The sequence below is a fragment of the Schistocerca americana genome, chromosome 8 (assembly GCF_021461395.2).
Source record: "Schistocerca americana isolate TAMUIC-IGC-003095 chromosome 8, iqSchAmer2.1, whole genome shotgun sequence".
Taxonomy (NCBI): Eukaryota; Metazoa; Arthropoda; class Insecta; order Orthoptera; family Acrididae; genus Schistocerca; species Schistocerca americana.
Genome location: NC_060126.1, coordinates 452,541,329 through 452,613,417, shown reverse-complemented (window position 1 = coordinate 452,613,417; position 72,089 = coordinate 452,541,329). Strand labels below are relative to the sequence as shown.

At 43.8% G+C, this 72,089-nt stretch overlaps 1 non-coding gene and 1 pseudogene across 1 annotated transcript; both read left to right on the top strand.

Moving 5' to 3' along the window:
* The first annotated feature begins 31,344 nt into the window (after positions 1-31,344).
* Positions 31,345-31,462, top strand: LOC124546056 (annotated as a pseudogene).
* Positions 31,463-51,981: 20,519 nt separating this feature from the next.
* Trnat-ugu lies at positions 51,982-52,055 on the top strand. Its single transcript has one exon. It is a non-coding gene; the product is annotated as a tRNA-Thr (tRNA).
* The last annotated feature ends 20,034 nt before the right edge of the window (positions 52,056-72,089 follow it).

The following is a 72,089-nucleotide window of genomic DNA, read 5'->3' as shown; positions in this document are numbered from 1 at the left end:
TCACGCCCCAACATCGTGCAGCCCGCCTCCAGTGGTGTCGCGACAGGCGTGAATGGAGGGACGAATGGAGACGTGTCGTCTTCAGCGATGAGAGTCGCTTCTGCCTTGGTGCCAATGATGGTCGTATGCGTGTTTGGCGCCGTGCAGGTGAGCGCCACAATCAGGACTGCATACGACCGAGGCACACAGGGCCAACACCCGGCATCATGGTGTGGGGAGCGATCTCCTACACTGGCCGTACACCACTGGTGATCGTCGAGGGGACACTGAATAGTGCACGGTACATCCAAACCGTCATCGAACCCATCGTTCTACCATTCCTAGACCGGCAAGGGAACTTGCTGTTCCAACAGGACAATGCACGTCCGCATGTATCCCGTGCCACCCAACGTGCTCTAGAAGGTGTAAGTCAACTACCCTGTCCAGCAAGATCTCCGGATCTGTCCCCCATTGAGCATGTTTGGGACTGGATGAAGCGTCGTCTCACGCGGTCTGCACGTCCAGCACGAACGCTTGTCCAACTGAGGCGCCAGGTGGAAATGGCATGACAAGCCGTTCCACAGGACTACATCCAGCATCTCTACGATCGTCTCCATGGGAGAATAGCAGCCTGCATTGCTGCGAAAGGTGGATATACACTGTACTAGTGCCGACATCGTGCATGCTCTGTTGCCTGTGTCTATGTGCCTGTGGTTCTGCCAGTGTGATCATGTGATGTATCTGACCCCAGGAATGTGTCAATAAAGTTTCCCCTTCCTGGGACAATGAATTCACGGTGTTCTTATTTCAATTTCCAGGATTGTATATTGAAACGGTATATGGTTCAAATGGTTCAAATGGCTCTGAGCACTATGGGACTTAACTACTGTGGTCATCAGTCCCCTAGAACTTAGAACTACTTAAACCTAACTAACCTAAGGACATCACACACATCCATGCCGGAGGCAGGATTCGAACCTGCGACCGTAGCAGTCGCGCGGTTCCGGACTGTGCGCCTAGAACCGCTAGACAACCGCGGCCGGCCGGTATAAGGTTTGTCCGGTTCATCTAGATGTTTCCAGTGGGTAATCTTTAGAATACTGAATGTAACAGTGATAAAATAAAGGAAGCAATGGGTTATTTACAGCTTTTACATAAACCGGACTGCAGCTATAACAGTCAAAAGACACGAAAGGGAAGCAGTGGTTGAGAACGGAGTGAGACAGTGTTACAGCCTGTCGCCAATGTAACTCAGTCTGTGCACTGAGTAAGTGTAAGAGGCAGACAAATACAAACGAGACACATGAAAAAAAGTATGTAAACTGTTTATTACCCCAAAAGTAATCGTCACAACTGTTAACATATTTATCCAAGCGAAACAAAACGGTCAGTGCTTTCATGAAAAAATAGTTGCCTACGGAATCATCATTGTAACTAGGCGTGCACTTCTTCACCAGAAGCAAATCGACGCTCATGAATGTCTTTCTTCAGGGCTCCGAAATCGCACGGAGAGAGATCAGCACTGTATCGAGAATGTGTAAGGGCATCCCAGCGAAACTTCAGCAGTGTACACGTGGCCTGCAAATAATCAATGTCCTTCGGAATATACAGTTCCAAAGCAAGCAAAACGTTAGTCACTGTAGTAGCGTTCGCAGGACGGTTCGTCTTCCACTCGGGCCGCTGCTTGGCTGCCCGCTGCGCTTATATTCTCTTCGTGAAGAGGCGGCCGCTCCTGTCTCGGTGCCGTCCTAGAGAGGGCTCCGTCAGCATACTACTGGCTGACGTCATCTCACAGCCGTCTCTGTTGTAACGTTCCAGCCGACGTGCCGGCACTTGACGTTACTCCGGAACAGATATGATCCAGTGTGTCAGCTTGGCTACTCGACGCGCAAGTCGCCGAAGTGGCGTCAGATCGAAAGACTTGCACCCGGCCAACGGTCTACCCGACGGGAGGCCTTAGTCACACGACATTTTTTTACTTTGGCTACAGTGATGAGGACTGTTTGATATACGCAATGTAAGCAGTCCCAGAGCTGTGCTTTTTACTCTACTGGCCATTAAAATTGCTACACCAAGAAGAAATGTAGATGATAAATATATTATCCTAGAACTGACATGTGATTATATTTTCACGCAATTTGGGTGCATAGATCCTGAGAAATCAGTACCCAGAACAACCACCTCTAGTCGTAATAACGGCCTTGATACGCCTCGGCATTGAGTCAAACACAGCTTGGATGGCGTGTACAGGTACAGCTGCCCATGCAGCTTCAACAAGATACCACAGTTCATCAAGAGTAGTGACTGGCGTATTGTGACGAGCCAGTTGCTCGGCCACCATTGACCAGACGTTTTCAGACCTGGAGAATGTGCTGGCCAGGGCAGCAGTCGAACATTTTGTGCATCCAGAAAGGCCCGTACAGGACCTGCAACATGCTGTCTTGCATTATCCTGCTGAAAGGTATGTTTTCGCAGGGATCGAATGAAGGGTAGAGCCACGGGTCGTAACACATCTGAAATGTAACGTCCACTGTTCAAAGTGCCGTCAATGCGAACAAGAGGTGGCCGACACGTGTAACCAATGGCACCCCATACCATCGCGCCGGGTGATACGCCAGTATCGCGATGACGAATACACGCTTCCAATGGGCGTTCACCGCGATGTCGCCAAACACGGATGCGACCATCATGATGCTGTAAACAGAATCTGGATTCATCCGAAAAAATGACGTTCTGCCATTCGTGCGCCCAGGTTCATCGGTGAGTACACCATCGCAGGCGCTCCTGTATGTGATGCAGCCATGGTCTCCGAGCTGATAGTCCAGGCTGCTGCAAACGTCGAACTGTTCGTGCAGATGGTTGTTGTCTTGCAAACGTCACCATCTGTTGATTCAGAGATCGAGACGTGGCTGCACGATCCGTTACAGCCATGCGGATAAGATGCCTGTCATCTCGACTGCTAGTAATACAAAGTCTTTGGCATCCAGCACGGCGTTCCGTATTACCCTCCTGAACCCACCGATTCCATAATCTGCTAATAGTCATTGTATCTCGACCAACGCGAGCAGCAGTGTCACGATACGATAAACCGCAATCGCGGTAGGCTACAATCCGACCTTAATCAAAGTCGGAAACGTGATGGTACGCATTTCTCCTCCTTACCCGAGGCATCACAACAACGTTTCACCAGGCAACGCCTGTCAACTGCTGTTTGTGTATGAGAAATCGGTTGTAAACTTTCCTCATGTCAGCACGTTGTAGGTGTCGCCACCGGCGCCAACCTTGTGTGAATGCTCTGAAAAGTTAATCATCTGCACATCACAGCATCTTCTTCCTGTCGGTTAAATTTCGAGTCTGTAGCACGTCATCTTCGTGGTGTAGCAATTTCAGTGGCCCGTAGTGTATTCACTGACGTTTGTCACATTGTACGCGAGGAGTATAGGTCCTAAAAATCTGGCTTTCTGACTGTTCAGGTAGTTTATTTGTGTTCTACCACGTTATTGACTTTATATTCATAATAATGTGTTTTCATGTCATCGTCACTGCATTACATTTTAGGTATCTTGCATTAGAGCTTTTTAGATTAGATGAGTTTAGCGTCTTCTACCATAGCTTAATACGAGGAGTATTATGTTTTGTGGTGCTCACTTATTACGATTTTCTTGTACACATATACGAGGGGATACTGAAAGTAAAGCCTCCGAATTCGTTTGTGAAAACTCTTACAGTTCTTTAAATAAAAAACTTTATAAACATTCCTCATTTTTATTCTTGATGGCTACATGTTTATTTCTCAAGAATTTTCACACTGGCGACGGACACATTTACGGCAAAAGAGAAACCAGTTCTTTGATACCGTCACTAGAATGTTTGACGTTGTTGACGGGGTCAAAACCTCACCTCTGCTTGCACCGCTTCGCCACTATTGAAATGAAGTCCTACGATACACACCGCCGGTTACACCCTGCAGTACGGAGCCCCCTAGGGGCACAGCGTTGCAACTTGTTTGACCGAAACCGGAGACACGATCGAGTAATGTGCCTCAGGTATAGTAACTGAGTATCAGAACAGAATAAAAATTTCGAAGGCGCTACTTTTCAGCACACCTCGTACAATTGATCACGGAAAGTGTATTCCGAAACAATCATGTATGTTGTGTCAATAATCAACACCACAACAGTGTAGCCTGTGGAAGTCTGTAATCTTTAAGACAATGAGATACATTGTAGTTGCGTGCTTTGGTGATGCCATCATCAACAACGGTAGTGGTATAAATAAATGTATATATAAGCATAAAAGCCATTCTGTCATTCATTCTGCTGTGGCTTGGCTGGAGAAGGAGTTGTTTTTGTTGAGCCTCTTGACTCACACAAGAAATTTTGTACGTTCTGTCGATCTGCATAGCAGAATAATAAAAATGATAAGTGTTTTGCTTAAAATTCACCGTGCAACAATCATTTTTCAGAATTCTCACCCATCTTAAGCCAGTTGTATTTTTATGGATGCAATATTTTTCCTTTCAGACCCATGTGTGGAAACTGTTGGGTTCAAATGGCTCTGAGCACTATGGGACTAAACATATGAGGTCATCAGTCCCCTAGAACTTAGAACTATTTAAACCTGACTAATCTAAGGACATTACGCACATCCATGCCCGAGGCAGGATTCGAACCTGCGACCGTAGCGGTCGTGCGGTTCCAGACTGAAGCGCCTAGAACCGCTCGGCCACACCGGTCGACCGGAAACTGTTGGTAAAGCGAGTAGGCTAGTAGCAAAACATGCTTTATTTGCAAAATAATGAATAGTTGTTCACTAGACAATTTTTTGGCATCAAAAACTTCGTGATTATAGACGTAAACTACAGTGAGTGTTTGACCTTGCAGATTATTGTTTGCACCCTAATTACGTAATAATGTCAACCTCACAGCTTTTCTATTTGACTGACTTCATTTACCTGTACTTGGCTTCTTGTACCTTATTACGTCTACACGAGGTCCCTATTTTTATAAAATTCTCAGTTGACGTTGCAATTTCAGTTTCTGAATGAAATCTTAACCCATCTTTAAAGTCGTAGTTAACCCGGCAGCGCATTCCAGTATTGATAGAAGTGCTCCTTCAGCCTGAAATGCTTCGACCTTTGACCGCTGAAAATACGAGACACACCATTTTAAGTAATTAATGTTTTAATACAATTTTAATTGGTTTACCGCCGGACATAAATATAAGGAAATGGAAGCGTGGCCGTTAAACACGCAGTAATTCTGGACGTAAAATAGCCAGGAACGCGAAAGCAGGTTTCTGAATAGATGGCGGCAACGCGAACAAATTAACGACGGCCGACATAATTAGTGAGTCCACGAAGGGAATGAGTATATTACCACTTATATGCAGCTATGTATAGAATATTCTGATGATATCAGTCATTAAAACTTAATGCTGCTCAAGTACCATGTCGTACAGTAATCAGTTGCAGGCTGCGGAAGCTGGGGAGGTAGGCCGCGAACTAATAGACTGATTGTGTGCTCAAACTGCTACAAGGAAGGAAACCTCTTTTAGTTGAATCAACCGTTAAACAAATGTCCTATGAGTGCCCTTCTGGTCACACGACGCACGTCCAAGTGGTATCCAATTTCGTTTCATACAATTTGAAGCAACACCCTGTCGATGGTCGTCACACCAGCACTGATGCATTCTATGAGCTGTTCGAATGTTCTTGCCAGTGGGGTACGTAAACACGGTAATTAATGTACCCAAAGGAAAAAGTCACAAGGTGTTTTGGTGACATAGTCGAGGGGGGGGGGGGGGGGTCAAAGAAACAGAGCTAATTCTATGCCCAATACAGCGATGCGGAAATTCGTCGTTTAGGAAGCGAACAAAATCGATGCTCCAATGAGGGAGTACCTCTTCTTGACGGAAGACGGAATTACTGGAATCAACAGTCAGTTATGTAAGCAATCACAACTGCAACATATCAAGATACAAGGTTCCCAACACAGTCTTCTCACAGCAGAAAAAAGGCCCATACTGCTTCGTCTGTGGCGCTGCACAGAAAATATCAACCTTCCGGAGATCTCGTTCATGCACCACGATCTCGTGAGAATTTTCAGTGATCCACACTTTCACAGTGTATCGATTATCTTTCCAGACAAATGGAAGATTACTTCATCGCCGAATATCGGCTTGGAGGCAAAATTTTCATCCTCGTGCTTTGTAGCTATTTTGTCAAGGCACTTCACTCATACCGCCAACTGATGGGCACAATGCAAAGCTGGCGAGTTTACGGTCCTATAGGTGCATCTGTAATGTTAGTCCATGTAACACTTTGGAAAATATATAGCTTTGAAAATGAATGAATCGTTTAGCCTACAGTAGACCTATATTTGATGCACAGATATCCACTCTGCGATCCAAAACTTACTTTAAAGACTTTCGAATGCTCATGGAAAATTTAGAGTAAATGGAGAGCCTAACGGTCCACTATAGAAAAAGCACAGGATGGTTAAGAACTTCACCAATAACCTTCAATAGTAGGTTGCTACAATAGATCTTTTTTTAACTTACAATATTTGATATTATTCCTCTTAACTAATTGTTCATCATTTATGAGCATGAGTGAGGTTGTAATATCAAATGTGCTATAGCCGACTCGTAGTTGGTTACCAGAATGAACATTTCACTCTCTAGGGGAGCAACCACAGTTCTGAATTTTTGCTGCCAGATTAAACGACGTCGCTACACCACTGAACCCAGAACTTGGGCTATCCATGCAACCTGGACGTATCATTCAGTAGTAGCATTGCCCATGAAAAATGGAGTTCCACTTTCAAGACACACTGTGACACACAGTTTTAAAATGTAACCTAGTTTGGACATAAGGTCTGTTCTGTTTCTATAGTGCGTATCCCAGAAATGTTGTGACACACTTCGAGTGATTGTAGAGTGTGTCTTGAGGAAGAACTCGAGGGCAGGAACGAGTGTCTGCAAACGTCATTCTACAACGCTACAGAGCGTCAAAGTCACAGGCACCAGCGCCTGCTGCTAGGCCACGTGACTTTGTACGCTGACGGACCGCAGACGTCTAGCAATGTTTTTTGTTACTCAGTGATCGCAACCGATTGCCACTATCGCCCATGGAGAGGAAGGAGCTAGCTGCTGCATAGACAGGAATTGTCTCCTGTGGATGCGATGCTCTGTTGCCTTGATGCATGACGGTTTCTGTCACGGGCGTCGCTTAGCAGTTTATTTTTCCCCTGTGTACCGAAAACTTCGGAGAGTTTAGACGGTTCCAGGAGGAAAATAAACTGCAAATGGAAACCCGTATCCAAAACTGTCATCCAACGAAGCAACAAAGCGTCGCATTCATAGGAGGCAAGGCGTTTCTATGCACCAGCTCTAGCTCCATCTTCTCCACTGGCGATCATGGCAATCAGTCAGCATGACAATAACAAACAACATTGCGAGATGTTTAGCCTATTGTCCGTCAGCGTACAAAGCCACGTTTGCTGCCGAAGGGTTGGCCTAGTGGCTGGTGCCGGTGCTTATAAATTCGATGCTTTGCCACACCGCTGAATGCTGTTTCCAGGCACGGGTTCCTATCCTCATTTCTCAATACACCTCTCTACAATCCTTCCACGTTTATATGTAAACAGAAGGTGAAGAGAGGAAGGAAAGAAAGGAAAGGGGAGGGATCATTGCTGTCAGCTGTACTGGGACATTATACAGAGTGGGGGACGAGGAGTGAAAATGTGTACTGGACCAGGATTCGAACCCCGTATCTCCTGCTTATTAGGCTCGCTCTTGCGAGATTCCCACAGGAGGTCCAAAAAATGGCTCTGAGCACTATGGGACTTAACATCTGAGGTCATCAGTCCCCTAGAACTTAGAACTACTTAAACCTAACTAACCTTGAAACGTCCCCCTTCGCAAAATTGTAAATGACTGTGCTTAAACTGACACACAATATTTTTAGCGCAACGCAATCTGGCTTTCAATAATCCCTACAAAAGAATGGCCCTGACTAATAATAACATATAACTTTCATGAATCACTTACCTCACAAAAATCTTCGTTATTAGAACTACTGCAATACAGCGAGCGCCAATACTGTCAGCTAAATAAAAGATTCTAACTACCAAAGGCACTAACTACTAACAGGCATAGTTAGCAAATGAAAGATTTTGATAGAGACAAACAATGTATTTACCTTAATAGTGTTCAAAAGTCATAATATATATATATATCAGTTCATGACATCCTGTCTTACAAATTTACTGTCTCTGAAGGACACTGTAATGGTACTTGAATTACGCAACCATTATGGCACCTCAACTCAACCTCTTGATACCAGTAATATTCTACTGTGTTTCTGTAAAGTAGTTAACATGTTTCTGAGACAACATTCAGATTTGATTTCATTACTATAGAGGTATTTGATACATCGATATGTCTACATTGCAATGATATTATTCTTATGTGTGTTCTTTCTTTTGTCACTATGATCTTTGTTGTGCTTGTAATTCTGATTTTAGGGCGCGTAAGCGATTATTAGTTAGTTATTTAGAGAGTCGGGCCTTAAGAAAGTCAAGTCTCGGACGTCATGTTGGAAAGACGCATATTGTAGTCAGCTTATAAAATGTGACCTTTAACAGTGAGGAAGATATTTTCAAGTATATTTTGTATTGTGAAGTGATGTTTTGTGTGTTATGTGATATTGCAACAAAAGCAATAAAAAGGAAGTGTAACTTAAATTCGGAGTGCTGATTATTTTTTTACATCACCATTGTGCTAACTTTCAAAAGTGTAATCTTCAAGAACGGTTTGTGAAACACATCTATAAAACTTTTGAATATAGCAGAATAAAACCTAGGCCTCTTTGCATCCGAAATTGGAATCATCACCACCTAGATTTTCGACGATTGAGCCATGATTTTAGAACGAGACCAGCGTGGGAAACACGAAAAGATGAGTGCCGAGTTTATTCATTATTTCATGAAATGACTTTATTAACTGTCCTCTAATGACACCTGACACATAAGAAACTTTGTTGTTGCCCGAAAATGCAGTGTTTAGCAGCGTGAGCAACACCACAAATCTTAATTAATTTTTGACCTTTGTTGTGGTAGGGTTGTTAGAACACACGTCCAGATCATCCGCTCTGAAAACTCCGCCATCTCTCTCCCCACATCCACCACTGCTGGCGGCTCACCTCCAACTGCGCAACGCTACGCGCTATTCACATCCAACTGCCCAATACTACAATGTCGAATATTGCAACAATGCCGACCAGCCTCAGACTGCACACAGCACAGTCAGTGATTTTCTTACAGTGCGCTACATGGCATTACCGGCATAAAAACCTGAACAGGCTACTTACAACCTAAGAACATCACACACATCCACGGCCGAGGCAGGATTCGAACTTGCGACCGTAGTGGTCGTGCGGTTCCAGACTGAAGCGCCTAGAACCGCTCGGCCACAGCGGCCGGCCCCACAGGAGGTCCGAAGTATTTTTGCATCTGCACTGAAGAAGGTGGATTCATTGCCCAGCTAGGCATATCAGATTATACGAATGTGCGGTGAACAAACATCACGCAGAATCCGCAGCTGTTATACAGCGAATATGGAGGGAATGGACAGCGGCTGCGGATAGGTGGCGCTCGATGGGAGTCTGGATCGGCCGTGAAGGAGCCGAGACAATCCGTGCAGTTGCGATAACGCTGTGTCTCGGATGACGCAGTGGTTACCGTACCAGCATAATAAGCAGGAGATACCGCTGCGGCTTCTCCGAAGTAACAGATACCACACATTCATATAACCTTCCAGATATGTTACAACACGTCGTTTACACCATGTTATACAGGGTGGTCCATTGAGGGTGACCGGGACAAATATCTCACGAAATAAGCATCAGACGAAAAACTTCAAAGAACAAAACTCGTCTAGCTTGAAGGTTCAAAAAATGGCTCTGAGCACTATGGGACTTCACTTCTGAGTTAATCAGTCCCCTAGAACGTAGAACTACTTAAATCTAACTAACCTAAGGACATCACATACATCCATGCCCGAGGCAGGATTTGAACCTGCGACCGTAGCGGTCGCGCGGTTCCAGACCTTAGCGCCTAGAACCGCTCGGCCACCCTGGCCGGCTAGCTTGAAGGGGGAAACCAGCTATGGTTGGCCCGCTAGATGGCACTGCCATAGCTCAAACGGATATCAACTGCGTTTTTTTAAAATACGAACCCCCATTTTTTATTACATATCGTGTAGTACGTAAAGTAATATGAATGTTTTAGTTGGAGCACTTTTTCCGCTTTGTGATAGATGCCGTTGTAATAGTCACAGACGTATAAGTAGGCCTACGTGGTACCACGTAACATTCCGCCAGTGTGGACGGTATTTGCTTCGTGATACATTACCCGTGTTAAAATGGACCGTTTACCAATTGCGGAAAAGTTCGATATCGTGTTGATGTATGGCTATTGTGATCAAAATGCCCAACGTGTGCGTGTGCTATGTATGCTGCTCGGTATCCTGGACGACATCATCCAAGTGTCGGACCGTTCGCCGGATAGTTACGTTATTTAAGGAAACAGGAAGTATACAGCCACATGTGAAACGTCAACCACGACCAGCAACAAATGATGATGCCCAAGTAGGTGTTTTAGCTGCCGTCGCGGCTAATCCGCACTTCAGTAACAGACAAACTGCGTGAGAATCGGGAATCTCAGAAACGTCGGGGTTGAGAATGCTACATCGATTGCACCCTACCGTATTTCTATGCACCAGGAATTGCATAGCAACGACTTTTAACGTCGTTTACAGTTCTGCTACTGGCCACAAGAGAAATTAGGGACGATGACAGATTTTTTGCACGCGGTCTATTTAGCGACGAAGTGTCATTCACCAACAGCTGTAACGTAAACCGGCAGAATTTGCACCATTGGGCAACGGAAAATCCACGATGGCTGCGACAAGTGGAACATCAGCGACCTTGCCTGATTAATGCATGGTGCTACATTATGGGAGGAAGGATAATTTTCCCCCCTTTGATCGATGGCAATCTACATGGTGCAATGTATGCTGTTTTGCTACGTAATGATCTACAATGTTACTACAAGATATTTCACTGCATGCCAGAATGGCGATGTACTTGCAACATGATGGATGTCCGGCACACAGCTCGCGTGCGGCTGAAGCGGTATTGAATAGCATATTTCATGACAGGTGGATTGGTCGTCGAAACACCATACCATGGCCCGCACGTTCTCCGGATCTGACGTCCCCGGATTTCTTTCTGTGGGGAAAGTTGAAGGATATTTGCTATTGTGACCCACCGACAACACCTGACAACATGCGTCAGCGCATTGTCAATGCATGTGCGAACATTACAGAAGGCGAAGTACTCGCTGTTGAGAGGAATGTCGTTACACGTATTGCCAAATGCATTGAGGTTGACGGACATCATTTTGAGCATTTATTGCATTAATGTGGTATTTACAGGTAATCACGCTGTAACAGCATTCGTTCTCAGAAATGATAAGTTCACAAAGGCACATGTATCACATTGGAACAACCTAAATAAAATGTTCAAACACAGCGCCATCGAGCGGGCCAACCAAATAGCGCCATCAGGTTTCCCCTTTCAAGATAGACAAGTTTCGTTATTTGTAGTTTTTTCGTTTGACGCTTATTTCGTGAGATATTTGGCCCGGTCACGATCAACCTGTATACGAAATGTAGTCGTGTCGTATCACCTCTAAAAAAGTGGAGATTTCATGTTGAAAACTGATCATTATAAAACGTTTTCCATAACATTTTCCTTTAGGTGTGTTATAAGTCGCTGTTGAGATGCGAAGACACTCTTTGTATGGGTTTAGTCTGCTAGGAATGCTATAGTCTTTGACTGCACAGCGCAAGCACAATCATATGCTACACTTTCAAGGCGATACGTAACCAACTGATCAGGCTTGTGTTCCCATGCTGATGATGAGACAAAGACACTTCTCATTAACTATAAAAATCCACTACAGTCGTAAACATTGTTTCTGAAAAGCAAAGCACGGCCCGGTTTCAGGACGTGTGTCCCACCTGCAGGTGCATATTGAAATGTGGATGTCCCGTCGGGAGAAACGTGTACCACAGAAACTCATATTGGCTGGACCGCTGGGGCTTCACGCATCGCATGGAACTGCCTCAGCGTTCTTGTTTCTGTTGGTCCAAATTCAACGACTTTGTCTAATATTTCATTTCGATGGCCATTTCTACGCCGCAGCCTACTAACATTTCTCGTGGAAATACTGCCTGCTCGCGCGCTTTGGTGTAATATTCTAGTGACTGCTCAGATTTATAGACCTGATTCCTTTGCGACCAATCCGTTGATCAGAGCAAGAGACATTGTTCCACGTTCAAGGATCAATATCGTTCTTTCATTAAACCTTCCGTGAGTGGAGACCATGGCTTATACAAGGCGAAAACCCGTAGTTTTTTTCAGCTATAATATCACTGAAGCACAGTTGTAATCGGTCAACTCGTACAAATACATCGGAGTAGAAAGTTGTAGGAATATGAAACGGAACGTTCAAACAGGCTTAGTCGTACGTACATCAGGCGGCAGATTTCGGTTCATTAATAGAATACTGACGAAAAGCAGTCGGGCTACAAAGGAGGTTGCTTATCTCTTGAATAATAATCGGTTGGCCGCTCTGGTAAATAATTTATTTAACGAGCGGTTTCGTAGCCTAGAAGCCACATCATCAGGTTAAGTCCGTTAAATTACGATTTGCTCTACTTTTCACCGTTGATTGTAATCATATTTCGACCACACTCATATCGAACGCTTTCTGTAATTTAACAGATTTAAGCTGATGATATGGCTTCTAGGCTATGAAACCGGTAGTTAAATAAATTATTCACAAGAGCAGCCAAGCGCTCGTTATTCAAGATGTCTACTTATGACCATAGTTGTCCCTCATACATGACAGTGTGTAACACCCAAGAATATTTCTCAGGTGCGTGTGCCCCATACCATATAAGACTAATGAGGGATATTGAACAAAGAAGGGCAGCACGAAAAGTGATGGATTTGTTTGACTCGTGGGAGAGCGTCACGGAGATGCTGCAACACCACACCTAATCCAACAGACGCTTGACGGTAAAATCCAGCACGTGAAATCTTACTCACGTCGTGTTGAGAGCAGCGTTAAGTGAGGAATCTCAGCCCCCTAAGACACGCTCCCGTAAATACCAGGAAGACAACATCAGGATTTGTTTGTTTGCAACTACAGCTCTGCAGTTCTGTGACAGACTGAAATCTCCTCAGTACGGCACCGCAACACGCCGCTTCAGGATTCCACCTCCACGTTTCATGGGCTGCGTCATTTTGCTTTTGCTCATCTACTGTCGGGCTTCTGTACTGTAGTATGGAGATTTCACTAGGTATTTTTTGTGTTAAGTAAAATCTTATGATAAAGCTTATCCATTACGGAAGTTTAAGAACGCGTCATTGTTTACTAAACATAAATCCAGAAAAGTGCAACCAGTAACTTTTTTAAATACTTGTTTATTCTATAAATCGGTTGTCGAAAATTTTCTGGGCTTTCTTCACATGATGCACAGAAAATTACAGTATTTCATAGCCGTATCTGTGACAAGAAGTTGGAACACGCTCTAATTCTGCGCCATTAGTATTTTTTATATGGCGATTTGGATCCAAAAACGATTTCTGTACTTATAAACACAGTGAGGGTGGCTTTTTTGTTAATATTCATTTATCAGCTTCCATTGTGGTTGACGGTAACAGTGTACAACACCACAAGAAGACCGATATCACACCATCAGTGCCCGCAGACGGCCACGGAGTACTGCAGGTAGCCTTGCTCGGGACCTTACCGCATACACTGGTACAGTTGTCTCCAGACACACAGTCTACAGACGACTAACAGACATGGTTTATTCGCCCGGAGACCTGCAAGGTGCATTCCACTGACCCCTGGTCACAGGAGAGACCGTGAAGCCTGGTGTCAAGAACACAGTACATGGTCATTGGAACAGTGGTCCCAGGTTATGTTCACGGACGAGTCCAGGTATAGTCTGAACAGTGATTCTCGCTGGATTTTCATCTGGCGTGAACCAGGAACCAGATACCAACCACTTAATGTCCTTGAAACGGACCTGTATGGAGGTCGTGGTTTGATGGTATGGGGTGGGATTATGATTGGTGCACGTACACCCCGGCATGTCTTTGACAGAGGAACTGTAACAGGTCAGGTGTATCGGGACATCATTTTGCACCAGTATGTCTGCCTTTTCGAGGCTGCAGTGGGCCCAACCTTCCTCCTGATGGATGATAACGCACGGCCCCACCGAGCTGCCATCGTGGAGGAGTACCTTGATATAGAAGATATCAGGCGGATGGAGCGGCCTGCCTGTTCTCCACACCTAAACCCCATCGAACACGTCTGGTATGCTCTCGGACGAGGTATCGGTGCACCTCTTCAAACCCTTACGACACTTCAGGACCTCCGACAGGCACTGGTGTAAGAATGGGAGGCTATACCCAGCAGCTTCTCGACCACCTGAAACAGAGTATGCCAACCCGTTGTGCGGCCTGTGTACGTGTGCATGGTGATCATATCCCATATTGATGTCGGGGTACATGCACAGGAAACAGTGGCATTTTGCAGCACATGTGTTTCGGGAGGGTTTTCTCAACTTATCACCAATACCGCGGACTTACAGATTTGTGTCGTGTGTGTTCCCTATGTGCCTATGCTATTAGCGCCAGTTTTGCGTAGTGCCACGTTGTGTGGCACCACATTCTGCAATTATCCTTAATTTATGAGCATGAGTGTACAAACGGTGGTAGTATCGTGCACGCGAGGTATCAAAGGGAAATTCACTGGCAAAGCTATCATTTGTAATCAGGTGATTCATGTGAAAAGCTTTCCGATGTGATTATGGCCGCATGACGGAAATTCAGGGATTCTTAAATCAGAAAACTACTTGGAATTAGACGCATGGGACATTCCACTCCTGAAATCGTAGGTGAATTTAGTATTCTGAGATCCGCAATGTATCAGGAATAAACTTCAATGTTCAGTATACACTGTTAACATATCAGGCAACAGTAATTGTTCGCACTGTTATTTGAACACGTGACTAAATGAAGCAGTGCAATGTTAAGTACTGTACAGCGTTCTCCGGAGTATGAATGCAGCCGGCTTCCAGGAAGCGCCCACCTGCCGGCACGATCAGGTCGTGCGAGGGCGGTGCTCGTTCGGCCGCTGGGAGGCCCCGTCTCGCCCTGGGTGTCGTGGCGCCGCGCTGCCCGGAACGAATGAGGGGGCGGCTGGGCGGCGCCTTTGAGGCCACGCGCCGCCACGCGTCCGATTATCCACATGCGGCCTGCGCCAGCGCCTGTGGAGAATGGGGCCGCGTCCCGAGGCGGCCGTATGTGGCCCGACTGGTCACTAGCCGAGAACGACGCGACACGGCGAGCGCTCCGCAAAAAGAAAGACGGCGGTCGCCGGCCGGCCGCAGCTGCCGGTCCGCGGCGAGGGGCCGCGAGCTCCGGTGGTACAGACTGCCGGTGACTTGGTCGCGTCCTAGCCCGAAGGCTAGCCTGCTGCAGCTCTCGCGCTAGTCCACCCACAATAGCTTCTGCCCATACGACGGGCGTTTTCTAAGTAAGCAGTTTTTTTTTTTTTCATAATACCAATACAACATACACTACTGGCCATTAAAACTGCTACACCACGAAGATGACGTCCTACAGACGCGAAATTTAGCCAGCAGGAAGAAGATGCTGTGACATGCAAATGATTAGCTTTTCAGAGCATTCACACAATGTTGGCGCCAGTGGTGACACCTACAACGTGCTGACATGAAGAAAGTTTACAACCTATTTCTCATACAAAAACAGCAGTTGACCGGCGTTGCCTGGTGAAACATTGTTGTGATGCCTCGTGTAAGGAGGAGAAATGCGTACCATCACGTTTCCGACTTTGATAAAGGTCGGATTGTCGCCTATCGCGAATTCGGTTTATCGTATCGCGACATTGCTGCTCGCGTTGATCGAGATCCAATGACTGTTAGCAGAATATGGAATCGGTGTGTTCAGGAGGGTAATACGGAACGCCTTTCTGGATCCCAACGGCCTCGTATCACTAGCAGTAGAGATGACAGGCATCTTATCCCCATGGCTGTAACGGATCGTGCAGCCACGTCTCGATCTCTTGAGTCGACACATGGGGACGTTTGCAAGACGACAGCCATCTGTACGAACAGTTCGACGACGTTTGCAGCAGCATGGACTATCAGGTCGGATACCATGGCTGCGGTTACCCTCGACGTTGCTTCTCAGACAGGAGCGCCTGCGATTGTCTACTCAACGACGAACCTGGGTGCACGAATGGCAAAACGTCATTTTTTCGGATGAATCCAGGTTCTGTTTACAGCATCATGATGTTCGTATCTGTGTTTGGCGACATCGCGGTGAACGCACATTGGAAGCGTGTATTCGTCATCCCCATACTGGCGTGTCACCCAGCGTGGTGGTATGGGGTGCCTTTGGTTACACGTTTCGGTCATCTCTTGTTCGCATTGACGGCACTTTGAACAGTGGACGTTACATTTCACACGTGTTACGACCCGTGCCTCTACCCTTCATTCGATCCCTGCGAAACCCTACATTTCAGCAGCATAATGCACGACCGCATGTTGCAGGTCCTGTATGGGCCTTTCTGGATACAGAAAATGTTCGCCTGCTGCCCTGACCAGCACATTCTCCAGATCTCTCACCAATTGAAAACGTCTGGTCGATGGTGGCCGAGCAACTGGCTCGTCACAATACGCTAGTCACTATATGAAACGTCCCCTTAGAAAAATTATACATGACTGTGCTTAAACTGACACACAATATTTTTAGCGCAACGCAATCTGACTTTCAGAAATCCCTACAAAAGAATGGCCCTGACTAACATTAACCTATACGTTTCACAAATCACTTACCTCACAAAAATGTTCGTTACTCGAACTACTGCAATACAGCGAGCGCCACTACTGCCAGCTAAATAAAAGATTCAAACTACTGAAGGCACTAACTACTGATTGGCACAGTTAGCAAAAGAAAGATTTTGATAGAGAACAAACAATGTAATTACCTTAATGTTGTTCAAAAGTCATATTATATATACCAGTTCATGACATCCAATCTAACAAATGTACTGTCTCTGATGGACACACGTCCAGATCATCCGCTCTCAAAACTCCGCCATCTCACTTCTCCACATCCACCACTGCTGGCGGCTCACCTCCAACTGCGCAACGCTACGCGCTGTTAACAGCCAACTGCCCAACACTACAATGGCGAATATTACTCCAACAATGCAAACTAAGCACAGCCTTCACGCAGCACAGTCAGTGATTTTCATATAGAGCGCTACGTGGCGTTACCAATATAAAATCCTAAACAGCCTACTTACAACTACTCTTGATGAACTGTGGTATCATGTTGAAGCTGCATGGGCAGTTGTACCTTTACGCGCCACCCAAGCTCTGTATGACTCAACGCCCAGGCGTATCAAGGCCGTTATTACGGCCAGCGGTGGTTGTTCTGGGTACCGATTTCTCAGGTTCTATGCACCCAAAATGCGGAAAAATGTAATCACATGTCAGTTCTAGTATAATATATTTGTCCAATGAATACCCGTTTACCATCTGCATTTCTTCTTGGTGTAGCAATTTTGATGGCCAGTAGTGTATTATTCCCCACTCGTTTGCCTACAAAACTGTATTTTTCGACATAATCTCCATTCAGTGCGGCGCCTTACGCTACTTTATTGCGAGGCCTGTATGCGCACAAGGTACCACTGTATTGAGGGACTTCAGAACCAATGTGTTGCTGCATCAGTAACTTCTTCGTCATCCACGTACTGCTTCCCACGGAGTGCATTCTTCATTGAGCCAAACAGATGGAAATCGGAAGGCGAGGAACCCGATGGACTCACACCTTTCATTACCCCAAATGGAGGACGACAGTGTCAGCACTACCAACAGAGACGACCAGTTGAGCAACGAGGTGTTCGATTCTGATCCGTCGATCACCTGCAGTGAGAGTGTACGCACGTTCCAAGAGTCTCAGACATGTGCTTCCGGCCTGCATACGCAAGATCGGACAGGTTTGCGCGACCTTGTCACGACGATGACAGACGCCACGTTCAACGAATCACCGTGTTGTTGATCACGGTCAAAACTCCTTAGACGTTCTGCAAGCGCCTATGGATATCTGTGATGCTCACGTTTTCACCAAAAGAAGCTCAGTGACACCACTGCTTAGACCACCCCATCGTTACAGACGTCATTTGGAGGACGACCTATAGCACCGCCATCTTCGGAACTTTATGAAATTGTAGGAGCTGAAACGGTAGTATTCCACGATGTCGCACAACAACCCCCATTTTTTCAACCCAAATCGCTCGAGAAGAGAAATGTGTTGCATCACTTACTGAACGCCTATCGCACATCAAAGAAAGGCCCGGATTGCGACGCCTGAACCCCTCCAGTTGCTATCCCGATTTCTGACGGCCTGCGGTCCATTTTCCATGTACTTGCACTGAACGAGTTGGAGAGAAACAAACAAATGTGTCTGTGGAGAACAAGAGACTGCAGAGCACATTTTCTGAGAGCGCGTTCTGTACACGGATGCTGCTGCTGCTGAACAGCATCAACCGAGGGCACTTTAAGGCTTTTGGTATTTATTTTCAAGTCAGTTTACATATAGTGACGGTATTTAGCTACTGTGGGCTTCATTGGGAGGTGACGTCAAACGAAATGCCAAGTACTGCAGGATCCAGAGACAGTTATAGTTTTCCAAGCCTATAATTTTTTGCTACGAAGAAACAAGAGAAGGGAACAGTATCTCAACATGGTGCTTACGGCAGCGTTGGCAACGGCTGCCGTGTGAGGTGTGGGACGTAAGCAGACACCCAATGACGACTCCGCGAAGTTCTCTCGACCTTTCGCTGCTCACAATTAATCACGTAGCCTCCTTCATCCTTGCACACCACTCTAGTCAAGTAGTCCCATAAATGTATTTCCTTACCTATTACACTGAGTACCTCTTCACTAAATATCCGACCAACCAATCTAATTCTCATTATTTCTTCGTGACTCATATGAAGAGACACAATACATAGCATACACAACACAAATGAATAGTAACCCTATACGGCATAGTATACAGACAGGTATTACAATGAGCAACCTAGTGTGACCGCCTATTGTACCGGGCGCCACGGTAAACACTGAAAAACACTAATCTAGAATTAAGCATTTAACATCAACATACCTTAGTAAGTGACCTTGGAAGGCACTGCACAGGTTTTTGCACTCGAGGTCACATTTCGAAACTTCCTCTCTAGCGGCGCAGGTGAAGAGATTCCTACTACTCATCGCTTATCTTATATAATTTTTTTTCTTTTATAATTTCCTGTTTTCAATATTATATACAATGATTTTATAAGTACAGAACAGCTGCCTTTACACAAAAAAGAGGACAAAATAGCTCCACGGGGCCCCACCTCCACTTGGTGCTGCATAGGTAATGGAACAGGCATCCTCAGATGCGTAGCATGAGAGCTGCGCTTCGGGAGTGGACTGAGTTCACCACCACTTACTAGTTGGCGGGCACCAGCTGTCCAGATACAGCATGAAAAGAAAAAAATGCATAATTTCTTCATTATTTCTCTCGAAGAGGTGTCAAATGGAAGGTAGAACAGGGAGACTCGGTCCCCTGGTCAGTAACGCCATACGATCCTTTCCTTTCAACAAAGAAACTTACACAAGCACAAATTCTAAGAGCAAAAAACCTGACACATTACCTTCCACTCACAAATTTATATCAGATATCCTATTAACTGCTCTAGCTATAGCTTCCAAGACAACACTATTTTTCCCAGAGTACCTTACTTTATATCACTTTTAGACAGTATTCTACACGGCGTTCACTGCTGCTCCATAGTGTCACTCGGTCCTGTCAATGATGCTCCATCTGTGTAGAGCACTCTGATTCTGCCGTGGTCTCTTCGGGTCCTGTTCGGGCGGCGGAAATTTCCTTGTGTAATTCGGAGCCTGACTCTAGTGTAGTGGAGTTGTTGTAGTCGAAACGAAGGAAATCGGACTATCTGTCTAAAACAAAACAAAAAATGCCTCCTCCACGAGAAAGGGTGGACGCTGCAACAGGACATATTGTGCACACTCAGGTCTGCGAGATTTCAGGTGCGCGCGTGGAGCGTTATCCAATACGGCGTCGAGTGGAGTATTCTTGGAAGCAAGAGAGCATGAAACATGTTCCACTAACTGCAGCCTGTGGTCTCAGTTCAGGCTGAGCGATAATGATCGACATCTCAGTTAGACGGTCGTCTGTTTTGTTGATGTGTCTTCTCCAGAATCATACTGGTGCGAAAATTACACACATATAAAAAAGTTTTGCATCACCCCAGCTCCCAGAACTCCTGAAGGTAGATGTTAACTGTGGATATTGTATCACAGACACAGTGCCTTTGACTGTTCAGAGAAGTCACTAAACCCGCCCAGAGATGTAAACGCCCCTCCCTATTAGACGGAGGGGGTCCAACAGCTGATCAGTTCCAGTCATTCCTCTAGGAAAGAGGTACACAGCTCCTGTTGTCTACAGTTTAACCATGCATAGAAGGTGAATACCGCGGTTCGATCGCATCCGCATTGTTAATTTGTGCCACAAAGGACTCTCAACAAGGGAAATGTCCAGACGTCTCGGAGTGAACGAAAGCGATGTTGTTCGGACATGGAGGAGATACAGAGAGACAGGGACTGTCTATGACATGCCTCGTTCAGGCCGTCCAAGGGCTATTACTGCAGCGGATGACCGCTACCTACGGACTATGTCTCGGAGGAACCCTGACAACGCCACCATGTTTAAGAATGCTTTTCGTGCAGCCACAGGACGTCGTGTTACGACTCAAACTGTGCGCAATAGGCTGCATGATGCGCCACTTCACGGCCGACGTTCATGGCGAGGTCCGTCTTTGCAACCACGACGCCACGCAGCGCGGTGCAGATGGGCCCAACAACATGCCGAATGGACCGCTCAGGATTGGCGTCACGTTCTCTTCACCGATGAGTGTCGCATATGCCTTCAACCAGACAATCTTCGGAGACGTGTTTGGAGACAACCCCGTCAGGCTGAACGGCTTTGACACACTGTCCAGCCAGTGGAGCAAGGTGGAGGTTCCCTGCTGTTTTGGGGTGGCATTATGTGTGGCCGAAGTACGCCGCTGGTGGTTATGAAATTCGCCGTAACGGCTGTACGTTACGTGAATGCCATCCTCCGAACGATAGTGCAACCATATTGGCAGAATATTGACGAGGCTTTGGTCTTCATGGACAATTCGCGCCCCCATCGTGCACATCTTGTGAATGACTTCCTTCAGGATAACGACATCGCTCGACTAGAGTGGCCAGCACGTTCTCCAGTCATGAACACTCTCGAACGTGCCTGGGATAGATTGAAAAGGGCTGTTTATCGATGACTTGACCCACCAGCCACTCTGAGGGATCTACGCCGAATCGCCGTTGAGGAGTGGGACAATCTGGTCCAACAATGCCTTGATGAACTTGTGGATTGTATGCCACTACGAATATAGGCATGCATCAATTCATGAGTACGTGCTACTGGGTAATATAGGTACCGGTGTATATAGCACTCTTGACCACCACCTCTGAAGGTCTCGCTGTATGGGGGTACAATATGCAATGTGCGTTTTTCATATGCAACAAAAAGAGCAGAAATGATGTTTATATTGATCTCTATTCCAATTTTCTGTACTGGTTCCAGAACTCTCGGAGCCGAGGTGATGCAAAACTTTTTTTTTATGTGTGTAGAAGGAAAAAACTCAATCTAAATAAATGCTGTAAAATAGCTATCTTAGCTGCTTGAAGTTTTTTACCTCTATTTGCGTATTAATCTAGATCGCACTCACATGTGAAGAACGTCAACCTCACACCGTATAGGAGCGCAGTGCTTCGGAGTTGAGCTCACTGGGAACGGTGTGCTGGTATGTAGGATATCTGAATGACGATCCTGAAGCACTTTCTGTCGGTTTCGTTATTACGTTGTTCCAGCTTTTTAGTTTTTGCCCACTTAGCTGTCTTGGTTTTATTTGAAAGAAAACACTTATATGTATTTTTGGATAACTAGTCGTTGCGACATGAAAATGGTTCATATGGCCCTAAGCACTATGGGACTAAACGTCTGAGGTCATCAGTCCCCTAGACTTAGAGCGCTACTTAAACCTAACTATCCTAAGGACATCACACACATCCATGCCCGGGGCAGGATTCGATCCTGCGACCGTAGGAGCCGCGTGGTTCCGGACTGAAGCCCCTAGAACCGCACAGTCACTGCGGCCGGCGCGAAATGAAACAATCAGCTTTGTTTCTGCTGTGTGGTTTCTGGAGTGGAATGCGTGACTTTCCGTCTTGTTTGGATTTCGGCACAGTCGCCAGTTATTACAATATTCATTCAGCTGTTCAATATCTGCAGCAGAATCCGTTCCCTTCCCTATAGGTATTTTGTTGGAATGGCTATTGCTATGTGAACAGCATGGCAAAATTCATGTGATGTCGTTACTGCGATGCAAGAAGTACATTTCATCAGAAGAGGAAATAATAATGAACCTACTGGCAGCCCATTTTCGACAGAGATTAACTTACCAGAATTTTCTGTTATGATGACACTGAAGTATCGACTTCTTATAAAATTTTCCATAATTATGACAAGTTCTGGACAAGAAAAGACTAATACTAGATTTCTACCCAGTTACTGATGCAATGAATTTAAGACGAAAGACTTCTGCTTACCTATATTATTTCGATTTGTTTCAAATAGAAATTTGTATTGTATTTTTTTTTTTTATTTTTTAAATTGAATCCCATTGACAGAATCACTTGTTGGAAGCATGGTAACTGGTAAAGAGTGCTGTTTGGCTTGGCTCTGAGCACTATGGGACTTAACTTCTGAAGTCATCAGTCCCCTAGAACATAGTACTTAAACCTAACCAACCTAAGGACATCACACACATCCTTGCCCGAGGCCAGATTAGAACCTGCGACCGTAGCGGTCGTGCGGCTCCAGACTGTAGCGCCTAGAACCGCTCGGCCACTCCGGTCGGCGAGTGCTGTTTAATGCATAGTAAATATACATAATTTCATAATTTAATACAGGTTGCTCAAGTCCACCTAGCCGTAATAAGAATTAGAAAGGCCAGTAAAACTGTCCGGAAATTACAGGAACCTACGAATAAAAATGGAAGACAACTTATTCTCACGAAGGAAACGAAATCACTTACGATTAACAAACAACTCCTCTTTCTGGAATAAGCTGATATAGAGAATTAGTATCCACTCACGTGAAATACAGTGCTCCGCGAAATCTCTGTTAATAACATTATTTTACTCTTTTCCTGGCATCACTTGATAATCCCATTTAACCTTCTTTCTCCTTTCGTTAATGTCGAGGGAATTTCCAACCTTTACTAGTTTTTTAAGCGACCAGTCACGAACTTCTTAAAAAACCTCGCATATTGCATCGCCGGTTCCGAACACGGAAGCAGCAAACTCATTAAACTGCTTATTCTTCTCGCTTCATCACGTTAACTTGGGCAATTATTATTCTTAATTGCGGCTAAGCCTCAACTTAAAATTTCTAAAGTTTACGGTAACAGTATTCGTGGATCGTGCTGCGGCCAATTTGTGGTCGCGGGGTGTTGGCGCTTTCCCCCGGGTTTATCACTGCCGCCCGGCACACAACCCCGGTGTATATTTTTCTCGTAACGCTCGCTGGTGTTCCGTGAGTCGCCCCGTAGGCCGCAGATTCCCTCGTTGGCCCATATTGCCTCCAGCAGGTCGTACATAATAAAAAGTTGCCGTACCAACAGCTGCAGAAATTTTCGTATTTCGTACCCCCGATGCGACATCCCATGCACGTCGTTAATGGCTGCGGTCGTCCCGGACTTAATGAACTCGGCAGCTGCATCTTGACTAGTGGGGCATAAAACATCCGCGGGGAATGCGAGATAAGAACCGCGATAGTCTCTGGCAACACTCGAGACGGAGGTACCGTGCGAAAAGGAAGTGCTTTTCCACATCCATTCGTTTTATGTTAAACTGTTCGCGAATTTTATTGCCACCGCGGACGCATCTATCTGTCTAGCATCTCACAGACTTTCTCTCGTGCCAGCGGTCTCAAAAACGGGAATTTCTCTTTCACACATTAAACACAGTGAGCGTCGTGGAAGTTCCGTGGATGGGAGTTATGTGCTTTTGAGGCAGGAAGGCTCATTATTTTGTCTTGCATTCTGTCAAGACATTGCTATGCGATCCTGCCGCCAACACCTGTGCTTGCGAAACATCAAGGTAGGTGTTTTACGAGAAGTCATAAACGCATTTCAGCCAGGTATCCCAGTGGTCATTTTTCTAAATGATAAATGATAGTTATTTGACGAAAAACACTCGATCACTTTGCCAAGTGTCTTTGACATGAGAAAAGCCATTACCGCATCATTTGAAATGAGCTGTTTTCGTTTTGAATCATACAAGCACCTACTTTATTGCTTCGAACAAAAACAAAGCTCTCCGAAAAGTGAAAGATTTCTCCTAACGTTTCGAAACTGCGGGAAGATACTATTGTTTTATATACGAGTAGACGACAATGAATACTCTCCCCACCACTGTCTCACATACTTAATATCTTCTTTTCATTTGAGAAGATGCGTTTATTATAATGGATACCTGACAATATGTAATACATTTTTTAATTATTCATGCTTCAAAGTATGGTCAAATATAGCTAACAAGAGTATACGAATGTTGGTATTTTATATAACTTTCAATTCTTTTTTCAAATGCGTGGAACAAAAATTGAAATACGCAGCTTAGAAATAAAAAAAATTTGAAATTACCCAGCTTAGAAACCTCCAAAGAGATTCCCCCTCAAGAAAAATATGGTTTTCACCCAAAAATACTTATACTGTTCATTATAAACCTCGTTTCCGCTATCTAGGGGCTCATGTCAGTGTGAAAAGGGTACAAGAGGCAGAATCAAAGCTGCAGTGCTTCGTTAGACGCTGAAACAGGTAGTACATCCTAGTTCTGCAAGGTTCGCAGGAGAGGTTCTGTAAAGATTCGAAGGTAGGAGACGAGGTACTGTCATAAGTAAAGTTGTGAGGACGGGGGGTGAGTCGTGCTTGGGTAGCTCAGTTGGTAGAGCACTTGCCCGTGAAAGGCAAAGGTCGCGAGTTCGAGTCTCTGTCCGGCACACAGTTTTAATCTTCCAGGAAGTTTCACATCAGCATACACTCCGCTGCAGAGTGAAAATCTCATTCTCAGGTAGTACATCGTTAAACATCATGAAGTACACCAGAAAAAATTGCAGTTCCATTTTTCGCGTTGACAGTTGGTGCACGGGTTCCCTCAACCCCTCGTAAGTGCCGGCCGCGGTGGCCGAGCGGTTCTAGGCGCTTAAGTCCGGAACCGCGTGACTGCTACGGTCGCAGGTTAGAAAACCTGCCTCGGTCATGGATGTGTGTAATGTCCTTAGGTTAGTTGGGTTTAAGTTGTTCTAAGTTTTAGGAGACTGAAGTCCCATAGTGCTCAGAGCCATTTGAGCCTTCTAAGTATAAGAAACGACGGGACATGAACAAAATTTAGCTCTGAAAAAAGGAGAAAAACAGATGAAAACAGAAAGAAAAGGTAAGAAGAAACATATGGAATGCATCCTATACGTAGATTCTGTTTCAAGAAACCTTATGACTACAGCTCTTACCCGTGTTTTACTGTAGCTTAGTGTACACGAATAACCGAACAGCCGCTTTGGTGGGAGGTTTTGTGAACACAACAGGCGAGACCTACTTGATCTGTTCTTGGTATACGTAGCAGTCCCGCATGGTAAATAGCTACAAACGTTGCAGACCTATAAGGCTGATTACAAGAACCTCAACAACGTTAAATGCCTGACATTAAGCAAAGGAAATTTTTAACAAGCCGGAATCACGTTTTTCTTGGCAACTCCTTCTATGATGGCATCTGATCAGATGCTAATGGCAACGACATGTTGCTGCAGTTCATTCCATTGTTCACACATTGTAACGCGGATGTTCCGCCCTGTCTCTTGCCCTTTTTTTCCAGCGTTTTTCCTTCTGCAGTACTCTCTTATGAACGTTGTAACCTCCCCACTATATTCTGTGTCTATATGAAATTTAGCTCAATTTTACCTCCCACTCTACAAAAGACTACATATTACCAAAACTATGTACCCACAAATTGTCATCCAACTTCAGCTCGTATGACAAACTTGGACTAAACAGAACCTAACTTGAACTGGACTGTAACTGATCTGAATGTAACTTGTCTTTATACTGAACGCGCAACTGAAGTAAAACAGTTGTCTGGTCCCAATCAAAATCTCCAGTTACCTCGCCTCTTCCTCGAAAGCACAACAGCAAACAGCAACACGGAGCGGCTAAGCTAGATTTCTGTTTGTAAATACATATTCAAACTGTTGCTTGTGATAACGCGTAATGACAAACAGTGGGATGGAGAGAGAGTAATTATTCCTATGAAATGATATTCCAAGACAACGATTTTAGAATGAAGTATATATTCAAAAAGACAGAGTAAAACTTCGGGTGGTCTCCATACATAAAGTTGGTCTGTACAACGCTATGCATAACAAAATGAACAATGATATGAAAAGGGTACAATGTTAACAGAGAATTTCTATAAAAATCAGGTAATATGTTCAAGCAAGTCTCAAGGAAGTGGGATGGTCTTTCTCTCACCTCTGAGCAAGTTAACTGGCGGACAATAATTATTCCTAGCTGCACAGTACAGCAGTCTTACCTCAAACTTCTTCTCTTCAAAATTAATAACTTTATTCAAAATTTATATACTTTTCTCTTTCTTATTCATCCTTCTTGTCCTTTACAATCAATCTTTCTTCATCTAGCAGATACAATTTCAAGTCAAAGTAAGAATACAGAATACGTCCATCACTTACTACAATTCAAGTAACAATGTCTTGTATCAAACCGCGCAGAGGCAAAGACAATGCCACAACAAGACTAAAGATTATTTAACAGTAACGTAACGTAACTTGCTCTCGCTCTCTCTCTCTCTCTCTCTCTCTCTCTCTCTGACATGCACATCGATAACATACAAAAATCAAAATGATGTGGCCACCTTTCAACATGTTATCTCTAACTAAGTGACCAATTAATATGTTAATACAATTTTTCTTCTTTGTATCATGTTAATCAATGTCATTTGCTTTTTAATTTTCTTACTCCGTATTGACACCTGCTTTGTTTCTACCTTCATTCTGTTTCCTGTTTCACAAAAGACCGCCCTTGACAGTCATAACTTAAAATGCTCCAAATAAATGTCTTGATGAATAACTTTTTCATTTCTGCTGAGAGGTGTTCTTCGTTAATCAGTTACTCTTATTTCAGAATGCTTGTTTGGTCTTTGCTATTATTCTTTTAACTTCCACTTTCCCAAGTGAAAAATTTCATTTAATTGCACTAGTACTATATTTCCTATCTTCATGTTTGCCTTTAAATGTCTATTCGATTTATCTGTCACCACTCTTTTAGTATCGTCGTGTTTATTTTCAGTTTGTGGTTGTCAAGGTCGTCAGAATTTTTCTAACATTATTTATCTCTTACCGAATCTGCTAAGATGCTATCATAGCAAAAAACTGAGTACAATTTATTTACCGTAAATTTCATCCCTTTGGCACCGCTTCTCATTTTTGCTTTCCGCTTCCTACAGTATACTCAGTGCTGTAGACAAATATTTAATAGAACGTTGGGAGCAAAGTTAAATGTCGATGTAATTTTAACGTAAGTTATGACACAGACTAATATGTTCATTTTTTTAACAAACATAAGGCACTGTGCTATTTGTTAAGCTGTAAAAGGCCAGTATGCAATCATCTACACAGACAGTAAACTAATCCGTCCATATAATATTGACAGATATGGTGCAAATTATCTAAGCAACTTTTGATTAACTAACTAATTAACTAGTGATCTGGAAGCAGCACATGTTGTTTCAGACATAATATCAATTACTCAGAGTGGCCAGGAACAGTCTGAAGGGTGCTGCAGGTTAGGTTGTGCTGAGAAACAATTGTTAAGAAAAGAAATGAATACGTGGCGCTCTTTCCGAGTTAATTAGCATTGAATTAGCCAGTCGGGCCGTTGCGCACACAAATGCAAGCGAACCGCCAGAGACGGTGTCACCAAGTGAGTTCTTTGTTTTGTTTCTTAAGACCGAACAAGAGAGCGATACAAAAATTGGAAATGGGACGGCAGTATGGATCGATCCCGAGCCAAAAGCTGAGCAGTCTCGCGCGTTACCATCTACGCTGTGAGAACAACTGACATTAATTGTACCTCGCGAGCCACTTGAATTTTCACGCGCAATGGCCTGGTTGCCTAACTTCAGTCCTAATTAACTCAGAAATGACACAAACTGTAGAATTTTTTTCTTAAAAATTATTTCTCAGCACAACTTACTCTGCAACACGCTGGGCACCCGCATACGGTGGGTATGCTGGTAGTTGGGAGCTCCAACGTTAGGCGTGTAATGGGGACCCTTAGGAACATTGCTGCCAAGGAGGGAATGGAAGCCAGTGTGTGCTCCGTGTGCATATCGGGAGGAATCATTCCGGATGTGGAAAGGGTGCTTCCGAGTGCCATGAAAAGTACAGGGTGCAGCCAACTTCAGATGGTGACATCGCCTGTTTTATCCCCTTAGGAGTGGAACTTCGGTCAATTCCTTCATAAACAATGCCTACTGCAACACATACTTCTTCATCTCTAACCGAGAAACGAAACGCCAATTTTCGACGATTTAACTTTCAAAATGCTTTCGCAATAAAATATTTTCATAAAACGTTTCACCCCGTATTTAACCTCCTTAGTCGTTGAATTTCCAAAAACAGTGACATGCTTGTGTTTCATTTCTAACAGAAAAGCCAAATACAAATTTTCATAGGTTTAGCGTCAACAATGCTTGCGCAATGAAATATTGCCATAAAGGTTTCCATCCCCCGTTTCACCCCCCTTGCGGTTGAATTTCCAAAAATAATAACATGCATTTTTTAATTTCTAACTGAGAAGTCAAATTTAAAGTTTCATAGATTTAGCCTTAAAAATTCTTTCATAATACAATACTTTCATAAAAACCTCATCCCCTACTCCCCCCCCCCCCAACCTCCCTTAGGGGTTCAATTTCCAAAAACACTGGAACATTTATAATCGAAAAGTCAAATACCCATGTTCATAGATGTAGCTTTAAAAATACTTTAGTAGTTCTTTAATAATGGTATATTTTCAAAAAAGCTTTCACCCACTGTTTCACCCCCCACTGAGTTACATTTCCAAAAACGCTGAAACACGAATTTGTTTATTTGGGACCGAGGAACCAAAAACCAATTTCCTTAGGTCTAGTTTCAAAATTGGCTTAGTAGCGACATTTTTCAAAAGAAAACCTTCATCCAGTATTTCACCCCCTTAGGGTTGGAATTTCAAAAAATCCTTTCTTATACGATGCCTGCAGTATAAGATCCACACCTTCCCCAAATTCCAAGTTTCTGTCCTCAGTAGTTTGGGCTGGGCGATCATGAGTCATCCAGTTAGGGCATTGCCTTTCACGTACAGAGATTTCCAATGAACTCTCAAACGCTAACTACTCGCATACAAGTGTCTGTAGCGATCAGTTCTCGAATTAAAATTCAGTAAAACAGTCTCGATCGTAACACATATTTATTTTGGTGTGCAACCGGTTTCACTCTATAATTTCTTCGCTACTATCGTCTCCCTCGGTTGAAACATGACGATTTAAATCCAAGTAATCGATTAAACAACGCCTCAGCATTCCGTCCTCCACCACCGCCAGCGTGATGGGAATCGCTGTAGTTTAACTATCGATACCGTCAAGCAATCGCTATACTAACCGCAACTGCTACGACTTCTTTCAACCAGTTCGTAAAAATGCCCACAGAGGGCAGTTTACACACAAAACCGATCAAATCATATGCGTTACTGCGTTTCTTGTAAGTTCTTCTTGTAAGTTTTGAGTATACCATTTAACGTAACACATCGTATGCAATGAGAACATGATTTGTTGTCAATGATGCAACGCCTGTGTGATGGGCGTGGCTTACATAAGATGTTCTCGAGTAATACCATCTTATTTAGCAGTCGATGTTCGTGTTCTTATGGATCTTGATCTCTCGGCTGAAGAGCAGCGCTTATGCTGCTGCCAGCCCGCCCCGATGGGAACTGGAAATAACAATAAAGGAAAAAGAAAAAGGATCTTGCTCCGACCTCCGCTACCATTCGCCACATGTGTAAAACATTTTATTTTGTTATTATTGCAGCTTTTAATCCAGATGTTTTTAGACATCTTACCATTTCTCTGTATAGAAATCCCTCGTAACAAGTATTACTATCGCACTGCAGTGCTTACGGCGCAAATTTGGTCTAAGTCATAGACCGAAACCGGTTGCCAACCAAAATAAACATCTGTTGCGATCGAGACGTCTCACAAAATTTTAATATTTTACACCGACCCATGTTCACTTTCTTTTGAAATAATGCTTTCAAAACTTTCAATTCTCGAATATTGTTCCAGTTTTCAAGTAGGCCTGGTAACAGACATGGAAAGAATTATGTCCCGCTGCTTGGATTTTGAAAGGTAATGCCCATACGAAAGTATAAAAGAAATGCTCAGGAAACTTAAATGGGGATCCTTGGCAGAAAAACGACAGTAGTTCTCGTGAAACTAACTTGGTTAACTTCATAGAACCTCTATTCCAAGACAGCTGTGTGAACATTAAGCTGTCACGAACGCATATCTCGCACAGGAGAATGATTAGCGTATGTTCAGTGTCATGGAGACAGACCACACGATATGTCTAACTATGTAGAGTCCTAAATGTACAGCACTCGTCGCGGTTTGTAGCAAATTGTCTTCCTACTCGTTCGACATGCCTGTGACGGTTTGAATCCGATGCTGAATCCATGTACCTCCGAAGCGGGTCAGTTTCAACGTGCTCAGATCTGAGATTAACATTCTAAATATTTATAGTGTGGAAAAACGATTCTGCTTTAGCAAATGAGGCTTTCTTCTTTAACACGCATACATGGTCCGGTTATGCTCCAGCATGCTCGAAGTGCTCATTTCCTAAATATCACATGCTTATATTCATATTTCTTTCCACTGCAGTACAGTTGATATTTACAAACAGTATATTAGCTGTGAGGCAACAGCCTTGCCGCAGTGGTTACACCGGTTCCCGTTAGATCACCGAAGTTAAGCGCTGTCGGGCGTGATCGGCACTTGGATGGGTGACCATCCGGGCCGTTATGCGCTGTTGCCATTTTTCGGGGTGCACTCAGCCTCGTGATGCCAATTGAGGAGCTATTCGACCGATTAGTAGCGGCTTCGGTCAAGAATACCATCATAACGGCCGGGAGAACGGTGTGCTGACCCCACGCCCCTCCTTTCCGCATCCTCACGGAGGATGACACGGCGGTCGGATGGTCCCGGTAGGCCACTCGTGGCCTGACGACGGAGTGCTTTATGTTAGCTGTGGTTTTTGTGGTTTCCACGTTGTCAGCTGTTTATCAGCTTCACTGACACTAATATCTTGTCACTTATCTTTACATTGGTGCGAGACTTAAATTGGGATTATACCCGAGCATTTTCGTTTGCAGAGAAATATTTCTGCTTTTGCTTTGCTGAGTTGCAATCCTCCTCATGACCCGGAGTGTCAGGACATTTTGGCACCAGTGACTAAGTATCGTTGAAGTAGTGGTTTAGCAGCGTTGACCCGTCGCAGAGCGAAGATCAGCCTGGTGCGTCCCCGTCGCATGCTTCAGGGCACTTTCGGCCATGTAGGTAGAATAGGGGGAGATGGCCCTACAGACTTACGCGGTACGTTGTTTTGAAGCCAGTGGGCGGGGCTTGCCGCAATCTTGGATCCCCCAAAACATTAGCAGACGAGTGTTTACAATTGCTTCTTGTTCGTTATTTCTGTCGTGTTGAAACGTCCCCTTTGAGAAATTATACATGACTGTGCTTAAACTGACATACAATATTTTTATCGCAACGCAATCTGACTTTCAAAAATCCCTGCAAAAGAATTGCCCTGAGTAACATTAAACTATACCTTTCAGAAATCACTTACCTCACAAAAATCTTCATTACTCGAACTACTGCAGTACAGCGAGCGCCACTACTGCCAGCTAAATAAAAGATTCAAACTACGGAAGGCACTAACTACTGATAGAGATAGTTACCAAATGAAAGATATTAATAGAGAACAAACAATATATTTACCTTGATAGTCATAATATATATAGCAGTTCATGACAAATTACAAAACTCCGCCATCTCTCTCCCCACATCCACCACTGCTGGCGGCTCACCTCCAACTGCGCAACGCTACGTGCTGTTCGCATCCAGCTGCCCAACACTACAATGGCGAGTATTACAACAATGCAAAGCAGCCACAGACTGCACACAGCACAGCCAGTGATTTTCATACAGAGGGGGCGTTACCAATAAAAAACCTAAACAGCCTACTTACAGTGTGCACGCAATATTTGTTTTATATGGTAAATGTTTCACTGTTTTAGAGAACAACACAGCATAAGGAACGCAACTTCAAACGTTTTTCCGGTCTTAAATGCTTATTCGATACAGTAATACGACACGAAAATATGACGCTTCTGGCCTCAGTACTGTAATTCCTTTTATGCACTTCGAATAACCGAGAAGTATGTGTTACAAAAAGCGTGCTTTCGTAATCCATTTCTATTCATTTTCATTTTGTTTGTGTCGATAATTGATAAAGCCAGAACTCGAAAAGCAATGCTTGATCGTTTAGAGGCACCGATTTGTATTCGTTGCATTTTCAGGTCAAATGCAAATTTTAAATGTTCAAGTTCGCAAGAAACTTACCTTATTTCCTTTGGTATCCCATAGATGTATGCAGGAATGGTATAAACAAGCCAGCTGTCATGTCAACAAAGTGAAAGATTCGTTAAATTACGAAGGAAAAGAACTGAATTTATGATTGCGAGGCCCATTGTAGTTTACACATCTGCTTTATTTTTAAATTGTACCTACCAAGTGACATTCAGTGTGGCAAGTAACAGCAACTTACAGGGCAACACGACAACACAGTGAGTAATGTAATGATCTAAATAGCCTGGACTTAGATAGGGAACTGTGCTTTAACAAATATGTAACCCTTTAATATGGTGGTGGTGGTTAGTGTTTAACGTCCCGTCGACAACGATGTCATTAGAGACGGAGCGCAAGCTCGGGTTAGGGAAGGATTGGGAAGCAAATCGGCCGTGCCCTTTCAAAGGAACCATCCCGGCATTTGCCTGAAACAATTTAGGGAAATCACGGAAAACCTAAATCAGGATGGTCGGAGACGGGATTGAACCGTCGTCCTCCCGAATGCGAGTCCAGTGTGCTAACCACTGCGCCACCTCGCTCGGTAAACCCTTTAAGTACTGATAATTTAACCATTGTGACAGGTGTTCCACACATTTGACTGAAGATTTAATTAACTATATGTAGTTACATTACATTTATATTAAATTATTGCATTTTAAAACATTAGTCCCCATTTCAGTGACATGAGAATAACCAAATAATGAAAACCAAGTGTATTATTGCTCACCTCCAGAGAGCTCTTCGCATTGGATTGATAGGAAATCTAAAGTCAAATCACATAAATAAAACCATGCTGTAAAATTTTACAGTGCATCAGAATTTCAAGTATATATAAGAAAATAGCGTTTAAATAAGTCCACTTGCGAATGAAATGTGATTTGTTTAAACTTTAGACTACAATCAGAACGATTAGTACACCGGTAAGCGACGCAAGCCGGCATTTTTTATCAAAACACTTCACGACTACACGGAATCAAACCACCGGAAGCGAATGTTTTGGGGTAGCTAACATGGTGGATCTTCACTTAGGTCGGCTTCAAGTTTGTGACGTCACGACAACTCCTCTTATTTTTACCTCCATGCTTTCGGCGCCTTCGCCGCAGTCCTGCGAGCGGAGGCTCCCTTCTATCGGGAGCCGCAGCCCGGGTGGCCGGCCACACCGCCGCTCGGCCGTCGTGACGTCACGGGGACACCGGCGCAGAAACCGGTACCCGGCCGAAGGCGCCCATAAATATCTCGGCTGGAGACGGCCCCGTGCTTTCCTGTCCCGGACGTTTATGGTAATTTACGGCACAATTCAAACCATTTGTTGGCAAGTGTAAGATGATAAACATTTTAAGCTTATGACAGCGATACGGATAATTTGTAACGATGCTCTCCGCGGGAGAAGGCAGGGAGAGTGGGGTCGGCCGGCGAGACTCGCGCTCTCGGTTTCGCGGCCCGGCGCAGCGCGGGCAGTTACTGTGCGGCGGGGAGTCCCCTGCCCATTGTTGGCAGCGCGGTCATTGAAAATTAAGCGGCCGCCGGCCGGCGGACGACCATCGGAATCGGCCCTGCGCCGTGAACACCTCGCCCGGTAATTTATTGAACGGAGTTAAGTAGAAGAAGAAAACGGCGCATCTGCTCGCACTTGTTGCTGTTATAGCTGTTGTTGATGGCAGTAACAGAGGAGAAAAGGAGAGGAAGAAGGGGGGAAGGGCAGGGGGGAAGCGAAAACGGAGTGCAATAAGAGCAGCTCAGCCAAACGGACTGTGCGGTGGGAAACACCAGCGCCAGAGGTGTTATAAATCCTGTTGTTGTGCGCGGAGTGGCGTGCAGCTGCCGTTCGCGTAATTTCCAATTCCCAGGCTGGAAAAAATGGCCACATTAACCTCTTCGGACCTTGTCTAGCACATATGCTATATACGGCCTCAAACTTGCCTTACCAGATTGTACCTTATACCAAATTGTACACTCTGTGCATCACTCGTTTTTGTTTCTGCATGCTCCCGGTTTGTGGCAGCAGCAGAAATAAATGCAATTTCCATTCATTTTTAATAATTTTGAATTATAATGGGTTTGGAATACGCTGTGACGAGTTCATATAAGGGGCAGTCAAATGAAAACCGAACAACCGTGCCGGCCGCCATGGCCGAGCGGTTCTAGGCGCTTCAGTGCGCAACTGCACTGCTGTGTAGCGGGACTTTGAATTTCACCGTGCTACATTCGTTCCCTCAGATATAAATTATACCGTCGCAGCGGTATGAGCGCTCGACGGCAGAGAAAATACTAAAATTGTAACTCTTTTTTTTGTTTTCTATCCGTCTCTTGTCTCTCGAGAGCGGAAGCTTAATGCAGACGTAAATAACTTATTAGCTAGTCTTGATCTGATTAAGACGAGAATCTTATTAATGTGTAGACATATTGTGGAAGTGGTTATGAAATTCGTAGGATGGAAGTAGCAACGTAAAATAAATTGCATTCAGTATCAACATGATGTTAATTTATATAAATTAGTGATTCCTGGACGATCGCAAGATTTCGGAGCAGCTACTACTTTCATGCAGAAATGAAGTAGGAGATTTTTGAAGACCTGGACGCCGCACGAAAGAAGACATGTTTACATGGTAAAGGATGAACTCTTATCTACGCTATTTCCCCCCTGTTAATCACATTTTGTTATTCTCTGTTCTTTTCAAATAATTTTTGCAGTTGAAATTGGTTTGACTTTTGCTCAGAAACGCCACAAGGACCACCCCAGCAATAGCTTTTCCGAATCACGAAGTCCGATGACTTTTCTGTAATACCAAGTCCGATTTGCATTTCATTCTTTCCCTTTTCCACGGTCATTAACGATTATAAAACCCACTTTTGTTCACCATTTCTTCCCACATTTTCAACCTTTTCTTTTCTTCTCTTTTTCCTTTTTTATTAAACGTTACAGCTGCTAGGGTCGCAGATTCGAATCCTGCGTCGGGCATGGATGTGTGTAATGTCCTTTGGTTAGTTAGGTCTAAGTAGTTCTAAGTTTAGGGGACTGATGACCTCAGATGTTGATGATGATGATGATGTTGGGTTTGTGGGGCGCTCAACTGCGTGGTTATCAGCGCCCGTACAATGATCCAATCTGTGCTCAGTCCAATTTCGCCACTTTCCTGGATGATGATGAAATGATGAGGACAACACAAACACCCAGTCATCTCGAGGCAGGTGAAAATCCCTGACCCCGCCGGGAATCGAACCCGGGACCCCGTGCTCGGGAAGCGAGAACGCTACCGCGAGACCACGAGCGGCGGACCTCAGATGTAAAGTCCCATAGTGCTCAGAGCCATTTGAACCATTTTTTGAACCGAACACCCGCCACAACGGGACTATGGAATGATTCCACTCAAAAATAATGACCACACGCGTTAAGACTTTTTCCCGGCTGGAGATGAAACGACCGATTCCTGCTTCGTACAACGTGGCCAGCCGCTGAAGGATCCACAACCGCACCCACACTTGCCCTTCTTCGTCCGACTGAAACCGACGTCCACGCTTGTCTTTCTTCAGATGGCGAATATGTCACAATCACATGATTAAAGATCTGGGCTGTACGGAGAAAGTTGCAGTGTTTCCTAACCAAATCGCAGAAGCCTAGCCTTCGTCCAATTGGCGGTGTGTGGGGCGTGCGTTATCGTGCACAGGACTATTCCTCTGCTCGGCGAGAGCGTGGAACCAACAGCAAGGCGCAGCACTATGAAGGCGCTTCGTTGAAACTATCACGTGCCATGAAGTCAAAACGACCAGGGATGCTGTCGGACGTTATCAGCCTGTTGCCCAATTACACCCGCCCCAATACTGCCAGCCGGGCGAAGGCTATGCTTCAGTGATATGGTTATGAAACACTGCAGCATCTTCCAAACTCACCGGATCTTTTACCGCGTGATTTTCACATCTTTGACGACCTAAAGAAAGACGTGCATGGACATCGGTGTCAGTGGGACAAGGAAGTGCAAGAGTGCGCGCGGTTGTGGATGCGTCAGCGACCGATCGCGTTCTGCGAAATAGGAACTGATCGTCTCGTCTTCCAAACGGGCAAATACGTTTACGCGAGTGGTGATTATTTTTTTTTTTTTTTTTTTTGGTGATTATTTTTCAGTGGAACCATTCCACGGTCCTGTTGAGACGGGTGTTCGGTTTCCATTTGACTGCCCGTCTTACGGCCTGAACTATTGAATAAATGATGGTTTATTTCATCGCAATAACATAGCGGTACCTTTCTTTCCTCAATGTGGCTCAGGTCCACATATGGCAACGACCTGCACTTTCACATTCACAAGAGAGACGGAAAGAGGAAGGAAACACTGAAGGGAAAAGAATGTGACGACGAAGACACGACGCAGTTCCAAGGATGAAGCCCCCTCACCCCCCCACCCCCCCCCCCCACCCCCCCCCCCCACCCCCCGGTACATCAAAGAGCGTCTCATCACCAACAGCATGGAAGTTCCATGTCATGCACCTATGTGAGATAATGAACAAAACTTATAAAAGTTGTTTCCGATACAGGCTGCCTCGATATAAGGGTTTCATATTTGTGCAGAGCACTAAATTATCTCTATTCCAGAGAAAAAGTAACTGTTTTTTGTATTTCCATGAAAAAAAGCAGACACAAGAAAAATTTTCTGAAAGTATTTCCGCATATAGGATGTTCAAGAAGAAATGGTCAATGTTCATGGATATGACAGGAAGCAAGAAAGTCTAGGAAACCTCAAGGGCTATCAGCATTTCTTCACCTTGTATACCGTGTAATAAATCTGTTCTACTGCAAGCTCGTTACTTTTCATGTTATAGGATGAGGTAGTAGGGACCAAAACAAGAAAAAGTTGACTAATACGCATGGGCTGTGAGATGCATACCTTAAGAGAAATGAGCACTTTTTTTCTGCAGAAGAGATGTGTTTCGCAGTGGCGGAGATGAACAAGTTTTTATAGGTCTTGAGGCATGCATTTTAGAGCACGAGGTTACTCTACTTTTATTTCTTTTTTGGCCTTTATAACCATCTCTAAAAATGTGGCAAGCAAATAACTTGCACTAGAAGAGATTTATTTCACAGTATCGAAGATGAAGTGCTCCTGGCTCTTAAGGTATGCATTTTAAGCCCATGCCTAATAGACTTATTCACTTCGAATGATCGTTTCTGTCTCATATACAACAGTTCGCTCGACGAAAGATCCGTACCCAAAGACTGGAAAGTTGCACAGGTCACACCAATATTCAAGAAAGGTATAGGAGTAATCAACTAAATTACAGGCCCATATCGTCAACGTCGATATGCAGCAGGATTTTAGAACGCATATTGTGTTCGAACGTTAAGAATTACCTCGAAGGAAACGGTCTATTGACACACAATCAACATGGGTTTAGAAAACATCGTTCCTGCGAAACACAACTAGCTCCTTGACAAGGGATTTCAGATCGATTCCGCATTCCTAGATTACCAGAAGGCTTTTGACACTCTACCACACAAGCGGCTCGTAGTAAATTTGCGTGCTTACGGAATATCGTCTTAGTTAAGTGACTGGATTTGCGAATTCCTGTCAGAGAGGTGACAGTTCGTAGCAACTGACGGGAAGTCATCGAGTAAAACAGAAGTCATTTCAGGCGTTCCCCAAGGTACTGTTATAGGCCCTTTGCTGTTCCTTATCTATATAAACGATTTACGAGACAATCTGAGCAGCCGTCTTCGGTTGTTTGCAGATGACGCTGTCGTTTATCGACTAATAAAGTCATCAGAAGGTCAAAAGAAATTGCAAAACGATTTAGAAAAGATATCTGAATGGTGCGAAAAGTGGCAGTTGACCCTAAATAACAAAAATTGTGAGGTCATCCACATGGGTGCTAAAAGGAACTCGTTAAACTTCGGTTACACGATAAATCAGTCTAATCTAAAAGCCGCAAATTCAACTAAATACCTAGATATTACAATTACGAACAACTTAAATGGGAAAGAACACATAGAAAATTTTGTGGGGAAGGCTAACTAAAGGTTGCGTTTTATTGGCAGGACACTTAGAAAATCTAACAGACCTACTAAGGAGACTGCATACACTATGCTTGTCCGTCCTCTTTTAGAATACTGCTGCGCAGTGTGGGATCCTTACAGGTAGGGCTGACGGAGTACATCGAAAAAGTTCGAAGAAAGGCAGCACATTTTGTATTATAGCGAAATATGGGAGAGGGTGTCACAGAAATGATACAGGAGTTGGGCTGGAAATCATTAAAAGGAAGGCGTTTTTAGTTGCGACGGAATCTTCACACGAAATTCCAATCACCAGCTTTCTCCTCCGTATGCGAAAATATTTTGTTGACACTAACCTACATAGGGAGGAACGATCACCACGATAAAATAAGGGAAATCAGAGCTCGTACGGAAAGATATAGGTGTTCATTCTTTCCGCGCGCTTTACGAGATTGGAATAACAGAGAAATGTGAAGGTGGTTCGATGAACCCTCAGCCAGGCACTTAAATGTGGTTTGCAGAGTATCTATGTAGAAGTAGATGTCTCATCACTGAACTGACCAATCCTCCAGGAACACACTCTGTAATAGTAAAATAACAATTCATAGTGATTGCGTAAATGTATTTATGTGTACCAGGTGTCAGTCTTTAAACAAAATCCATCAAAGAAATCCTTGAAGATATTTTATTACTAGGATGACAAACCTAGTTGAGTCCTGATGTAGCATATTTGCTAAATGTCCTAAAATTACTGTGAATCACTCCACTTTTAAAAATTTAGCATTTTAGATTTATTTTATCCCAGAACGACGCGTTGACCAGCTATGCAAACTTTTCATTCAAAAAAATCTCAGTTCAGGACGGAGGAGGTTAAGGCCTATGGTAAAAAGAGTCCGAGGGATTGCTTGTACGAGGTCCGATGAAAAGATTCCGGAACTTAGTTCACAAATTTTTTCTACACTACTGGCCATTAAAATTGCTACAACAAGAAGAAATTCAGATGATAAACGGGTATTCATTGGACAAATATATTGTACTAGAACTGACATGTGATTACATTTTCACGCAATTTCGGTGCATAGATCCTGACAAATCAGTACCCAGAACAACCACCTCTGGCCGTAATAACGGCCTTGATACGTCTGGGCGTTAAGTCAAACACAACTTGGATGGCGTGTACAGGTTCAGCTGCCCATGCAGCTTCAACACGATGCCACAGTTCATCAAGAGTAGTGACTGGCGTATTGTGAAGAGCCAGTTGCTCGGCCACCATTGACCAGACGTTTTCAGTTGGTGAGAGATCTGGAGAATGTGCTGGTCAGGACAGCAGTCGAACATTTTCTGTATTCAGAAAGGCCCGTACAGGACCTGCAACATGCAGTCGTGCATTATCCTGCTGAAAGGTAGGGTTTCGCAGGGATCGAATGAAGGCTAGAGCCACGGGTCGTAACAGATCTGAAATGTAACATCCACTGTTCAAAGTGACGTCGATGCGAACAAGAGGTGACCGAGACGTGTAACCAATGGCACCCCATACCATCACGCCGGGTGATACGAAAGTATGGCGATGACGAATACACACTTCTAATGTGCATTCACAGCGATGTCGCCAAACACGGATGCGACCATCATGATGCTGTGAAAAGAACCTGGAATACTCCGAAAAAATGACGTTTTGCCATTCGTGCACCCAGGTTCGTCGTTGAGTACACCATCCCAGGCGCTCCTGTCGGTGATGAAGCGTCAAGGGTAACCGCAGCCATGGTCTCAGAGCTGATACTCCACGTGCTGCAAACGTCGTCAAACTGTTCGTGCAGATGGTTGTTGTCTTGCAAACGTCCCCATCTGTTCACTCAGGGATCGAGTCGTGGCTGCACGATCCGTTACAGCCATGCGGATAAGATGCCTGTCAACTCGACTGCTAGTGATACAACGCCGTTGAGATCCAGCACGGCGTTCCGTATTACCCTCCTGAACCCCCCGATTCCATATTCTGCTAACAGTCATTGGATTTCGACCAACGCGAGAAGCAATGTCGCGATACGATAAACCGCTATCGCGATAGGCTACAATCCGACCTTTATCAAAGTCGGAAACGTGATGGTACGCATTTCTCCTCCTCACACGAGGCATCACAACAACGTTTCAGCAGGCAACGCCGGTCAACTGCTGTTTGTGTATGAGAAATCGGTTGTAAACTTTCCTCATGTCAGCACGTTGTAGGTGTCGCCACCGGCGCCAACCTTGTGTGAATCATCTAAGAAGCTAATCATTTGCATATCACAGCATCTTCATTCATCCTGTCGGTTAAATTTCGCGTCTGTAGCACGTCATCTTCGTGGTGTAGCAATTTTAATGGCCAGTAGTGTACCTCATCTATTATTTTTTGCGCGTGGTCTCTTTCTAAACACCTTCTCCATAATTGATACACCGCTTCCAACGCCGTGTCCGCTTCTGGAAGCAGTGTTTGTACGAATCGTGTTCGATCGCACGAAGCAAATCTTCGACCTTTCAACGGATTTTTCAGCTTTGGAAATAAAAAAAATAGTCCGCAGGTAGCAGGTCTGAAGAGCACGGAGGATGAGGCAGCACACTCATTTTGGGCCGTTTCCTTCTCAGGATTTCATGACATGATCCAACTGAAATATTAGATCCTTCTGCAATCTCTTGGACAGTCAGTCTTCCGTAGACACGCATAATTTCGTTAACGTTCCTAACATGTGCGTCGACGGTAGACGTCGAAAGGTACTCTGAAGGAGGCTGATCTTCAATTTCCGTCCGGCCATTTTCAAACAATGTGGACCATTCGTAACACGGAGTACAGCTTAAGCAAGTATCACCGTAGCCTTCCCCCAATATTTGGCGTTTCTCTGTATAGTTTTTCTTGAGTTTAATGCAAAATTTAAAGCAGGCGAGTTGCTCCCCAACTCTGCCATCTTGAAATTCGCAAACTGTGCGACACAACGTTCTACTCAATACAGCACTGAACAATAGCTAAAGGACGTACAGTAATGAAACTTCCGGCAGTTACACATTAAACACAAGCATGTGTAGGGATGCCAACCGCATTTCGCTCCAACACACCACTTGCACGGAACTACGAATGTTTCGGTATTTTTTGAACACACTTCGTGTTCTAGGTAAAGTTTTGGGAATGATGCGCTGTGAAGTACGTGCCATATGTGTTTATCAACGTCCCCTGCTAGATCAGGCTGTCTAAGTAACAGAGTAAAATTAGATTTTTATGAGACATTTTCTTATTCGTGTTTATTTTGATATAATTCGCACGTATACTTGACGTGAGCGAGTAGAGACCACGTGTCGGGAACATCTCCTTCTCGCGCGTTCTCTGGCCTCCGTGAAGTCAAAAGACGTCCCGTTGTTTGTGTTCCGTAAGACAACAGACCGTCGAGCTGGGCACAATCTCTCACCGCTGGTCAAGTGGGACGTCTTACAAGGGAAATGTGTGGTAACTTTCTGGTGAGGCAAATTTTCGTAGGTTTTAGATTTTGCGTACCGCTTGGTAGTCAATGAACCCAAGTTCTTTATCTTGTGAAACAGTGATTAATAAGCCCAGAATCCATGCGGATTTTGCACGATAAGAATGTTCTCTCACACGTATCGGAAGTTTTCGTTATTTGAGTCACATTTGGAGTGTTTTTATTTCGTTAGTGGTGACGAGTATGTGTAAAATGTGGCAGAGTCTGAAAGCTTGCCTTATAATATTATCTCTACATTATATACATTGTAATTTCTGTTGTTAGCTCGAATTTTTTGAATATAAAACCACACTGAAAACAGACTTTATGAGTTTTAGTTAGAGATTTCCTTTGTTCCTGAACGCTTTGTCCTGAAGCGAACAATGTGAGAGATGTGGTGAATACGCGTGCCTTTAGATTAAAGTATTTCGAGTATAAATTTGGCTGTGTGTGGATAACACACTCGAATTTTCCTCCTCTCGTGTTTTGTAAGCTGCACTGCAGATTTGTTTTGTAGTTATTCATCACGTGCCGTCAGTGTCAGCAGATTCTATTCCTTTTGGCTGAGTATTAAGTTATATGTCCAGGGAGTTATTATAAGGCGGTCTGCACTAGAAGTTGTGGAAGTCTTTGTGACCACGTGGTCAGAACCAAGGAAGTCTGGTTACAAGGCGTAGCGCAGCATTGCTTCCTGTCACCTTTCTATGCCGCCATGAAACACGTTGGGATCAAGACCACAGGCAAGCTGGAATCGTCTGTTAACTCCACGGGGTCTCCAGAATATTTAAAGATGGGTTAGATGCAATACAATACAATACGTGTTATCCAAGTGTGCATTTTTGTTTAAATATCAGTAGGTTAATTCCGTTGTTTCTAATTTTTTATTACAGTCAGATGTATATTCATTATGTCTGTTGCATTTATGTACTCGTTATCTGTCCGTTGCATTTGTACATGCACTTGAAGTTCATTATCTTTGTATATTTAACGTTAGCTGCAACACTTTAAATTATCTAGTTCATTCACAAGTGCTTTTTTAGCCAGTATCATTTGTGTGTATTTCTGAATAATCAGTCAGATTGTATAATTAACGATAATTTCAGTTTCTCTTACAAGTCTCAATCCTAATTGTTGGAATATGACTCCCTTTTTTTCAACAACCGTTTCTAATGGGTAAAATAAGACTCTTATCTACGTCTGGTTCACACTACACGCTACCCATCTCAGTTAGGACCATTAAGAGTAATTGCCGTTCGCTGATGCCCATCAACACCAATATTCTGGCCACCTAGGGACGTCTTCCGAGAACATGCGTGAACATTTTCAACCACCAGTAAACGGAACCGCTCCACAGCTGCTGGTAAATTATTTGGCGCACACTATAGACCATCCACCCACAGAACCACTATTAGGTATTATTTACGCATGGTACTCTGATCGGTGCCAGTATCCTGTCTTTGTGGGGATATCTGCTGAGAATACTCACGGTGTCTTTCATCTACCTGTATGCGGAACCGCTCCGTCGCTGCTGGTAAGGTATTTGGCACGCAGAAATCGGTTATCCAACTCCAGGAGCACAATTAGGTGTTCTTTTCACTTGCTGATGCCCATCGGTGCTAACATTCTGGCCTCCTGGGGATTTCTTCCGAGACCAAGCGCGGTGCCTTTGACCCACTTGTATGTGGAACAGCTTTGTCGTTTCTGGTAAAGTATCTGGCGCAAACTAAAGGCTACCCACCCCCAAGACGTGCCCTTTCTGCTCGATGAGACTCGTAGGCGTCAATATTCCAACCTCCTAGATGGGTCTCCCGAGAATATGAGTGGTGCCTTTGACCAAAGTGTAAGCGTAACAGCTCTGTAGCTACGGGTGCCCGACCTGCACACACAGAAGCCAAGGCACGGATTTTACATCCACACATTTTGTAAGTAGGCTGTTTAGGTTTTTATGTTGTTACGCCACGTAGCGCTCTGTATGAAAATCACTGGCTGTGCTGTGTGCAGTCTGTGGCTGGTTTGCATTGTTGTTTGCTATTGTAGTGATGGGCAGCTGGATGTGAACAGCGCGTAGCGTTGTGTAGTTGGAGGTGAGCCGCCAGCAGTGATGGATGTGGGGAGAGAGATGGCGGAGTTTTGAGAGCGGATGACCTGGACGTGTGTCCATCAGAGACAGTAAATTTGTAAGACTGGATGTCATGAGCTGCTAAATATATTATGACTTTTAAAGACTATTAAGGTAAGTACATTGCTTGTTCTCTATCAAAATCTTTCGTTTGCTAACTATGCCTATCAGTAGTTAGTGCCTTCAGTAGTTTGAATCTTTTATTTAGCTGGCAGTAGTGGCGCTCGCTGTATTGCAGTAGTTCGAGTAACGAAGACTTTTGTGATGTAAGTGATTTGTGAAAGGTATAGGTTAGTATTAGTCAGGGCCAGTCTTTCGTAGGGATTATTGAAAGTCAGACTGCGTTGCGCTAAAAATATTGTGTGTCGGTTTAAGCACATTCATTTATAAATTTTTCTAAGGGGACGTTTCAATTTACACTGCAGTTCACACTTAAGTGTTTGACAGAGGTTTCATAGAGCAACTTTCCAATAGTTTCTCTACCATTTCACTTCCAAATAGAATATGGGAAAAACTAATATCTAAATTTTTCGATTTCAGTTCCGCTTTCTCCTGTATTTCATGGATGTAATTACTCCCTATGTAGATGGAAGTAAAAAAACGCGATAAAACAGTACCAACCGCACTTCTCTGAAATTTTTCGATGTCCTACGTTAACACTATCTGGTAAGAATACCATATCGTGCAGAAACACTACAGAGCAGGAGAGAAAGCATAGTGCAGGCAGTCTGTGTAATAGATTTGCTGTGCCTTGTAAATGTTCTGCCAGTAGCTTAAGTTCGCCTCCCCGACAACATTTTCTGTGGGGTGGCTCTAATTTAAGTTGTTTGTAACTGTAATAACTAACCAGCGTATATAGTTGATTTGATCACCATTAAAATTTTGTAATTGTCAGCGTCAATGAAATTCTCCAACAGCCGTGTAACTGAGATGTTATACGGCTATTGGCAAATTTCATTGATATTGATAATTACTTAACCAGCTGATGTCCCCTGTCCACGATGTATCAACAGAGATTAAACTTAGGTGATTTATAGTGTGACTGAATTCTGACGAAACATTTTTAGCACTGATGTGGTGGACGTGATACACTTTTATAGTTCAGCGTCATCTGTCATTGTTCACACAGTCTCAGCACATGTAAATAATGTTCTAAGTCTTCTGATGACTTAACTAGTCGGTAAACGACGACGTTACCTGCAAGTGGTCCATTAGGGTTTTCACGAGGCGTCTCTTCACTATGTTTTCTGTCGCTATAAAGGCAGATTCGAAACACTGCTAGTTAATTGAAGAAGCTGATAGTGGAGTCGAAATAGGACAACTTTGGAGTAGGAACTCGTGGCCTTGGAAGTAAATCTGAGCCAGTGGAAGCTTTGAAATATCAGGAATAACAGGGACAATCAGTGACACTAACCCAAAGCTCAGCAAAGTTAATCTGTTGTACGTACCACTGAATGCAACTAGATGGAGCATTTGTCCACTTTTCTTTGCAAGAAGTATGTGACAGTGTGTCCCAGTTCCGTTAGGACTGTGGCAGTGGAAACGAAGTCATGGATTATGTTCACAAAACCATCTCCCACTGAATCAAAGCACAGCTGAAATCTTCTTAAAAGTGTTTGGAAGCAGTCAATTTCGTTCTTTTTTAGAGTTGCGTTCAGTACTGCAGCTCGATTTTCTTGGATGTCTTTAATTGCGTCATAACGGTGTCCTTTCACTGCCTACCTCAATCCAAGTAACAACCAGAATATATACTCATTACTCGCGGCGCGTTGCCGAATGCCGTAAGAGTTCGGGCACTGTTTGTGCATTCGCACAGAACAAGAAGATGGTAAAGTGGCCGGTGAGCCTTAACTATACAGGGTAAGTCACCTCACGTTACCGCTGGATATATTTCGTAAACCATGCAACTCGTTAGAATGAAATTACAATGAAATGAACACCCTTAGCTGCTTACAGGCGTTGACATACGTCAACGGGGACAGATGAAAATGTGTGCCCCGACCGGGACCCGAACCCGGGATCTCCTGCTTACATGGCAGACGATCTATCCATCTGAGCCACCGAGGACACAGAGGATAGCGCGACTGCAGGGATTTATCTCTGGCACGCCACCCGCGAAACCCATATTCTCAACGTATTGTCCCTCACTACATTCGTAGTGCCCCCGCCCATTATACTCATTACTTGCGGCGCGTTGCCGAATGCCATAAGAGTTCGGGCACTGTTTGTGCATTCGCACAGAACAAGAAGATGGTAAAGTGGCCGGTGAGCCTTAACTATACAGGGTAAGTCACCTCACGTTACCGCTGGATATATTTCGTAAACCATGCAACTCGTTAGAATGAAATTACAATGAAATGAACACCCTTAGCTGCTTACAGGCGTTGACATACGTCAACGGGGACAGATGAAAATGTGTGCCCCGACCGGGACCCGAACCCGGGATCTCCTGCTTACATGGCAGACGATCTATCCATCTGAGCCACCGAGGACACAGAGGATAGCGCGACTGCAGGGATTTATCTCTGGCACGCCACCCGCGAAACCCATATTCTCAACGTATTGTCCCGCACTACATTCGAAGTGCCCCCGCCCATTATACTCATTACTCGCGGCGCGTTGCCGAATGCCATAAGAGTTCGGGCACTGTTTGTGCATTCGCACAGAACAAGAAGATGGTAAAGTGGCCGGTGAGCCTTAACTATACAGGGTAAGTCACCTAACGTTACCGCTGGATATATTTCGTAAACCACATCAAATACTGACGAACCGATTCCACAGACCGAACGTGAGGAGAGGGGCTAGTGTAATTGGTTAATACAAACCATAAAAAAATGCACGGAAGTATGTTTTTTAACACAAACCCCGTTAGTTTTGTTAGCACATCTGAACATATAAACAAATACGTAATCAGTGCCGTTTGTTGCATTGCAAAATGTTAATTACCTCCGGAGATATTGCAACCTAAAGTTGACGCTTGAGTACCACTCCTCCGCTGTTCGATCGTGTGTATCGGAGAGCACCCAATTACGTAGGGATCCAAAGGGAACGGTGATGGACCTCAGGTACAGAAGAGACTGCAACAGCACATTACGTCCACATGCTAACACCTTTTTATTGGTCTTTTTCACTGACGCACGTGTACATTACCATGAAGGGTGAGGTACACGTACACACGTGGTTTCCGTTTTCAATTACGGAGTGGAATAGAGTGTGTCCCGACATGTCAGGCCAATAGATGTTCAATGTGGTGGCCATCATTTGCTGCACACAATTGCAATGTCTGGCGTAATGAATGTCGTACACGCCGCAGTACATCTGGTGTAATGTCGCCGCAGGCTGCCACAATACGTTGTTTCATATCCTCTGGGGTTGCAGGCACATCACGGTACACATTCTCCTTTAACGTACACCACAGAGACAAGTCCAGAGGTGTAAGATCAGGAGAACGGGCTGGCCAATTTATGCGTCCTCCATGTCCTATGAAACGCCCGTCGAACATCCTGTCAAGGGTCAGCCTAGTGTTAATTGCGGAATGTGCAGGTGCACCATCATGCTCATACCACATACGTCGACGCGTTGCCAGTGGGACATTTTCGAGCAACGTTGGCAGATCATTCTGTAGAAACGCGATGTATGTTGCAGTGCTCTCCGATACACACGATCGAACAGCGGAGGAGCGGTACTCAAGCCTCAACTATAGGTTACAATATCTCCGGACGTAATTAACGTTTTACATGCAACAAACGGCACTGATTACGTATTTGGTTATATGTTCAGATGTGCTAACAAAACTAACGTGATTCCATTTAAAAAAAAACGTAGGTTTGAGTTAAAAAACATACTTCCGTGTATTTTTGTATGGTTTGTATTAACCAATTACAATAGTCCCTCTCCTCACGTTCGGTCTGTGGAATCGGTTCGTCAGTATTTGATGTGGTTTACGAAATATATCCAGCGGTAACGTTAGGTGACTCAACCTGTATATACAGGGTGTCCTAGCTATCTTGTCCACCCAAAATATCTCTGGAACAGTAACAGCTATTGGAAAACGACTTTCACCTATATCAGTGTAAGGCTGGGGCCCATGAATGTACATATTTGGAAACATTCTAAAACGAAAGCATATGTGTTTTTTAACACAAACTTATGTTTTTTTAAATGGACCTCCTATATTTTTTCTTCAGCAATCCATAGCATGACAAAGCACATACACAATGGCGTTGATTGCATCGCAATCTTCCCATTACATCCCGAGATATTAAGACGCGAATTTGACGCTTGAAACACCCGACATGCGCTGCTAGCGCACGTCCTGAGGCTCAGGCGTGAACCCCATGCTGCCCGTAATCGCGATGTGATTGACATGCGTAATCACACTTCCATACTTATCAAGAGGTCCGAAACGAATAATACGGTCTGCTGCCATCCTGCATTAACGTCGTACATTCCAGCAGGTATTTATCCCATAGGCTAGGGGTGATGCGGCTCTGTAACATGTCTGTGTACCGCAACGTTAGTCACAAAGTTAACTTCGCTTATCGTTAATCCGTTACTAAAAAGGTAATGCTGTTCAACGTTAAAACTTTACTTTACTGTAGATCTAGCGCAAGTGACAGTTAATCATTCACTCGTAATAGTAAAATTCATGTTGATAGTTTTAGTGAAACAAGCAAGTGGACTAAAAGTTTTACCGTTGTTTAGGTAAAAATGTTTTGATTTGGGAAGTTCAGGTAGGACATAGAAGATGAATCTAAACATGTTTAACCAATTAGTTTTATTATCACATAATTATCAAATGGTTCAAATGGCTCTGAGCACTATGGGACTCAACTTCTGAGGTCATTAGTCCCCTAGAACTTAGAACTAGTTAAACCGAACTAAACTAAGGACATCACACACATCCATGCCCATGGCAGGATTCGAACCTGCGACCGTAGCGGTCTCGCGGTTCCAGACTGCAGCGCCTAGAACCGCACGGCCACTTTGGCCGGCACACAATTATCAATGTTATGTTTATCTAATGCGTTACATGACAAATTGTTGCAAACAAATGTTTCTTAACATCACTGGGTAAAATGGCCCTTTGTAGAAACTTCCACTGTGATACCAGCACTACATACTAAACATAGCGTTCACATCTCATGCTCAAAGTGATGCCCATTGGCTTGCATACATAGGGTCACTCTGCGGATGAAGGATGCCCTACTTCGTGCTACTGTTTCCTCTTTGATGGCTGTACAAGCATCAATAATGCGTTGCTTCATGTCCTCTGGTGTTGTTGGTTCATGTTGGTAAACAACATCCTTCACTACTCCCCAAAGAAAATAATCCAGCGGTGTAAGGTCCGGAGATCGGGCAGGCCACCTAACTGGGTCACCTCGTCCAATCCACCTACCAGGGAACTTACGGTTCAGAAGTCGTCGTGCTCGTAAGGCGTTATGTGCAGGGCATCCGTCATCCTGATACCACATGACCATTCTCCGGTTCAGAGGTACGGTGTCCAAGAGAACAGGAAGATTGTGTCGTATAAATCTGGAGTATTGTCTGCCATTTTGGATGCCATTTATAAAGAAAGATCCGATAATGGTATCTCCAATAATCCCACACCAAACATTAACTTTCCACGGACGTTGATGCTCTACCTGACGGAGCCATTTTGGATTGTCTGCGGACCAATAATGCATATTCCTCACATTGACAATTCCTTTGTTGGAGAATGATGCCTCGTCGGTAAAGAGAACATCTGCAAAAAAATTTGGATTAGTCAGAAGTTTTTGCTGGGCCCACCGACAAAATGTTACCCTATTGCGGAAGTCATTTCCATGAAGATCCTGGTGTAAATGAACATGGTAAGGATAAAATTTATGACGTTCAAGAATACGCTGTGAACTTGATTTCGACACACCAACTCCACGTTCAATTTGACGTGTGCTGATTTGATGATTCACAGCTATGGTAGCGAGCACAGCAACTTTAGCACGTTCATCTGTGCGTGTTGTAGGACGATGTCGAGGTCTTGAATTTAAGCTTCCCGTTTCACGTAGACGAGATGTGAGATGACCAAACATCCGGCGCGAAGGCGATGGCTTGTCAGGGAATCGTCTTCTGTACAGTCGTTCTGCCTGAACAGCATTTCGTCCACCTACAACAGGGTACAGCACAGGTATGTAGAGTAGGGTAGAAGATAGACATATTAACTTAATAATCATAATGTTCGCTAACAGTTCTATCAACAAACAAGCAATCTCATAACATATTCCCCGTCAACGTACATTCTCCATAGATCAGCAGCATTTCTACCATATCTTCATGTGTGTACATTATACTGTACAGTATAAGTTCCACAACACAACGTTTATTCACAATGTGTACTACCTCCGTGCCGTCACTAGATTACTCTGATGCACGACTACACTGGCAAGCGGTGTACTGCACGCCAAAGCAACAACAAATGGGATGCTCGGAGGGTGGTGGAGTACAGGATTTTGCATGGGTCGCAAATCATAAACAAGGCGAAGTGTGGCAGTAGTGGAAACTACGTTGGACACTTGACTAGGCAGAGCCAGACCCTACGCGACAGGCACAATGGGTCATATAACGCAATAGATAAACCTTATTTTGGGTGTGCAGGATAAATAAGACAACCTGACGGGTGTACACCGATCGTTACTGGTTCATATTGTATACGTAGACACGTAAAACGTGCAAGAGGGAAACCATTATGTGCTTATGAGAGTTGATGGCAGCAGACCGTATTATTCGTTTCGGACCTCTTGATAAGTATGAAGGTGTGATTACACATGTCAATCACATCGCGATTACGGGCAACATGGGGTTCACACCTGAGCCTCAGGACGTGCGCTAGCAGCCCATCTCGGGTGTTTCAAGCGCCAACTTCGCGTCTCAATATCTCGGGATGTAATGGGAAGATTGCGATGCAATCAACGCCTTTGTGTATGTGCTTTGTCATGCTATGGATTGCTGAAGAAAAAATATAGGAGGTCCATTAAAAAAAAACATAACTTTGTGTTGAAAAACACATATGCTTTCGTTTTAGAATGTTTCCAAATATGTACATTCATGGGCCCCAGCCCTACATTGATACCGGTGAAAGTCGTTTTCCAATAGCTGCTATTGTTCCAGAAATATTTTGGGTGGACAAGATAGCTGGGACACCCTGTATACTAAGATGGTATCTGTTCTTTCTTCTCTGCGGCCACGCACCGCGAGTAATGAGTATAATGGGAGGGGGCACTACGAATGTAGTGCGGGACCATACGTTGAGAATGTGGGTTTCGCGGGAGGCGTGCCAGAGATAAATCCCTGCAGTCGCGCTATCCTCTGCGTCCTCGGTGGCTCAGATGGATAGAGCGTCTGCCATGTAAGTAGGAGATCCCGGGTTCGAGTCCCGGTCGGGGCACACACTTTCATCTGTCCCCGTTGACGTATGTCAACGCCTGTAAGCAGCTAAGGGTTTTCATTTCATTGTAACAACTAGAAGTCGGCTGGGGCAAATACGACTAATACGATGGGTGACCCAGGACTGTGATCTATTTGCCGGACAAAAACTCGTGCACACTCTTCACTTTGTGGGCCGAGGCGTCGCCATGGAGGAGCAACTAGGAAGCAGCCCCTCGCCATTCAGGTCAAATTCTACGAATTATTGCCCACAAACCCCGGAGGACTCAAAAAACCTGTTGTTGCCTCACTGTTCCACTGCCATTTTCTGGCGAGTGTCAGACACGCACTGTTACATTCACAGCCAAGATGCCTGCTGCAGCAGCGTTACCGCTTTGACTCTCTACAGAGCTGTTTTTTGAAACTTCGTGGATTGTAACACCGCAACTCGCCACGAGATAGCGTTGCAGTTCGGAATTTCACAGGAGCAGTCCTAATGGAAGTGGGAAACACTTTGTAAATTCGAAGCGTTTGATCGAGAGGGTAGGCCAGCTGCACGGCCATCTCGCTCTTCTGATCTCAACCCTGTTTTTTCTTTTTTTTTTCCTTATTTTAAGTATCACGAGTTTCCGACAGAGAAGCACTTGTCGCCAGGATATTTGAAGTGTGTGATGAGGATCGCGCGATGCCTGGTTGCCATGTTAGCGTGCACCAGAATTTTCTGCGAAGATGTTATGCCTGGACTGAATGTTGTGGTCGGCATTTGAACACTAATGTAAAGAAGGCACGAGGGCATTGACTGTTAGTGTTGTTCCTGACAATTTAAAGTTTCCAGCGAATGAAGACTACTTCCGAGACCGTAAGTTCCTAATCCGAAGTAACTGTACGTCGGCTCCTGTACCAGTTTATACCGTTTTTGACAGTCTTTTGAATCACCTTGTGCGATGGGCAACGTACCGGGTGATCAAAAAGTCAGTATAAATTTGAAAACTTAATACACCGCGGAATAATGAAGACAGAGAGGTAAAAATTGACACACATGCTTGGAATGACATGGGGTTTTATTAGAACCACCCCATATTGCTAGACGCGTGAAAGATTTGCGCGCGTCGTTTGGTGATGATCGTGTGCTCAGCCGCCACTTTCTTCATGCTTGGCCTCCCAGGTCCCTGGACCTCAGTGCGTGCGATTATTGGCTTTGGGGTTACCTGAAGTCGCAAGTGTATCGTGATCGACCGACATCTCTAGGTATACTGAAAGACAACATCCGACGCGAATGCCTCACCATAACTCCGGATATGCTTTACACTGCTATTCACAACATTTTTCCTCGACTACAGCTATTGTTGAGGAATGACTGTGAAAATATTGAGGATTTCCTGTAAAGAACATCATCTTTGCTTTGTCTTACTTTGTTATGCTAATAATTGCTGTTCTGATCAGATGAAGCGCGATCTATTGGGCATTTTTTGAACGTTTGTATTTTTTTGGTTCTAATAAAACCCCATGTCATTCCAAGTATATGTGTCAATTTGTACCTCTCTGTCTACATTATTCCGTGATTTATTCAGTTTTCAAATTTATACTGAATTTTTGATCACCCGGTATTTTGGTTCTTTATGCAGAGGTTTCGGTTTCTTTCCTGTTTGCTTAGGATCTCGGTTGCAAACACTGGAGTACAGAGCCAAAAACGCACCGCAGGCGTTCCTCACACCTGGCGAGCGCCGCTGTCTGCACCAGCCGCAGTGCCGCCACCCTGAGAGCGGTGATTCCCCCAGCAGCGGCACGGCGCTCGCCTTCTAATAAAGACGCGGCTGGCGGCTCCGGCTGCCATTGTTCTTCGACAGGACGCGACGGCGCGCCACGGCGCTTAAGCGGAATCCCGAGATGAAGACAAAGTGCGCACTGCTCGGGGGCGGCGCGGGGGCGGAACACCCCCGGCAGAGCTCTCCGCAGGCGAGCTGGCGAGCGCGCGGCGGCAGGTGGGGCGCGCGGCCCGAACGGCGCTGAAATAATGAGTGTTTCTCGTGACAAGCGGTGCCAACTTAAGCGAGACAAAACAGCTGACAAACGGGCCGCCATCACACCACGGCCTTCTTCCAGCCCCGCAGGCTCTCCCCGCGCACTTTATGCTCCAATTCTGCCCTCCCTCTCTCCCACTTCCCCCTCCCCCCTCCCCCCCCCCCCCCCCCCCCCATTTCTACCGACTCACACTGTGAACACTTCGCTTCTATCCAGGAGAACTTACCTTATCGCTCGTCCTTCGCACTCCAGGAGCGCTGTTGTCGCTTATTGCCGCCGGAGATTGTCCGACGCCTCCAAGTTCATCCGTAAAATCCGTATTGTGAGTATTGCAGTCGGATGTTCAGTGCAATGCCGTTACCTCTTTCTCGTACCTTTAGGAGCATTTCGCTTTCTCCTTAAAGGCTTCGGGGGCTTCTAATTACCAACTGCAATAATTCCGCCCCCTCCATACATCAGGTATGAAATAATCAATTTCCAAATGTACCATTTGTGAGTCTTTCGAGAAACTCCTGCAATGGTACTTGAATTACGTAACCATTACGGCACCTCACCTCAACCTCTCGATACCAGCAATATTCTACTGTGTTTCTGTAAAATAGTTATCATATTTCTGTGACTACATTCAAATTTGACTTCATTAATGTAGAGGTACTTCTATACATCGATATGTACATATTGCAATGATATTATTCGTATGTGTATTCTTTCTTTTGTCACTATGATCATTGACGTACTTGTAACTCTGATTTTTGGGCGCGTAAGCGGTTATTAGAGAGTCAAGCTTTGGTCGTCATGTTAAAAAGACGCAAATTGTAGTCAGTTTACGAAATGTGAACTTTAACAGTGAGGAAGATATTTTCTAGTATGTTTTATATTGTGAAGTGATGTTTTGGAAAGAGTTACGTGATATTGCAACAAAAGTAATAAAAAAGAAGTGTAACTTAAATTCGGAGTGCTGATTACTTTTTTACATCACCATTGTCCTAACTTGCGAAAGTTTAATCTTCAAGAATGATTTATGAAACAGATCTATAAAAGTTTTGAATATCGCAGAATAACACATAGGCCTCTTTGCATCCGAGCTTGGAATCATCACTACCTAGATTTTCAACGATTAAGCCATGAGTTCACAACGAGACCAGCGTGGGAAACACGAAAAGATGAGTGCCTAGTTTATCGATTATTTCAAGAAATGACTTTATTAACTGTGCTCTAATGACACCTGCCACATAATATAACTTTGTTGTTGCCCGAAAATGCAATATTTAGCTGCGTGAGCAACCCTACAATCATAATTAATTTTTGACCTTTGTTGTGGTAGGGTTGTTAGACTCCTCAAGTATCAAAAATCTAATCCGCTTCAGATTTTGCCAACGGCCTTGTCGCAGTGGTAACACCTGTTACCGTCAGATCACCAAAATTAAGCGCTCAGTCTCTCTTGTTCAATTACGGACAGGGGACCTCCGCTGATTAGGTATTTGTCAATATCAGTGAAATTCTCCAACAGCCGTGTAGCTAAGATGTTATTTTATTTTATTTTGACGACAATCAGTTTCGGCACTCAACTATGCCATCTTCAGGCCCATATGCAACTCTCAAAATAAACGATAATGTCATACAGTGGCATATATCCCTGGATTTCGTGAATTCAAAACGTTTCGCAAGTGCATCATTCGCAGACTTGGTAGCAACTGACCAAGTCTTCGAATGAAGCACTTATGAAACGGTCTGCCAATGATGGTCGTATGCGTGTTTGGCGCCGTGCAGGTGAGCGCCACAATCAGGACTGCATACGACCGAGGCACACAGGGCCAACACCCGGCATCATGGTGTGGGGAGCGATCTCCTACACTGGCCGTACACCACTGGTGATCGTCGAGGGGACACTGAATAGTGCACGGTACATCCAAACCGTCATCGAACCCATCGTTCTACCATTCCTAGACCGGCAAGGGAACTTGCTGTTCCAACAGGACAATGCAAGTCCGCATGTATCCCGTGCCACCCAACGTGCTCTAGAAGGTGTAAGTCAACTACCCTGGCCAGCAAGATCTCCGGATCTGTCCCCCATTGAGCATGTTTGGGACTGGATGAAGCGTCGTCTCACGCGGTCTGCACGTCCAGCACGAACGCTGGTCCAACTGAGGCGCCAGGTGGAAATGGCATGGCAAGCCGTTCCACAGGACTACATCCAGCATCTCTACGATCGTCTCCATGGGAGAATAGCAGCCTGCATTGCTGCGAAAGGTGGATATACACTGTACTAGTGCCGACATTGTGCATGCTCTGTTGCCTGTGTCTATGTGCCTGTGGTTCTGTCAGTGTGATCACGTGATGTATCTGACCCCAGGAATGTGTCAATAAAGTTTCCCCTTCCTGGGACAATGAATTCACGGTGTTCTTATTTCAATTTCCAGGAGTGTATATCGTTCCCCAAGATTTGCTTGTTTCGCAGAACGCCATCTTACCCTTCACAATGCACAAATCCAAATTGACTTATTCAGCCCGTCACGTTGCGGAATGCTGAGGAACTACGGGTAGGAGAAACCGATAGGTTAAAACCGATATCGGTACTTCAGCACTGAATAACCGGTATTTTTCGATATTTGTTTGGTCTCGTTTATAGCAAGAGTCTTTATTTTTTACTAATAACTGGGTAAAAAAACTGAAATACCAATTACCCACTGAAACAGTAACAAAATTTTTGGTTTCTAAATAAACCTTTAAAAAGACGAATAATTTTTATTCGTAAAATTTCCATTGCTTTCAAATATTGCGTTATTATTGAAATGGCAAATGCGGTGATTGCTATTTTAATAACAATGCAGACAGAAACGAGCAACGAACATGTGGCATAAGAATTGGTACAGTATTGCAGAGACGATAATGTACCTCTTACCAGTGTGTGAGTCTTTCCTCATCTGATTTATATGGTAGCTTCTCGCTGTTGTTTATACATTAGTTGTATTACAGAATGGCAGCATCCCTTATCTGGAAGTATTTTATGAAGTGTGGTATCAGCAAAGTGTAATTTTCGACCAACGAGGTCATTTACGGAGAAAACTAAAAACTTAGCAATTCGTTCATACACTGAAGCGCCAAAGAAACTAGTGTAGGCATGCGTATTCAAATACAGAGATGCTGCGGTCGACATCGTCTGTATAAGACAACAAGTGTCTGGCGCCGTTGTTAGATCCGTTACTGCTGCTACAATGACATGTTGTCTTAGATTTAAGTGAGTATGAACGTAGTGTTATAGTCGGCGCACGAGCGATGGGACACAGCATCTCCGACGTAGCGATGAAGTGGGGATTTTTCCGTACGACCGTTTCACGAGTCCACCGTGACTATCAGGAATCCGATAAAACAAGAAATCTCCGACATCGCTGCTGCCGGAAAAAGATTCTGCAGGAACGAGACCAACGACGAAAGAAGGAAATCATTCGACGTGACAGAAGTGAATCCCTTCCGCAAATTGCAGCAGATTTCAATGCTGGGCCATCAACATGTGTCGCAATATCATCGATATGTGCTTTCGGAGCCGAAGGCCCACTCGTGTACACCTTTGGTGACTGCACGACACAAAGCTTTACTCCTCGTTTGGACCCGTCAACACCGACTGTTGGTGACTGGGAATATGTTGCCAGGTCGGACGAGTCTCGTTACAGATTTTATCGAGCGGATGGACGTGTACGGGTATGGAGGCAGCCTCATGAATCCATGGCGCCTGCATGTCATCAGGGGACTGTTAAGGCTGGTGGAGGCTCTGTAATGGCGTGGGGCGTGGGCAGTTGGAGTGATATGGGACCCCTGATATGTCTAGATATGACTCTGACAGGTGACACGTACGTAAGAACCCTATCTGGTCATCTGCATCCATTCATGTCCATTGCGCATTCCAGCGGGGTTGGGCAATTCCAGCAGGACAATGCGACACCCCATACTCCAGTGTGGCTCCAGGAACACTCTTTTAAATCTAAACACTTCTGCTGCCCACCAAACATTATTGAGAATAGCCGGCCAGGGTGGCCGAGCGGTTCTAAGCACTACAGTCTGGAACCGCCCGACTGCTACGGTCGCAGGTTCGAATCCTGACTCGGGCATGGATGTGTGTGATGTCCTTAGGTTAGTTAGGTTTAAGTAGTTCTAAGTTCTAGGGAACTGATTATCTCAGAAGTTAAGTCCCACAGTGTTCAGTGCCATTTGAACATTTTTTGAGAATATCTGGGATGCCTTGCAACGAGAGAGATCGTGGTGTCATTTCCCTCCAGCACTACTTCAGACATTAGTCTACTGCATGCCACGTCGTGTTGCAGCACTTCTGGGTGCTCGCTGGGGCCCTACACGATATTAGGCAGTTGTACCAGTATCTTTGGCTCTTGAGAGTAGTTTTCAATATAAATAGAAACTAGCTGACCTGTTTTCTGTGTCTATGTAGTATGCCTGTAGCTCTTGAAAACGGACAAATGAACATGAAACATCTCCAGCCTCAGTTTTCACGCTTTAGCATTGGCTATTGACAATGCCCAAATAATGGTAGGGTAGTCGATTACAACGCTACTTCTGAGCAGAGTTCCAAAAAATTACAATCAATGCGAGAATATTGGTCATCTTTTGCAGTATGAAACGTCCCCTTAGAAAAATTTATGAATGACTGTGCTGATAAACCTCTTACATTATTTGATTTTCAAACAGCTGAGCAGAACTGAACGTACTCAGACATTTAGCTCTATACCTATTCTGATCAACACTAAACTGACACACAATATTTTAGCGCAACGCAATCTGACTTTCAATAACCCCACAAAAGAATGGCCCTGACTAACAATAACCTATACCTTTCACAAATCACTTACCTCACAAAAATCTTCGTTACTCGAACTACTGCAATACAGCGAGCGCCACTACTGCCAGCTAAATAAAAGATTCAAACTACTGAAGGCACTAACTACTGATAGGCATACTTAGCAAACGAAAGATTTTGATAGAGAACAAACAATGTATTTACCTTAAAAGAGTTCAAATATATATCAGTTCATGACATCCAGTCTCACAAATTTCGTTTTTCAGACGGACACACGTCCAGATCGTCCGCTCTCAAAACTCTGCCATCTCTCTTCCCACATCCACTACTGCTCGTGGCTCACCTCCAACTGTGCAACGCTACGCGCTGTTCACATCCAGCTGCCCAACACTACAATAGCAAATATTCCAACAATGCCAACCAGCCACAGACTGCACACAGCACAGCCAGTGATTTTCATACAGAGCGCTAGGTGACGTTGTTGTTGTTGTGGTCTTCAGTCCTCAGACTGGTTTGATGCAGCTCTCCATGCTACTCTATCCTGTGCAAGCTTTTTCATCTCCCAGTACCTACTGCAACCTACATCTTTCTGAATCTGCTTAGTGTATTCATCTCTTGGTCTCCCTCTACGATTTTTACCCTCCACGCTGCCCTCCAATACTGAATTGGTAATCCCTTGATGCCTCAGAACATGTCCTACCAACCGATCCCTTCTTCTGGTCAAGTTGTGCCACAAACTTCTCTTCTCCCCAATCCTATTCAATACTTCCTCATTAGTTATGTGATCTACCCATCTAATCTTTAGCATTCTTCTGTAGCACCACATTTCGAAAGCTTCTATTCTCTTCTTGTCCAAACTATTTATCGTCCATGTTTCACTTCCATACATGGCTACACTCCATACGAATACTTTCAGAAATGACTTCCTGACACTTAAATCAATACTGGATGTTAACAAATTTCTCTTCTTCAGAAACGCTTTCCTTGCCATTGCCATCCTACATTTTATATCCTCTCTACTTCGACCATCATCAGTTATTTTGCTCCCCAAATAGCAAAACTCCTTTACTACTTTAAGTGCCTCATTTCCTAATCTAATTCCCTCAGCATCACCCGACTTAATTAGACTACATTCCATTATCCTTGTTTTGCTTTTGTTGATGTTCATTTTATATCCTCCTTTCAAGACACTGTCCATTCCATTCAACTGCTCTTCCAAGCCCTTTGCTGTCTCTGACAGAATTACTATGTCATCGGCGAACCTCAAAGTTTTCATTTCTTCTCCATGAATTTTAATACCTACTCCGAATTTTTCTTTTGTTTCCTTTACTGCTTGCTCAATATACAGATTGAATAACATCGGGGAGAGGCTACAACCCTGTCTCACTCCTTTCCCAACCACTGCTTCCCTTTCATGCCCCTCGACTCTTATAACTGCCATCTGGTTTCTGTACAAATTGTAAATAGCCTTTCGCTCCCTGTATTTTACCCCTGCCACCTTTAGAATGTGAAAGAGAGTATTCCAGTCAACATTGTCAAAAGCTTTCTCTAAGTCTACAAATGCTAGAAACGTAGGTTTGCCTTTCCTTAATCTTTCTTCTAAGATAAGTCGTATGGTCAGTATTGCCTCACGTGTTCCAGTGTTTCTACGGAATCCAAACTGATCTTCCCCGAGGTTGGTTCAAATGGTTCAAATGGCTCTGAGCACTATGGGACTCAACTGCTGAGGTCATTAGTCCCCTAGAACTTAGAACTAGTTAAACCTAACTAACCTAAGGACATCACAAACATCCATGCCCGAGGCAGGATTCGAACCTGCGACCGTAGCGGTCTTGCGGTTCCAGACTGCAGCGCCTTTAACCGCACGGCCACTTCGGCCGGCGAGGTTGGCTTCTACTAGTTTTTCCATTCGTCTGTAAAGAATTCGTGTTAGTATTTTGCAGGTGACGTTACCAACATAAAAACCTAAACAAGCTACTTACAGTACTATTCAACCGCTTACCACTTGCCGAGAAAACCAGTTAACGGAGGACTCAGTTTTCTTTGATTAGACTACTTAATTCAATATTTAGATTCTATTTGTCCTGAAACTGAGTCAAAAATTTTCGATCTTCGCTCAATTTCCACTTTTATAACAGGAAATAGTTGGAGTAAAATACCGAAAACCGTTTCTTTTTTTTTTTTCAGGAAACGGTTATTTTGAGCGGTTTTAACATTCGGGTTAAGCTGAAAGTTCAAACAAAGCGATATAACCGAGAACCGATTGTTTCAGCGATAACAGCCATCCCTATGCGGAACGTAAAGTTGTACGCTGTGACGTCGTAGAACTTGCCCATTTCCTCGTCCGGAACGTTTTCTCCTCCCGTGTGAGCACAGCCTTAGCCGATTATCACGTGGCCACGCCGTCGCACCTCCCTGCTTCACGTGACGGCGGCCCATTACGGAGATAATTGTCGCACCAGGGGTGCTGCAGCCAGGTGGGGAGTCCCGGGAGGCCTTCCCGATCCCGGTCGGTCGGTCGGTCGGTCGGTCGGGTGGGCGCTGCGCGACCGATAAATCAGCGGCCGACTCGCCCGGTCCACAATGGGGCCGCCCGATATATCAGCGCCGGCGGAACAAACGGCCCGCCACGCCGCGTGCCCCTTACGTCCTGCAAAGTGCTTTACGGGTTTTTGAAAGTTCTTACTTGACGCATTTGTTTATAGCCTTATTTATGTCAGAAGTTGAGCCATTTAAAAGTGAAGCGGTTTCGGTTATTCTCGCGTGACATCCAGCTCAGGGGCCTCACGGCTCGGCCGGTACAGAGTAGAGCCATCTGCGGACGTTCCTGATTCATTTAAAAGGATTTACTGTCCAAATTAAGCAGGCGTTCTGGGGGTAAAGTTAACAAAGGGGAAAAGGGGGTCCTCGGAACCGGTGTCCGCGATAAATCGTAACGCCGCTGATTAAAAGAGGGCTTACTAACACCGTCAAACCCGAACGTTATGAGTTCAAAACTGAATTAATTTTTCTGTGTGCGTGCACGGATGAAGAAGGAGTCCGTCGACAAGTTTAGAACGAAGCGGAAGGGACAGCGTCAGAGTTCACGGGGCGCCTAATTACGTTTCTCCATCATGTCGTCACACTACCTGCTAAGTTTAGCGATCTGATAGAACAATTTATACATCCGGCCATGTAGGAACACCCACACACACATATATATATATATATATATATATATATATATATATATATATATATATACATATATATATATATATATATATACCCTAGCCGAGCCTCAGGTACAGGGCGGGTCGCAGGTGGCGGATAGCGAACGATCCATCAGATATGGTGGACAGCTGCGAATAAGGGGAAACCCAAATAAGCAGTCCCGGTCCGAGGCGGCAGCATCACGAGGGTGTGGGAGGGTGACTTTCGGCAAGGGTCACACTCATTCAAAAACCACAGAACCCGAAGACGTTGCTGTGTCATGGCGAGTAAGTGCCGCCATTACAATAAGCACTGTCAACACCTAAATCCAGGGCGCGTCTGAAGTGGGAACCATCGGCATCCTGGTCAGCGTCTGTTCACACAATGTGCGGCTGGTCATAGTGCGCCAGGAACTAACAATCCCTGGTTCTAAACACCCAGTGGAAACACTGGACCAACTTGATTACAAGCAAGTATGACTCGTGGAAGTAATAACAACATTACCCCAGGTGGTAACCAATCCACCCATCAACAGATGGCAACCAGGAATTCGGATTCTGGGGAACCTGGACTTACACGATTACATCAGAGAAAGTCGGAGCTCTCTGGCAAACTTCCACTTAAAACACCTACATACATTGGAACCTTTAACATAAATACATTAATCCAACCAGGAAAACTTCTAAACCTTACAACAGAACTTGAAAAGCAAAAGATAGTAATACTAGCTTTACAGGAGACACGTTTTACAGATGAAGAAACATCAGATTATGGCAACTATCGGATCTTTAAGAGCAAGACGGATAAACGAATCGGAAGAGGAGCCCCCCATCTCGGGATGGCGTTTATCATACACAAGAGCGTGCTCAGCTCCATCAAGGAAGTTACTCCCGTAAATAATAGGATAATGACGATGCGCTTACAATGTGCCAACAAAACATACACAATGGTTAATGTTCATGCTCCCACAAACGGAGACAACAAGAAAAACCCCATAGAAACAGAAAAGTTCTTGGAAAATTTGGAGAATATAATGGCCAAGATTCCAAAAGATGATACAAAAGTTCTACTCGGCGATTTTAATGACCAAATTGGTAGAGAGAAAATCCACCAAAAAACCGTAGGCAAATATCCTGCACGTAAATTTACCAATAAAAATGGTACAAGGCTCGTCGAACTATGTAAGCAGAATAACCTGAAGATAATGTCAACATCTCTAAGAAAATGTCCAAGAAAACAAAAGACATGGAGATCTCCTATACAACAAATTGGCGAGTTTCAAATAGATCATGTGGCGATTTCATACCCAGTACAAAAAGAAATTTACGACGTCCAAGTGCGCAGAGGAGCAAACATTGATTCAGACCATTACCTAACTAGAATTAAAATCAAGTTTACAGCACGAAGAAGTCATGAGAAGAAAACAGAAATACAGAAATATGACACCAAGAAGATTAAAGAATCTAAAGTAAAAGAAGAATGGGAGAAGGAAAAGGCAAACACATGGGAAGAATTTCATTCTAAAATCACGCGAATAGCTAAGGAAACTATTCCCTTGAAAAAGATATTCAAACACCCTTGGTGGGATTCAGACTGTGAAAATGCATTGGAAAGGAGAAAAAAGGCATTTCAAGAATATAACAGTAAAAAATCACAAGAAAGTCTACATTTATTTAACGAGGTTAGAAAACAGGTTTCAAAATCTATTAGGCAAGCAAAAAGGAAGTACACAAAGGCACAACTGGATGCCATAGAAGAAAATTTCCAAAACTATAATACAAGAGACTTCTACAGAACTTTCGCAGATAAAATACGAGGATATATCCCTCAAAATTTATGTTTCAGAAAACCAGATGGTAAATTAGCCCTAACAAACCAGGAAAACTGTCAAGTATTGGCTCAATATTTTTCTAACCTACTAAATTGTCCAGAACCTAGTTTAAGGTTTCCCAAAGAAATCAGTGCCAACGCTCAACCGGATTCATTACCACCAACACAGGAAGAAATCAAATGTCACATTAAAAACTTAAAAAATAATAGAACATCTGGCGAAGATGGCATTGTTGCAGAGCTATTAAAAAACCTAGGACCAAAGACGCTGCAAGAGCTCACAAAAATAACAACAAAAATATGGGAAACAGAAAAATTACCAGAGGACTGGAAATGTGCCCTTATTCACCCGTTACATAAAAAAGGAGACAGAACAAATGTCAATAACTACAGGGGAATCTCACTTTTACAAGTCACCTACAAAATTCTCTCAACATGCCTGCTGAAAAGAACACAAGAGCAGCTGGAACGCCAAATTGGTGATTATCAAGCAGGCTTCCGCCCCGGTCGCTCATGCATAGAACAAATATTTAATTTAAAGACAATATTAAAACACAAAGCAATTAGAAATGCCCCCATAATTTGTACATTTGTAGATTTTAAGAAAGCCTATGACTCAATTGACCGGCAATCTTTGTTTAACATTTTAGAGGAACTTGGACTTGACTCCAAAACACTAAGGCTTATCAAAGAATCACTGACAGATACTGTATCTAAAGTTAAATTCAGGGGAGAAATCTCTGAACCTTTTCTCATAAAAACTGGAGTACGTCAAGGTGACGGGCTATCTCCACTTCTGTTTAATATAGTCCTGGATAAAGTCATTAAGGAATGGGAAAAAGAATTAAAAAATCAATCCTACTGGAAACCAATCCATCTTGGTAGAACCAAAGACAACGTGGAGATATCTTGTTTAGCATTCGCGGACGACTTGGCCATACTTGCAGATGATGAAGAAATCGCCACCAAACAAATAGAGATCCTTAAGGAATGCGCGGATAAAGTAGGTTTACAAATTTCGTTTCAAAAGACAGAATTTTTCTGTACGAAATTCCATATTCACAGTTTGAACACAAAATATGGAAAAATAAATAGAGTAAAACATTTTAAATACCTAGGTGAAATTTTGGAGCCAACCGGAGGAGAGAAAGTTGCACAGAAGATCAGACAACAGAAAATGAAGAGAGCATATGGTATGACACATGAAATATAAAATAAAAAATGCATCTCCTCGAACACAAAAATCAGACACTACTGCGCAGTAATTAAGCCAGGAGCACTATATGCTAGTGAAACGCTCACACTCCACACAAAATGTGATTTAGAAAAAATACTAAAAGAAGAACGCAAAATTATGAGAAAGATTTTAGGTCCAAAATTAACAGAAGAAGGATACCGGATACAATCAAGAAGAACCACAGAAACTATATCAAACCTGGCAGCAGACATAAGAAGGCGAAGATTAAAATTTTATGGACATGTCACTAGACTTCCCCCCACACGACTCACCAACAGAATTCTCACTTACATAGAAAAAGTCAAATCAACAGCACAATGGATTAGCCAAGTAAAATTAGATTTAAAAAAAGCAAATATTGAACTTAAAGATGTCAAAGATAGAAAAACTTTTAGAAATAAGGTGGAAAAGTGGATTGTATTGTCGGAGAAGGAAGGACTAAAGAGACCAGGAACAAAATGGACAGAAGAAAGAAAAAGAAAACATGGAGAACGAATGAAAGAAGTATGGAAGAAACGACGTCAGAAAGCTTTGCGTGATCCCTCTGGGTCCATTCGCGATAAATAAATATATATATATATATATATATATATATATATATATATATATATATATATATATATATATTGTAAGTAGGCTGTTTAGGTTTGTATGTTGGTAACGCCACGTAGCGCTCTGTATGAAAATTACTGACTGTGCTGTGTGCTGTCAGTGGCTGGTTTGCATTGTTGGAATATTTGCTATTGTAGTGTTGGGCAGTTGGATGTGAACAGCGCGTACCGCGTAGAGTTGCGCAGTTGGAGGTGAGCCGCCAGCAGTGACGGATGTGCGGAGAGAGATGGCAGAATTTTGAGAGCGGACGATCTGGACGTGTGTCTATCAGAAAGAGTAAATTTGTAATTCTGGATATCATGAACTTATATATATATATATATATATATATATATATATATATATATATATATATAATCTTTTATTTAGCTGGCAGTATTGGCGCTCGCTGTATTGCAGTAGTTCGAGTAACGAAGATTTTTGTGAGGTAAGTGGTTCATGAAAGGTATTGGTTATTGTTAGTCAGAGCCATTCTTTTGTAGGGATTATTGAAAGTCAGACTGCGTTGCGCTAAAAATATTGTGTGTCAGTTTAGTGTTGATCAGAATAAGTAAAGAGAGAAGTGTCTTAGTACGTTCGGTTCTGCTCAGCTGTTTGAAAATCAAATAACGTAAGAGGTTTTGCAGCACAGTCATTTAAAAGTTCCCAAAGGGGACGTTTAAATATATATCAGCCGTTCCCTTGATCCTGGGAATCAACATTCGGTTTTGCTATAGTTCTTAATTTCTTGATGACTCAAATGTTCAGTATGATTATGCCTAGAGAGGTAGATGGATGAAAGTGCGTGAAATTACAGCTGCATTTCAACGCCAGAAGAGAATGTCTTTTTCAGTTTCGAATTCATAACTATGTTCTGTATGTATGTGTGTCCCCACTGTCGTATGCTAGTATGTTTGTGTGGTTTGTCTGTAGCTGGCCGGCCATGGATATGTGTGGTGTCCTTAGATTAGTTAGGTTTAAGTAGTTCTAAGTTCTAGGGGACTGATGACCACAGATGTTAAGTCCCATAGTGCTCAGAGCCATTTGAACCATTTTGTAGCTGGCACTTCAGGTTTCCTCTGTTGCCAGGAGGTTTCCTTGAATGTTAAGGGAAGTTTAGCCGACTTTTGTGTAGAGATTTGAATACGGTTGCATTGGGTAACGTATCAATGATACGATTCGCTGATGACATTGCTATCCTGATTGAAAGTGAAGAAGAATTAAATGATCTGCTGAACGGAATGAACAGTCTAATGAGTACACAGTATGGTTTGAGAGTAAGTCGCAGAGAGATGAAGGTAATGAGAAGTTGTAGAAATGAGAACAGCGAGAAACTTAACATAAGGATTCATGGTCACGAAGTCAATGAAGTTAAGGAATTCTCCTACCTAGGCAGTAAAATAACCAATGACGGACGGAGCAAGGAGGACATCAAATGCAGACTCGCTGTGGCAAAAAAGGCATTTCTGGCCGAGAGAAGTCTACTGATATCAAATACCGGCCTTAATTTGAGGAAGAAATTTCTGAGGATGTACGTCTGGAGTACAGCATTGTATGGTAGTGAAACATGGACTGTGGGAAAACCGGAACAGAAGAGAATCGAAGCATTTGAGATGTGGTGCTATAGACGAATGTTGAAAATTAGGTGGACTGATAAGGTAAAGAATGAGGAGGTTCTACGCAGAATCGGAGAGGAAAGGAATATGTGGAAAACACTGATAAGGAGAAGGGACAGGATGATAGGACATCTGCTAAGACATGAGGGAATGACTTCCATGGTACTAGAGGGAGCTGTAGAGGGCAAAAACTGTAGAGGAAGACAGAGATTGGAATACGTCAAGCAAATAATTGAGGACGTAGGTTGCAAGTGCTACTCTGAGATGAAGAGGTTAGCACAGGAAAGGAATTCGTGGCGGGCCGCATCAAACCAGTCAGTAGACTGACGACCACAAAAAAAAAAAAAAAAAAGAAGACGCTGGTGAGTAAGGATGCTCCCAGTTGTATCTCTATTTGCTAAGTTGAACTACGTAAGAGTGAGCTTTGTTTCAGTTTCCAGTAGTCACTCTGGTATCTGGCATTGATAATCATGCCGCATCAATTATTTGTCAGGGAACGGTATTAATTTCATTAGTATTCAGTTTATTCGATGAGATCTTTTGTGCGGCTGCAACCTGGCGTGGAGGAGCGGTATCACCAAGTGATGTACAGTTTTAGTTAGTTTCGTATATGAAATGGCTCTGAGCACTATGCGACTTAACTTCTGAGGTCATCAGTCGCCTAGAACTTAGAACTACTTAAACCTAACTAACCTAAGAACATCACACACATCCATGCCCGAGGCAGGATTCGAACCTGCGACCGTAGCGGTCGCTCGGTTCCAGACTGTAGCGCCTAGAACCGCACGGCCACTCCGGCCGGCCAGTTTCGTATATCATGTATGAATGTGTCTTGTGCGTTGTGGAATGCTTCTGTTAAATTTTATTAATATATCGTCCTATTTGTATTTCGTGCCCACGGACTTAGTAGCCTGTACTCTGCTGCACCACGACGTAAACACCTCTCGTGTTGGAACTGAACCTTCAGTTTCATCGCGAGACTAGATGTGCACATGTTTGGTAAATTTAATTACAGAATTACTGATTTTTGCGGAATTTCAGAAGTGGGATTTGTACTTTGAAATTGAACGCTAAAGCCAGTCGCACTCTAGCTGAGCAAGCTTACGCGTGGAGTAGGGATGCTTTCCTCCGCATTCTATCTTTCGTTGTGTGAGCGATCAGTGTGAATGTGGTGTGTGTGATCTTGTTAAATCGTAACCAGTAACTTAGCAGACTTTCCCCACACGTGTCGGCCCAGTTGTTGCGTTATGTAATGTACCATGTGTCGAGATTCACGCACCTGCATTCCAAGTAACTGTGTTTTAACTTAACATCTATGTGTGTGTTACTTTTAATGAGGAAATAAATGCAAATTATTGCTAAATTCGTTGCTATTATAGCTCAAAGCGGCATTTAGCTCCCTACTCAGGATCGTTGAAATCAGTCACTTTGCACCTCACCTTAATAACGTTCCAATGACATTTATCATGATTATTGTATATCCAATATATGGATTGGTATTTATTAAATCATCAAATGATCTGTGTGGTGGCACTTATTATCGGCTTAATTAATTTGTATTTAAACAAATTTGGCCCACTGATTAGAAATTTTGTGTTTGGTACTTCTTCGAGGCAAGCGAACGTAGGCTCTACTTGCATGGTCATCCTTCGCATTTAGGAAATCGGGAGAGAGATATTTCGCGAAGCTGATCCTACCAGCACATTGCGCTAGTAAAAGACAACAGGCATCTTTATATATAAAAGAATGGCATCCACTGTCACTGTGTTAAGAGAATCGTTACAGCCGTCATCTGGACTGATTTAGGGAAATTGCTCAAAGTCTCACTCACTATATTCGTCGCCTTCTGAATACTATAGTGTGTCCAAAAATTCAGTGCCCAGTTTAATAAGGATGACACAAGACAGAAAAGAAAAAAAAAAAAAAAACACAACCGAGTGTTGGAAACACATACTGCGTGAGCACTGAGATTGTGTACTTAGTACACAAGTGGAGCAGATGAAAGGTCTCTGTTGGATTCCTTTCATGTTAATTTCTTAAATCTGTTGTCATTTACGGCATAAATTCCTCTTCTAAATTTACTGTGGCGTTTCTGACTATCTGGGAGGAGACTGAGTAGTGGAACGTGTTACTTTTACACATAAACAAGAACGATCTGTCACACTACTACACTTTAAAACACAGTTTATATGTAATTCATGTCACACAGTCTCATACGGAACCTACATCCGCTTTATTTTATATACTGTATATGATAAGATACTGTCATCCCCCTTCCCTTCTGTGTGAGAGGATGAATGAGCAAATGTATTTCTAGTTGCATGCTTGAGGGTAGCAGACAAGCCTGTCTGCTAGAGAACAGTAGGACCAACGTCGGAACAGGTAGCTACGCTTTCTAAAAGCAAAGAGGTTTCTATCCTTAGTATGGCCCTGTCCGTCCGTTGTCATGTTGGTATAGGAAGCTGCCCCTCTGGCCACTTCCGTTTGTATTTGTGAGCCACCCCTCAGGAAGGGGCCAGTCAGTCTGTCCGTGGCGAGCGTCTGAAGTGCTAAGATCTCCGGCTAAGCGCGTGTCTGCTAAGTCCGTAGGACAATGGATTTCTTAAGTTCAGCCTAACTGAAAATTTAATCACCTTTATTTCAGGTTTAGCTCTAAAAATCTAATGTTATCTTAAATTGCAGCGCAGTGTAATTCTCGTGTGAAGTTCAGAATATATTCCGGTAGTTGCTTTGTCACTACTTTGTGAGTAAAGTGGAACCACGTGTTGATCAGTAACTCTAACGAAGTTCATCAATCTTAAATGCGAATGTGCGTGAGATTATAACGTCTCGTCTTGACAATATTTTTCAATATAGCAACTTTTCTTTATGTTCAACCCACGTGGGGTGTACTTTGTGAGACCACTACCACGTGCTTATATAATTGTTTGACCCATCAGGTTAATAGTAAGACGATAGTAACCAGTTCGAGGTTTTTCTTTTGTAAATTGCTTTTCGATCTAATTTATTTTAATTATCAAAATTATTGTGGAGTTATACGCTTTGTGTAAACCAAGTTGACCACGTGAAGCATGTGGTGTAATCATCAAAGTAGCCCTCAGCTATTCTTTTTGGGAAGATTTCATAGAGAGTTAGTATGAATTTAGTATACCAGTGTGTGGTAATTACATGACGGACAGGATTGTGCTACGAACGTAATTTCTTTGGGTGAAAATTGAATCGGTTGGTTGTGGTTAATTTCCTCTTGCATATGTTTCAACGTTCTTCGTGTGTTATTTTATGAATGCAGTGTTGTATGCAGTCTCCCAATCTTGGCTCCATATTTGATGTGTTCCGTAAGATTACAATCTCACATTTTCACAATCCTAAATAAGGCACCAGCTTAGTTACGACTCAAGTTTAATATGCTGAAATTTCAATGATCAATGTTAAAATAAATTTCCAAATATAAACTGATTTATTTCTTTTTATTTAAATTCTCTTTTATATATATATATATATATATATATATATATATATATATATATATATATATATATCACCGGTTGTCGTATGACTATTAAAAGATTATAATTAATGTTAGTCTGGTTGGGAATTTGTTAAGCTAGACTGGATACCTGGTGAAACAGTTGCGCAGTAATGCAAGGTTAACTTCCCCAGACAGCTCACAGCTTTTAACCAGCTTTTATTGTCAATCACCACCGCTTACACCACAAATAAAGCAACAACATTACACAGATAAAAGTCATTGTGTCCAACGTTGTCGCAATTCGATGTGTGGTCGGATAAAAACCCACGTATTACAGTTGTGCGAGGCCATCAGAGACATTTCTGCAGTGAACATGTGGGTCAGTATCGTGGTCGACTACCTACGTAGGCCTTACATGTTGCCTGCTCGATTCAGGTGACCAATGTTCAGTGTGTCCCTGGAAGTTCACCTGCCGACATTACTGGATGAGGTACCCCTAGATATCAGAACTAGGGCGGGGTTTCAGCATCATGGAGCGCCAATGCACTTTGCACAACCAGTCCGAGCAGTAATAACCAGTACTTTTGGCTATCAGGGATCGGCCGGGGAGGACCTGTACATTGGCCTGCAAGATACTCTAATCGCACCTCCTTAGACCACTTTCTCTGGGACTATGTGAAAGCCGAGGTGCATTCTACCCGTCTTGACTCTGAGACCGAGTCGATTGCAAAGAGTTCTTGCAGTACCGAACACACTACCCATTTCCCAGCGAACACGGGACTCCTTGCTACGTCGATAACGGCTCTGCGCAGATGTCAATGGTGCTCATTCCGAACACACATTGTGATTTAATGTTGACCATAAAAATAAAGCAGTGGAAAAACTTTAAACATCGTTTTACTCTCAATTACACACAATAACCTCCTGTATACTCAGTACTCCAACAATATGCGTTTCCGGCACACGGTTGCTTTATGAAATATGTTTGTTTTTGTCTCCGTCATCATCCCTCTTAGTTTGGGCACTGAATTTTTGAACACCCTGTAGACACATAGCATGACGGTGATGAGTCAGTTAAGAGATTTACATCAACATTTTTCATCGCATGCATCCATTTGATTATCTAGTACTTAGAGACATTCGTGTTCCATTTTGCATACACCGTAATTTGATAGACACTTACATAAAAATTTCGGACACAGTGAAAGCTGTACGTTATCTTCGTAACTCTTCTAATCTTTGAGCTCTACTGACGTGTTACTTTTCTATATTGTGCCGCGTACCAGTGTAAC